The sequence below is a fragment of the Canis aureus genome, chromosome 31, assembly GCF_053574225.1.
Source record: "Canis aureus isolate CA01 chromosome 31, VMU_Caureus_v.1.0, whole genome shotgun sequence".
NCBI lineage: Eukaryota > Metazoa > Chordata > Mammalia > Carnivora > Canidae > Canis > Canis aureus.
In genome coordinates, this window is record NC_135641.1 from 15,339,025 (window position 1) to 15,411,113 (window position 72,089).

Consider the following 72,089-nt stretch of genomic DNA (forward strand, 5'->3'; position numbering starts at 1 on the left):
GTCCCCTCTGCTCATCTGTCTGCTTCTGTCTGCCGGCCTTCCCTGACCCCAGGCTGGCCACCCCGGGACCCCCGCCTTCAGCCACAGCCAGACCTCATCCCCTGGCACAGTCCAGGGGAGGACCCAGCATCAGCCACAAGCAGGACATACCTATGGCTAAATTTCTCCCCAAAAGCCTCTGCCGGCCACCGTGGGTGGCATCCAGGCAGCTGAGCAATGAGAGGAGCTGAGAAGCTGGCTCTGATCCTGCTCTGCCCTGACCAGACAGGGACCTTCCTGCTACGTTTCTGGGCCTCCGTCACCTTTCCTCCAGGAGACACTCAGGCGATGTGAGCATGCCTTCCTCACACAGCGCGTTTCCCAGCCGGACTCCCACACATGTGCCTGAGCACAGCCACCGAGATGACACTCGCTCCAGCTCTGATTCACCTGCAGTGTGTTTGTGTGGATTCCTGATGAAACAGGGGACACTCCAGGAGGGGATCCAGGAGCGGAGGGTCTCTCTTCCTCGGGGACCCCCACCCCGAGCAGAAAGTCACTTATCACAAAGCTCCCTGGGTGCTTGCTGTTTCAGGCCCATTGTGCATGGTGACCCACGTGATCCTCGCAGCCACAGGGATGGGCTGAGCCTCAGGGCCCAATGTCTGCTGATGGCCAAGCCAGTGTCCTCAAGCACCAGAGTAGGCAGGGCAGCAAGAGGTGATGCACTGAGCTCTCAACACTTGCTGGATTTGGCTAGTATGGCCTCTGTGTTCTGGAAAGCTCCAGAACACACCTGTTTTGAGAAAACCAGCTGCCTCCCTGGTGAGTGACTGACATGTGGGAGACAAGGCAGCAGGTACACTCCATGTAATGGCAGGGCCAGCAGGGAAGCAGGTGTGGGCAGACCCATTCGGAAGCCAGCAGGTACTGCAGGGCTCACAGACCAGTGGTGACAACAGCTTATCTTGGGGTCTTCAGTGACGGGAGGATGCACAGCACTGGGGGCATGTGCCACTCTCTCTGGAAAAGCCAGTATGGTTGATAACCATCAAATTGTGGTCCAGGGACACCTGGGTGACTCCATTGGTGAAGCGTCTGCCTTCAGATCAGGTCAAGATCCCGAGTCCTGGGATAGAGTTCTGTGTTGGCCTCCCTGCTCAGTGGGGATCCTGCTCCTCCCTCTCCCTCTGGCCCTCCACCCTGCTCATTCTCTGTCTCTCTCCACCCCACTAATAAATAAATAAAATCTTTTTAAAAAGCCATGGTCCAGCAAAGAGAGCTGGAGTCTATCATTTCTCTAAGCACAAATCTCCAATTCTGAGCAATCAGTGCTTATCCAGCAGGTATTATTAGCTACATGGCAGGTTAGGAACTTCAAGAATTAGGAAATGAGCAAGAGGCTGGAGTAGATGCTTAGATGTAGGCACGAGTGAGGGCTGAGGGGATGCACGAGTAGGTCTGACACAGCGGAGACGGTGGGAAGTGTTTCCTGTTCTTACTAAGGGCTGGGGGGATGCGCTCAGAGCTGCAGCAGCTGATGACAGGTCCGGGTCCTGGGAGATAAATGGGGGGCAGTTGTGTCTGTTGACCCCAGGACAGCTCCCATCTCTGTGTGGCGCAGCAGATCCAGCTTCTGGGTCCTAACAAGATGACCTCAGGGCATTGAGACAGAGGCCATCAATCACGGGCAGGTAACAGCCAGGAGGGAGCCTCTGGGACTCCCCAAAGGTACGCATTGGTGGGGTTGGGAGCAGCTGGATGCTAAGTGGACAGTGTCGGCAAGGTGTGAGGGCTGTGCTGCAGACACCCCGTGTCCAGCACAGGCGGGCTTCTCGGGACCTCCAGGGAGCGATGTCAGCACCTCCACTGTAGGGGCTGGTTTTCCACCATCGTTGATGAGATGTGAGGATATAAACATCACCTCCCATGGAGCACGTTCAGGGGCTCTCCTTGGGGCTCATGAGTCCAGCAGCCACATCACTACATCCTGAGGGTGTCCCATGCGTCCTGTTCAGGGCCCTTATGGGAGGAGTGTCAACAAAGGCATGGCCAGTAGGTGGGATCCTCGGTCATGACATCACTTTTCCAAGACAGCTTCTTAAATGAAATTGTGGAAACAGATAAGTTAATGAGGTGAGATCTCAAGGAGGAAAAGAAAGCCTTTGTCGAAAGAAGCTTCCTGGGGACCTGCTCCGGTTCCTTGTCAAACACTTCCTGTTCCTCCCCAAGGACCGAGGGGGTTGGCCAGGAGCCTGTGATGACAAGGTTGGGGCGGGTGGGAGCCTGGTTGCTGGGGGCACGGCGTGCTGGGCAGAGGGCTGAGGGGGTGCCAGCTTTTCCAGCCTGTGCTAAGTCGTGTCTGTGCGTAATTTTTTTTAAAGATTTTATTTATTTATTCATGGGAGAGACAGAGACACAGAAAGAGGCAGAGACACAGGCAGAGGGAGAAGCAGGCTCCATGCAGGGAGCCCGACATGTGACTTGATCCCAGGACTCCAGGATCACGCCCCGGGCCGAACGCAGATGCTCAACCGCTGAGCCCCCAGGGAATCCCTGTGCGTAGTTGACACCTTTGTTGACAGGCTTACAAGCTCATCCCACAGTTGTAAGAAATAGTCACTGCCCCCATTTACCCCGCGGGAAATTCAAAGCAAATGGTCATTATTCAGGACCTCCCCAAGTTCTGTTAGGGGTGAGTTCTCGCATCTGAAAGCCCTGGTGGCACAGGGTGGCAGGCCCCAAGCCTGGTCCTCACGGGGACGGTGGCAAACCGACCAGTTAGACCGCTGGGAACCTGGCCCACCAACAGCACTAGCCAGCGGCAGACACGCGGGCACGGAGCAGGCAGGTGTGTGGGCGCCACCTGGTCAGCTGGAGTCAGTGCTCCAAGGCCCTGGGCACGGACAGCACCCACTCAGCACCCGGCGTCCTGAGCCACGTGCCTGCGCCCCTGGCCAGGCTCCTCTGGCCGGTGCGTCCCCACGTCCCATGTCAGGGGCAGAGGTGCACCCACTGCATCCACCAGCCATGAAAAGCCTGAACTCAGGTCCACTTGCCTTATGTTGACCCTTCACTCCAGAAAGACAGATCTTCGAGCGCTGGCTCCCGGGGTCTGGGTCCCTTCAACTCCTAATCAGGCGTCTCTCCTCTCAGGGCTTTGGAATCGAGGAAAGAACACTCGCCCACAGAACTGAGATCAAGCTGGTTGAAGGCTTTTGATCAGAGGAAAATATGAAGAAATGTATTACAGCTCTTCTTTGGTTTCTTCTAGTTCTGAAGTATCGAAAGGACTCCACAAAAGTAACCCAAGCGAGTGACAGAGACGGTCGCTGACCCACCCCGGTTCCTGCTGCAGCTGCGTCACCCCCACTCTTCTGCGCTAGGGAGCACCTGCCTGTCTGACTCCTGTTCTCATTACTGTTTCAAACAACAAAACTTCACTGAAGTTATTATTCACTGAGGTATAACTTGCATACAGCAAATGTTCCCAATTTTAGCAGGACAATGATGCCCTACCACTCCCCCCACAAAACTCCCCAAGCCCCCCCAGCCCAAGGAAACCATCCACTGATTCACATCCCACAACTACACCACATTCTCCCCAATTTTATGTGGACTCTTTGAAAGGTGTGGTTGGCTTTGTTCACTCAATGTAAAGATTTTGAGATCGATCTGTTCTCCCGCCTGTATCAACAGCTCGTCTCCCTATTGCTCGGTAGTGTTCCAGTCTGTCTCTACCGTGGTCAGTTTACTCGTCTCCTAAAGAACATTTGAGTTGTGTCCAGGTTTTGATAATTAGAACTGAAAGTTTTAGGAAGATCCGTACATAAGCCTTTGTGAGGACCTGTGTTTGCATTGTTTTGGGGTAAGTATCTACAATAGAATTACTGCATCATCTGCTAAGCCTGTGCTGAGCTGCGGACGGAGCCGCGAAACCACTCTGAACGCGAAGGCGCTGGCGGCCCTTCCTCACCAGCTTGTGCTGCAGTCACCTCGGTCTCTGACTCCTTACTGGATGTCTGACCTTATTGCTGGAATTGACATTTCTAAACAATTGACCATTTTATCTTCTGAGCACATGAGGCATTAAGACATTTTTGTAAAATACCTTTGCGAATATTTGCCCATTCTAATGGGATTTGTTTTTGTCATCTTATTGAGTTTTAAGAATCTCTAATTGACGTCCCCTGAGTCCAAGCATGTATTCCATAAGGTCTAACCCTCCAGCAATCGGTGAGGCCTATTTGTGGCCCGTGGTCACCATCCGGCAGGAACATGAGCTCCTGTGCTGTAAGGAGTGTCCTTATGAGTGAATCGAGTCTTCTCAAAGGGCTGCTCTGCAACCACTCCCGTCCACCTATTCCACTAATCACTGAGAGAAGAATGTTGAAATTTCCAAAAATAAATGTGACGTGTCTGCTTCTTCAGCTCCGACAGTTTGGGGCTCGTGCCTTGTGAAGCTCGTTGTGAACTGTGTGGACATTTAGGGTTGTGTTGTCCTCTTGGTTAGCCAAGTCCTCTGCATCTTTACCTCGTTCCGTAGTTTGTGTTGTGTCATCATCACCACACCACCTGCTGTAAAATTAGTACTTTTGTATTTCATGTATCTTTCTATTGGTGTCTTTTCAACTCTTCAGTATCTTTCTGTTTTGAAAAAAATGTGTTTACTGCAGATACCATAGAGTTGAATCTCACTTCTTATCTGGCTCAATGATTTTTCCTGGCAGGGAGCATGGGGAGGGGTCCCTACTGGGGGATTGAGCTCCCAGGAACCCTCAGAGGGAGGCCAGGGCAAGGGGAAGCCCCCTTCCCCAGGTGCTCCGCTCCACCATCGATGGCCCCACACCAAGGGAGATGTTCAATTGTCACTGATGACAGCGTCCAGAAGCCTCTTTTTCTGCTTTTTTTTTTCTGCTTTTCTTTTTTCTTTAATTTGAATTTTTCTGTTGTCCTTTTATGGGCAGAGAAAAAAAAATAAGTAAAAGGAAGAAGACAGGAGGCCTCCCCAGATACCCTTTAAAACTTGTCTGAAAAGAGCAAACCCATGTTCATCTCCAAAGTCTATCGAATTTGGATGTGCAGGATGTAAATGTGCTGCCAGATTGAAATCGGAAAACAAACTTGCTCCCAACAGAAAACCCAGCAGATGCCGTTGGAGAGAATCCTGGATTGGCATACCAGGGTGCTGGCATGCAGACACCCCTGCCCCTGGCAAGCAGGGTGGGCATGTGGGCGCAGGACACCAGCTAGTCCCAGACTTGGCTGACACACGTCACTCAGAGCAGAGCCGGCCAGCAAGGCTCCCCGGAGCAGGGCCCTGTAATCTTTGGCGAAGTTATCAGTCTGGGAAATCTCCAGGCTTAGCTCGGATCTGGTGGGAAACCTGACAATCCTTCTCAAGCTGCCTCGCAGGGGCCCCAGGCCCTGCGGGGCCCAAGTCAGGACCCTGTCTTCCGCCAGCTGCTTGGCATAAGCAGAAAAATCTATCAAACTGCAAATTCCACATAACAGATTTTTCTTTTGAAAAAGAAAAACATGAAAATTAAAAATAATACGCCCAAGTGGAAAAGATTTCCACTCGGATAAACAAAAGAAAACTAATCCTTGTTAAGTGGCTATTACTTTTAAATCTGGCTTCCTCCACCTGTGCACACCCTGTGTTGCCGATACTGCTGTTTCACCCGTATCCAGCAGGTGAGCATATGCTTTGCGGTGCAGAGTTCTAGGCCCTGCCACACGCACTGGGAGAGGACACAGCAAAGGCCTTGTTGCAGGTGCAGAACCCATCAAGGGCGATGCTGCGAGGTCAGCAGGTGGGACCTCACACCCCCTTGGGTCACTCAAGGCGTTGCTGGCTCGGCTTCCTGACTGCAGGCAGGTGTGGCGTCAGATCCACGCACAACCAGAGTGAGATGGTTGGACTCCCACAAACCCTGAGGGCCCCTCACTTCACTCCTCCTCCTCACTTCCACAAAACCTCCCTCTAGACAGCTCAGGGTATTAGGAGGAGTACTGACAGGAAGGCAGCCAAGTATGTGTCAGGCATTAAAATTAGTAATAGTCAAAAAACAGTAATTGCTTTCCTCTGCAAGCCCCCAGGATGCATGTTGGGAGAGAGGAGTCCACACTCTTAGGAAGGACGACACACTTCTTAAATGGGCTTTTTGTTTTGTTTTTAATTCATGACCTGTCCTAACAAGAATCTTTAATGTCAGACACCTGGGTTCCTAAGTGGTTGAGCATCTACCTTCAGCCTGGGGTGTGATCCTGGAGACCCGAGATCGAGTCCCATGTCGGGCTCCCTGCATGGAGCCTGCTTCTCCTTCTGCCTGTGTCTCTGTCTCTCTCTCCCTGTGCCTCTCGTGAATAAATAAATAAAAATCTTTTAAAAATGCCATTTAAAAAAAAAGAGTTTTTAATGTCAAAATGTTACGGTTCACCAAGCATCAAAGCAGAGGAGCTGAGGGAGGAGAGAGGCGAGTGGCCTGTAGACATGGGTTTCGGTGCGTCTCTCCAGTGGATCTGTGTTCGGATCAGAGGCGCTGGCTGAAATCAGACTCGACTCCAGGAGAGACACATTACACAGCACCCAAAAGGTGGGCAGCATCCAGGGAGTCGGGTCCTACAGCTGCTGCCTGACTTGGCCCCCGGAGGCGGGGGGAAGTGCTCACTGACACCACCTATACTTGAATCATGAGAAATTCATGAGGCTTTTAAAAAAAAATTTTATTGAGGGATGATTGAAATACAAAAAGCTGCCCACATTTCATGTACAGCACTTGGTCAGTCTGGAGATAGCCTACATGCATGAAACCAGCGCCATAATCTATTCCGTGAATGCACCCGTCACCTGCGCCCGTTTCTTCCTGCCGAGCTGTTGCCATTATTGTTACTACTATGTGTATAACTAAGCCTCTTAAGGAAAGTCTCCCCTCTGCAAATGTTTAAGCTCAGGGACAATGCTGAGAACCACAGGATGAGTCCTTCCCGCACAACTGCACCTGTGTGCCCTCGACCAGCACCTCCGGCCCCAGCCCTGGCCCCATTCTGCTCATTATGTGCTTCCAAGTCCGACTGCTTTCCAACTCAGAGAAGTTGGTTCATGCAGCATTTGTCCTTCTGTGTCTGGCATATTTCACTTAACACATTGACCCTCAGGTTCATCCATGTTGTCACAATATTATCGACCTGACTACCGTCTTCAGCTATTCGCCATCGCTTGGTTACCCCTGATGCCACTTATGATACTTCCTTCTCTCCTCCCTGCCCCATGGAAGAGAAACCTTCAAAGACCCAACATTTCTCTCAGCCGCAAGTCTCCATGATACCAGTTGTGGCCAAGCTATGACAGAAGAATGCTGTGGGGCTTCCCAGTTGCCCCACTTCCTCTGAGAAGAGGGATAGGTACAAGCTCATGGGCACGTCCCTTCCCCTGCCTTCCCTTCAAGCATGGATGTGAGTCCTGCAGCTTTGGCCACTGTCTACCGGCCATCAGTCCACCAGTATGAGGATGAAATCCAAAGCTGTTTGTAGAACTTGGAAACAAACCATCTCCAACCCGGGCAACAACTCCTTGCTGTCTTATCAAAGACCTCAAGTGAGAACCTTCCCATCCAGCCAGTCACCACAGAACATGGGACGTGATAACCAGCTGTCTCTGTAGGCAACTAAGATTCAAGGTGATTCATTATGGAGCAATGCATGATTGGAGGAGCCCTTCTATATTGGAGGCCATTTTGGACTTTCTGGAAGACAAGGTGCTCTGGCCCTTCCTGGCCTCAGGCTGGATCAGTCTGTTCTACAAGTCTTTGTTTCTTTTCAGGGGAGAAAGGTGATGGAAAATTGAGATCTGGTGGCAGGAGTGTTCATTGATATGAATGGATGTGTCACCACTGTCACACTCTGCAGACAACACCAGGAAAGAAGTAGACAGATCATGGAAACAGGTGCAAGAATACCTATCTGCTGTTCTCCAACTGTAAAAATACAATCATGGGTTTGCTGATAATGCCTGTAATTCCAGTCTCAAAACATAGGAAACATCCTAGTCTTTTCCTTCTCAATTTTTATAGCTTCTTTCCCCAACAGAGAGAAGCCTGGGTTTCCAAGACTCTCAAGATAGCTGTTCCTTTGCTGAGGCCTAGAACAGACACGAAAAAGAGTCTCAGATATGTTACCCATAAAAGTGATAAAAGCAAGCCTGTGCCCAAAGTTCAATATTTGCAGGCTTTCTTTGTTTTTGCTTACAATTTACATACAGTGAAATGCACAAATCCTAAGTGTATAATTTGATGGAATTGGACAGCTGCACGCACCCGTGAACCCATAAAAATATTGAGCAACCTGGCACCTCCGAAAATTCCCTTATATGCTTCACTGTCAACCCTCCTCCTGCACAAGGCAAACTTCTCTGATTTTTGTCATCATGGATTAGTCTTACATTTTGGGGGACTCGAATAATGGGTTTGGGGTGTGTGCCCATCAGTGTCAGTCTCACCCACGTTTCTGCCTCAGGAGCAGGTTGCTGCCTTGCTGTCACTTTGTCACTCCAGTGTATGAATACATGCGGTCGGTCTGCCTGCCACTCTCTTTATGCACATTTGGGTTGTTTCTGTTAGAGGCTATTGTGAATCAACTGTAGTGAACTTTGTGTGAGCCCTTTTGTGAAAATAGACATTTCCTTCTCGTGGATAAATATGTAGCAGTGTTGCTGCTGAGTGTATAGTGAGTTTTATTGGAACTGCCAAAATGTTTGCACAAGGGTGCACAACCTCACACTCCCGAGAGCGGAGCAGGAGATCTGTGGTTGCTCCTGCATGCAGGGTTGTCTTTTTTTCTGCAAGTTTTGCTAAAGTCGAGATTATAATTTGCATGTCCCTGATTTAAAAAAAAAAAGTGATGTTGAATATCATTCCATGAAATCATTTGCCAAGTGATGATTGCAAAGTGTCATTTCAAATAGTGTAATTTTTTTTATTAAGTATTTGTCTTTTTATTGTTATGTTGTGGAAATTCCTTCCAGGTTATGGAAACTGGCCTCTTATCTGATGTATGTCATGCACGTATTTTTCCTGGTCTCTGCCCTACTTATTGATTCTGTTTATGGTACATTTTGATGAGACAGCTTTTTTTTTTTTAATTTTGGTGTATTATAACTTTACGTAATTTTTTGTTTCTTATTTTGGTGTCTTTTCCAGGAAATTTTTTAAAAAGATTTTATTTATTTATTCATGACAGACACAAAGAGAGAGAGAGAGAGAAGGAGAGGGAGAAGCAGAGGCAGAGGGAGAAGCAGGCTCCATGCAGGGAGCCCGATGTGCAACTCGATCCAGGGTCTCCAGGATCACACCCCAGGCTGAAGGCGGCGCTAAACCGCTGAGCCACCTGGGCGGCCCCTTTCTCCAGGAAATTTTTACACACATTCAGGTCATGAAGATAATTCTCTTAAGATATCCTCTAGAAATTATATAGCTTCTCAGTTTAGATCTATGATCAATCTCAATTCATATTCATGATGTGAAGCACAATCAAGTCTCATTTTTATCCAGGCAAAGAGGCCCTTAGTTCGACGTCACTGGATTACATTAGTATCGTTGTCAAATAATAAGTTGGCTCCATGAGTATGTGTCTGTTTCTGGCCTCGCTGTTCTGTTGCACTGTCTCACTTCTCCATCTTTAAGCTGATCCTACGCTTGCGGATCGCTGTGTGCTGTCTCTGCACACCTCGTAACCAGCAGTGTAAGCAGTGCTGAGGGCAGACACTGTCGCCCCATTCCCAGCTTTGGAGTGGCAACCATTCCCGTTTCACCTCTAATCATGATGCATGTTTATTTTAGAGATGCCCTTCATCAGATTGACGAAGTTCCTTTCCAGTCTTAGCTAGCTGGCTGCGTATAACAGAAATAGCAGCTGGATTCTGTGGAAGGCCTTTTCTACATCTATTGAGAATATCATATTCTTCATGATCTTTTTTTCTGTGAAGATAGTGACTTATATTAACTGGTTTTCAAGTAAAAACCAACCTTACATTATTGGGTTAAACCCCACTCATCATGTTGCTTCATGTTTTTCATAAATTGCTCAAGAGAACAGTCTTTGAAAAATGGAACTGGCTTTGTAGAATGTTTGGAAGTTTTCCTCCCATTTCTATTTTCTGAAACACTTTGAGAAGAATGGGTATTAACTGTTCCTTAAACGTCTAGTAGAATTCTCCTGGGAAGCCATCTGGAGCTGGACTTTCGTTCGTTGGGAGATTTTTTTATTACTGATTCAATTTCTTTGCTGGTTATGGGTTTGTTCAGGTTTTTCTATTTCTTCCTGTTTCAGTTTTGGTAGTTTGTAGATTTATAAGAATTTATCCATTTCTTCCAGAGTGTCCAATTTGATGGCATACAATCGCTCATAATATTCTCTTATGATGGTTTGTATTTCTGTGGTGTTGGCTGTGATCTCTCCTCTTTCATCTGCGATTTTATCTATTTGGATCCTTTCTCTCTTTTTTCTTTTTTTTTTTTTTTTTTTCATGAGTCAGGCTAGGGGTTTGTCAATTTTATTAATTCTTTTGGAGACCCAGCTCCTAGCTACATTAATCTGTTCTATTGTTTTGTTTGTTTGTTTCTATATTATTTATTTCTGCTCTGGTTTTTATTATTTCTCTTCTTTTGCTGCCTTTAAGCTTTATTTGTTGTTCCTTTTCTAGCTCCGTTAGGTATGAAGTATTTGAAAAGTGTGTTTGAGACTGTTCTGTTTCTGAGGAAGGCCTGTCTCACTATGTACCTCCCTCTCAAGACCAACTTTGCTCCACGCAATAGGTTCTGAACAGTCATGTTTTCATTTTAATTGGTTTCCATGTATTTTTTAAATTCTTCTTTAATTTCCTAGTTGGCCCATTCATTCTTTAGTAGGATGCTCTTTAACCTCCATGTATTTGTGGTCTTATCAGATTTTTTTTCTTGCAGTTGACTTCCAGTTTCATAGCATTGTGGTCAGAAAATATGCACAGTCTGATCTCAATCTTTTCATACCAGTTGAGACCTGAACTGTGACCCAGTATGTGATCTATTCTGGAGAATGTCTTGTGCATTCTCAAAAAGAATGTGTATTCAACTACTCTAGGATGATATACTCTAAATATATCTGTGAAGTCCATCTGGTCCAATGTGTCATTCAAAGCCCTTGTTTCCTTGTTGATCTTCTGCTTAGATAATCTATCTATTGTTGTGAATGGGGTATTGAAGTCCCCTACTATTATTGTATTATTATCCATGAATTTCTTTATGTTTATTATTAATTGACATATATTTGGGTGGCATTGTGGGCATAATATTGAGGCATAAATATTTACAATCCCCATTAGGGCATTCTTTTGTTGTGCAGAAGCTTTTTATCTTGATGAGGTCCCAGTTGTTCATTTTTGCTTTGAGGGCATAAATACTTACAATCATTAGATCTTTCTTTTTTTAATAAATTTATTTTTTTGGTGTTCAATTTGTCAACATACAGAATAATACCCAGTGCTCATCCTGTCAAGTGTCCACTTCAGTGCCTGCCACCCAGTCACCCCCACCCTCCCCACCTCCCCTTCCACCACCCCTAGTTCGTTTCCCAGAGTTAGGAGTCTTTCATGTTCTGTCTACCTTTCTGATATTTCCCACTTATTTTTTCTCCTTTCCCCTTTATTCCCTTTCACTATTTTTTATATTCCCCAAATGAATGAGACCATATAATTTTTGTCCTTCTCCAAATGACTTATTTCACTCAGCATAATACCCTCCAGTTCCATTGATAGACCCCTTAATTATGATGTAGTGTCCTTCATCTCTTGTTATAATCTGTGTTTTAAAATATAGCTATCTGACACAATTATGGCTACTCTGGATTTCTTTTGACATCCATTTTCATGATAGATGGTTCTCTATCTCCTCACTTCCATCTGCAGGTGTCTACAGGTTCCAGATTTCAAGCTCTATTACAAAGCTGTGATCATCCAGACAGTATGGTACTGGCACAAAAACAGACCCATAGATCAATGGAACAGAATAGAGAACCCAGAAATTAACCCACTACGATATGATCAATTTATCTTTGACAAAAAGAAAGACTATCCAATGGCAAAAAAGAGTCTGTTCAACAAATGGTATTGGAAAACTGGACAGCAAAAGGCAGAGGAATGAACTGGACCACTTTCTTACACCGTAAATAAAAATAGATTCAAAACGGATGAAAGACCTAAATGTGAGGCAGGATACCATCAATATATTAGAGGGGAACACAGGCATCAAGCTCTTTGATCTCACCCACAGAAACTTCTTACTAGACACAGCCCTGGAGGAAAGGGAAATAAAAGCAAAAATGAACTACTGGGACCTCATCAAGATAAAAAGCTTCTGCACAACAAAAGAAATAATAAAACTAAAAGACAGCCTTCAGAATGGGAGAAGGTATTTGCAAATGACATATCGGATAAAGAGTTAGTTTTCTAGGTATATGAAGAACAAATCAAATTCAACACCCCCAAAAAAACAAATAATGTAGGTAAGAAATGGGCAGAAGACATGAACAGACACTTTTCCAAAGAAGACATCAGATGGCCAACACACACATGAAGAGATGTTCAACATCACTCATCAGTACAAATCAGGGAAATACAAATCAAAATCACAATGAGATACCACTTCACACCTGTCAGAATAGCTAAAATTAACAAGACAGGAAACAATAGATGCTGGCGAGGAGGTGGAGAAAGGGGAACCCTCATGCACTGTGGTGGGAATACAAGCTGGTGTAGCCACTCTGGAAAGAGGGTCCTCAAAAAGTTAGAAATATAGCTACACTATGACCCAGCAATTGCACTACTGGTATTTACCCAAAGGATACAAAAATACTGATTTGAAGGCACACCTGCACCCCAGTGTTTATAGCAGCATTATATACAATAGCCAAATTAGGGAGAGAGCCCAGATGTCCAGTAACAGATGAATGGATAAAGAAGATGTGGCATATATACACAATGAAATATTACTCAGTGATCAGAAAGGACTGAATGCTTGCCATTTGCAACCACATGGATGGAATGAGAGGGTATTATGTTAAGTGAAATAAATTAATTGGAGAAAGACAATTATCATATGATCTCACTCATATGTGGAATTTAAGAAATAAAACAGATGAACATAGGGAAAGGGAGAAAGGAAAGAGGGAAACAAGCCATAAGAGACTCATAACAATAGAGAATAAAATGGGGGTTGATGGAGGGAGATTGATGGGGGAAGGACTAGATGGGGTTGGGCATGATGGAGGCACCTGTCATGTGGAGCACTGGGTGTTGTAAGTAAGTGATGAATCCCTGAATCTACTCCAGAAACCAAAATGGCACTGTATGCTAACTGGGTACAATTTAAATAAATAATAAATATATACATATATTTAGAGACGAAAAATTGCACTGAATGAAAATAAAAATACAAATAATCAAAATTTGTGGAAAAAAGTTACAGCAGTGCTGAGAAAAAAATGTGTAGGGCTAATGCCCCCACCAGGAAAGAAGAGTCCCAAGTCAGTAACATAAGCTCTCACTTCAACAATTTGGAAAAGAAAAGCAAGACAAGCCCAATGCAAGCAAAAGGAAGGAAATCATAGAGAGTAAAAAGCAATGAAACTGAAAACAGAAGAAAATAGAGAAAAATCAAGAAGTAACTTGCTGAAGGTCACACAGCAGTTTCCTTGATGGAGACAGTAGGGAACAGAGAGCCAAATTAGTTTACAAAAGGGTACTGTTCCCTGTCTTCTGGTTCCCTTCTCTGGGCCTGACTGCATTTTCATTTATTCCATCATTTGCCTGAGGGTTGCGTAGTGTGGCAGGCAGAACAATGGTGCCCCAAAGATGTCCTTGTCCTGACGCCAACCCCAGGACGTGCGAATGTGTTATGCTATGTGGTATAAAAGAATGAAGTGCGCAGGTGGATGTAGAGTTGCTAACCAGCTCACCTTAAAATAGGGCATTGCCCTGGACTTTCTCAGTCAGCCTCACCTGACCTTGCTGCATGAGTCTCTAAGAGCAGAGGAGTCAGACATTGCACGGAAGAAGAAGGAGGGATTCAAAATAGAAGAGGATCTCCAGCCACCATTGCTTGCTTTGAAGATGGGGACGAGTGTCCTGAGTCATGGAATGCAGGCGGTCCCCGTTTGACAGCCAGCAAGAACACGGCAAGCCCCGTCCTGCCCGCCAGGGATGAGGAGCCGCGGGCCGCACACCCCACAGGACTGAGGGCAGAGGACCCTACACAACACAGCCCTTCCCACAGCCAGCATGGGTCAGAGACGGTTGTGCCCAAACAAGTGCACTGCACACCCTTGCATCTTGACTTAAACCAGGGATGCCCGTCCACATCTGAGTGGGCAGATGATGATCCAGGAGGACAGAAGGAAAAACAGAGGCAGGAGAAACCTTATCTATTTGATCCTCCCACACATAGTAAGACTTAGGAAGGAAGAAATGCAGCTTTTAAAAAGTGACTGATCTCTCCCAGGTTTATTAGAAGTAGAATTTAACTTGAAATATGCTTTGGAGGATAAACCTATTTCTCCTGGCCCCACCCACCTCCAGTGCCAACTGGACCATCTTCATTCCGTTCCAGGACAGAGGCACACGTGCTGGACAAACACACCTGCCAAGGTCACAGCTTCCGCCCAGTGTCTTTCCTCCACTAACTTTGTATTGGACCCTAAAACTCACCAGTGCCTTCGACAACCAGTTTGTAAGTTTTTCCAGTTCGACTACTCCAGAAGTTAGCACTCTGCATACCGGTGGTTAGAGTACCTGACAGGAGATATTTCCCTCTCGTGATCTTTTTTCGGGTCTTTAGCAGAAGCACGAAAGGACAAAATAGAATATTAGTTCCCTGTAACGGGAGTTAAATGTCCACCCTGCTTAGGAGGGAGAGCCAAGAATCTTTGCAAAAACTGGTCAGGATGCCATCTCAGCACCTGCTGATGGAAGCTTCCCAGAAACATGCGCTCGCAGGTCCTATCTCTTCCCAGGTCCTCCTTCATGTCTCTCAGGAAAACTGCTTATCTCAATATCTCGTGTCAAAATTACACACCACAGATGGATGTTTGCAACAAGGACAATATGTGGCGTGTTGGTTCACAAGGCTTTTGTTTGTATTTATTATCGTGTTTGTATTGTTTGTAATCATGTGATTACTTGAACAAAATACTGTATTTTCCTACATTATTTAATGCTAACCCCAAATTAAAGATTTATACAAAAACTTCCATACACACAGGCATGCAATCTCTGTGTCTTACATATGGAGGCTGAAGCCTAGCACTTGTCGGTATTTTTCCTTAATGATAGTTTTATTAAGAAAAAATAACGTTACTTTAAAAACAAAAATCTATTCCTCAAAATAACACTCATAGGATAATTATTCTTCCCTTTCCCTGCCCCTTACTTGACTATGACATATCTGTTTTAATATTTTGAATCTTTTATATTATTAGCTCTTAAAAATGGGTCCACGATTATAATTTTCATACCAGCGTCTGAATTTGGCTCGTGTTATTAAATCTTAAATTTGTTTTTTCACTGACCTTTGCTAAGAAACTGTGATTCGCTTTGTGGCCAGGGAAGTTGTTTTGCTCAATGGTCTATGTTGTCAAAGGGAATTACTAATAAGTGTTTTTTGGGGAAATACTTTAAAAAGCAGAAGCAAGGCTTGAAACACCAAAGCCACTGTGAGGAGCCAGGGGATCATTGGGGACGAGCCCCTGGGGACGAGCAAACTCATTATGAAGGTGGACGGGGGCAGAATGCATACCCTGGTTCCTGGCAAGGGGCTCCTGAAATCCTTGCAAGTCCCCACATGATGAGAGCCCTCGGGGCATCTCATGTTTGAATGCGGGGACTCTGGGGGCTCCTGCATGGCTCCTGGACAGGGTGGTGGCCAGAAAGACTGTTAGGCACCACCTCCATCCTCCAGACAGAAGCCGGGGCTGGACGTGGAGTCGGTAATGATCACGCCTCTGTGAGGAAGTCTCCATGATCACAATAGTACAGGGTCCAGGGACAGAAGCTCCTGCGCTCGGGACCTCCCGGAGCTTGCCCTACGTGTCTCTTCACCTGGCTGCTCTTCTGTCCTCCATCACATCCTTTCCTAAACTGGTAAATGTGAGTCACTTGCCCCTCTGTGTCCTGTGAGCCCCTCCAGCAAGTTAATCCAACCTAAGGAGGCATCTTGGGGCCTCTGATGTGTAACCAAGTCGGATACAAGTCTGGAGTAAGCAGGGGACCCACTACATGTGATTGGCATCTGACACGGGGATGTCTCCTGGGACAGAGCCCGGAATCTGGGGGATCCCACACCAGCTCCAGGTAGACGGTGTTGGAAGTGAGTTCATCTAAGACCCCCAGCTGGTGTCCCGGAAGCGCTGGGTATGGGAAAACCCACGCGTGCAGCATCGGTGCCTGGAGTGTGGTAAAGGAGCCGCACGGAGGGCAGGCTGAGGCCTACCCAGTGGACTCGCTTCTTTGGGCTCTGGACTCACCTCCAGCTGAAAAAAGAAGGAGAAAAACAAGCATGAGATGACGTGGGCAGGCCCCGGTCGGAGACTCAGCCAGACCTGCCGCAGCTCAGTGAGACGATTTAGCTAAGTGTCAGGGACAGGTAACCCACTTAAAATTATTTTCAAGTGAACTTACGCTAAAAGTCTGTCTTTCATTCATATATTGTGGCAGGCTATTGCTCTTGCCTTTATAAGCACCAGCTGGATAAGGCCATAAGAGTAGCCTCAAAATACTTACCAAATGGATAAAGACGGTGTGGTCTATGTATACAATGGAATATTCCTCAGCTATCAGAAAGGACGGATACCCACCATTTGCTTCGACATGGATGGAACTGGAGGGTGTTTTGCTGAGTCAAGTAAGTCCATCAGAGAAGGACGCTCATCATATGGTTTCACTCCTACGGGGAATATAAGAAATAGTGGAAGGGATTATAAGGGAAAGGAGGGGAAGTGAGTGGGAAAAATTAGAGAGGGAGAGACAAACTATGAGAGACCCCTAACCCTGGGAAATGAACAAAGGGCTGCAGAAGGAGAGGTGGGCGGGAGGATGGAGTGGGTGACGGGCACTGAGGGGGGCCCTTGATGGGATGAGCACTGGGTGTTATACTATATGTTGGCAAATCGAACTCCAATAAAAAAATAAATATAATTAATTAATTAGTTAATTGTACACCAGCCAAAGTCTTCCTTTCCTGTTGGTGGTTTTACAACGCTCTCCTTCATCATCCAGCTGCTGAGTCTCATGGGATGCGTCAGGGTTTCAGACTGCCAGCCCCACGAGGGTCAGGAAAAAATAAAAAATAAAATAAAATGAAGGGAAAGTCAGAGTGTCCACTGCTGTTCCCTTACCCACCTCGACACAAGGGACCACTGCCAGCATTTGTCAGTGAGCACACGTGTAAGTGTCAGACTCCACAGAAATAGCGGGGAGAGGACTCTGCCACCCCTTCCCATGGCCACCCCCACAATGGTGTGAGGGAGCACCACTGACCACGTGTGTCCTGTCCTGGCGTGTCCACTGCCGCAGCCCAGACACACGTCCTGTCTTCTTCTGAGTGGAGGCAGGTGGATATGTTGCCTTCAGAGGGTGGCTTCTGTGCACAGAATGTGCAGTTTACAGTTATTTGGTTTAAAGGAGTATTTAATACATGAAAGCTATGGATGTGAAATCTTGAATGTCACTGTGGATTCAAGTCTGATTTGCAGCCACCATTATAACGTGTACAAGTCTTGAAGAATTAGGCATCCTTCTGTTGTTCTTTTATTAGTTGATGTAATTCAAGTTAAACCAACTGATTGTCTTCAACACTAGTTTAATTTATAAAGTGGTCAATGAGTTAAACACACACACATGCACACACACACACACAGACACACACCCCTGAAACAGCACAGCTATCAATTCAATGTGTCTGGGGCTCTTTCACATAAGCTCTGAATCTGGGGGAACTTACTCTCCTAGCAAGAAAACTTACCTAAATATTTGGGCATTCTGTTGCAAAGGTCTTTCAAATAATATGAACATATCATGCCTAAGACTTTTGCTGAGATGATGTTATTAGACACCCTTGAAATTTCAGCAGTTGGAACAATAAGCACGTACATCTTGTATAGGGTCTGTGGGTCAGCTGGTTCTGCTTCAGACTATGGGTTGAGCCTGGTCAGCTCCGTGCAATTGGAACTCCATGTAAGCTTCAGCATCCAGAGCTCATCATGGGCTGAGCCCATCAGAGCCCCATCCTTGGGCCTGAAAGTGTCTTCACTGACCCTGTGGGAGCCACAGGATGGGATGCTGCCACAAGTTTAAAAAGGAAAAAAGTCCAGGACTGTGAGGTTGTGGAGAACTGGGGGCTGTGGTCTGATCTCCATACATCCAGTGCTAAAAAAGGGCCTTTTAAACTGACAAGATCAGTGGTGTGCAGTGAAGAAACCGCTGTCATAAACTTTAGTTAGCTAGATATAGTAAGGAAATTGTTAGAAATACAAGGAGAGATTTAAATGTGCATCAAGAGTTATCAGAGGTGAACACATCTCTCAGCCTTGGACAGATAAAGTGAAGAAATACAACAGGGTCTGTGAAATGTAATAAATAAATTGTAAATTAATAGCTGTATAGCAAACTGTCGCTCAGAATAATAATCAAACATTTGTAGAAAATAATCGTATGCTGATTTTCAAAGAAATCGTTAGTGACTTTATTGGATGATGCATTTGTACCATGGTTTAAGGACAATAAAAGAAAATTAAAAACAAATAACAGGAGTTTAAAATAAAATCCAATTATGCAACTTGAAGAATAAAATCCTAATCACTATTCAAAGAGAAATTAAAGATTGATTTAAAAAACGAAATGAGCCCGACATATGAAAACCAACAGGATGTGGCAATAGCTGAATTCAGAGAAAATATAAATATTTAAGTGCTTTTATTATTTGAAAAAAAAGGAAGAAATTGTCGTGGGTTTTTCCCTATTGTATTATTTCAAGCATTTAAGGAGCACAGAAGTTCCATGGTTGGCAGAATCAGGACAGAGGGAAATCTTCAGTTATTTCACGATGCCTCCATTAATACCCTTGGTGTTAAAATCTTACCAATAACTCAGAAAGATGCTAGTGTTCAATATTTCTTAAGAACATGTTGGTTTCTTCTTTGGAGAAACATTTGTTCACATCCTCTTCCCATTTCTTGACTAGATTTTTTTTTGTCTTTTTGGGTGTTGAGTTTGATAAATTCTTTATAGATTTTGGATACCAGATCTCAAAAAGTTAAAAATAGAGCTACCCTATTACCCAAGAATCGCACTAGTAGGTATTTACCCAAATGATACAAAAATACTGATTTGAAGGGGCACCTGCACCCCAATGTTTATAGCAGCAGTGTCCACAATAGCCAAACTATGAAGAGAGCCCAGATGTCCATAAACAGATGAACAGATAAAGAAGAGGTGGTCTGTATATACAATGGAATCCTATCAGCCATTAGAAAGGAGGAAATCTTGCCATTTGCAAGGACACGGATGGAACTAGAAGATATTATGCTCAGTGAAATAAGTCAGTCAGAATAAGACAATTGTCGTATGATATCACGCCTTTGTGGAATTTAAGAAACAAAACAGATGAACATAAGGGAAGGGAAGGAAAAACAAAATAAGATGAAATCAGAGATGGAGGCAAACCACAAGAGACTCTTAACTTTGGGAAACAAACAGGGTCACTGGAGGGGAGGGGGGAGGAGGGATGGGGTAACTGGGTGATGGGCATGAAGGAGGGCATGCGATGGGATGAGCACTGGGTGTTATTTGCAACTGATGAATCATTGAACTCTACTTCTGAAACGGAATGATATGTTAAATGCTAACTACATTGAATTTAAATAAAAAATTTTTTAAAAAGGACATGTTGGTTTCAGTAACTTTGTGTTTTCTCAATTTTCTATAATAGACGTGTATTCCTTGAATAATAAAGGCAAATAATTATTTTAAACAATAAAATAATAAAGGGAAAGCCTTTTTTCAGAACATGCTGGGAGTCCCAGATTTTTCTTTTCAGCCCCAGACAGTGCCAGGAGGGAGTTCTTTAATCTCCTGGCCTATTTGCATGTGGTTTGCTGGATTGGGAGGTGACTTATAGGTAGATGCTCTGACTCATCTTCTAATCATCCTTCTGGGAGGACTGTGGTTGTGAGGTTGTGTTCAGCAAGGCCAGCACCTCATGGGGAACAGTAGGTGGCAGCTGACACTGCCTGCCTTGTACTCGCCCACGTCCTCATGGGAGTGAAATAGGGACTAACCCCAGCCTCAATCTTCCCAGAATGAGCTCCAGGATGCCCTGGCCAGTCCCAGGTGTGACACCTCATGTGTGCATTTCCCACTCCGCAGTCTAGATTCTAGATGCTGGGGGTGGTCTTCAGCAGGGCACCTAACAAGACCTTAGCATCCATAGCTTCGTGTCTGTCCAAAGCTGTCCATCATTACACTCAGCTTCCCCTGGGGCAGTGCAGTCTGGGCAATGCTTTCACTCTACTTAAACATGAACCAAAGTCTCCAACATCCAACCAGCACTTCTGAGATCCAGTGAAGTGCCAGGACCATAGGGGTGTCTTCCAGCACCTTCTAATGCTGCCCTCACAGCAAGGCTGCGAGGTAAGGCTCATGTATGAAACTCACAAGCCAAATGCAAGTCGGCGGTGGGTCTCTCTGGCTTCCAGCTCTGTGGGAGTCACAACACAGTTGTGCTGCATCTCCAAAATACACATTCTCTGACTTTATGAAAGTATCCAGTTTGCTGTTCACTACTGGTGCACAAAACACCATGTTGCAGAGGAGGGGAAACCCTTTGCTCCTAGCATTTATAGCCGTTGTAGTTACTTGACTTCTTGGAAGAGCACAGCTGAAAGCATAAACCATTTTCAAACATCTTGTCTGACTTTCTAACAACACAATTTTTAAACAAGTAGTAAAATTCCAAGCAGCTGCAGTGACATAATGCAAGCAAATTTATCTGCAGTCATGGGGATGGGTTGAAAGCTCAACTAACTTAACTCTGCAGGTCCTGATATCACATTCAGAAACTGGGCTGGGGGGCTGAGGACCTCAAAGTTATTTTCCTGATCTGATTCTGTGATGTTCCAAGCACTATCCTATCTTTGATGAAAAATGGCTACCTTCACCTAATTAATTATCTTGGAGATTGCACAAACTCAAATTACAAAGTTACCTAGGTGCTAGTATATGTTACTCAGGTTCATACTACAAAATTAAAAGTACGTGCTTTTCTCAATTATCTTTTCTAGTCTCTACTTCTGGATTAATCTGTGCCTGTGCTTTTTATTTGTCTATTTCTGCAATTTGGGAAAAGTGCCTCATTTGTTAAAAGCCAAATATAGAACAGGACCCCCTTGTTACAACAGGATCCTCGAAACCAAGCAGCTTGGAAGTTATCAGGAGATGGTTCATAATGAGGGTAATTCTGGTCAGGTTTAATCATGTAAAGTTGTGCTGTGGAGGGGCATGGTCCACACAGCAGGCAGACTCCAGCATGGGGGACTTTCAGTGACAACAGACGGGGCAGGACATGTCACCAACCACTCTATGAGCCACTTACTCCCCTTTTAGATACCTCCTTGTCACTGAAAAGCAGGTGTCGGGGGGAAATGTCATTGTGAAAGTATTCTGTATTGGGAATTAGCCAACCCGTCATGATGCTGTGCCATTCACTTGTACAACAGTTATTTTAAGCTCTCTGTCCCTTTACAGAGTCAGTTCTCAATTATCCATCACAAGAGAAGGTCAGTGGCAGGAGTGAACCCGACTGACAGGCAATTAAAAACAATGTACATTTAGCTTTAAAATGAACTGCACAGTGAAAACAGGAAAAAGATATCTTGTAGGTTATTCAATTACTAAAATTTTAAATTGTGTTTGTAAACTATTATAAAAACAACACTCAAATATGTTGATTTTTAAATTAAATAGTCAAAAAGCAACAAAGCTCTCACTCCACAACCCAACCACACATTCCCTGAAAAATGTCACTTCTAATGATTTCTGTTATTAGTTCTTCTGGCTATTTTTACCTCCATATCTCTTAATAATATGTTTATAGCACATTTATTGAAATATCCATTTTTTGGTATTGTCTATTGACTTCCCATTGTGGAAGATAGGATTTTAGCTCCCTCACCCGGTCTCTCCCTTTCTACATCTATTTTCAGCTCCCATGTTAATTACTTTTTGTCACTTTAGACTGTATAATTGGAATTCTACTTCTTGTTCCATTAAATACAGAGAAAATGTTTCCTTACCTCATAACACAAGATTGTAACACCTCCTATATTTCCATTTACCCATCATGCCTCCCTTCCAGCTCCTAAATTCTCTTTATATTTTCTTTTATATTGTCAAGTTTCATGCATTGACATTCTATTCCATAATCATAATGACGTATCTTTGGATTTCTGTCTGATTGATTCCAAACCTTAGAGATCATTGAACCACATTACATTATGAACTTTGTGCATTACTAATCGCAAATTGGAATCATATGTTGTAATTGTATTCCCTTCCTTTTATAGCTCTTTGGTTTCTCTGGAGTTTCTCATTGCCTTGTTTTTCTTGCATCAATTGCTTTTCCCTTGTCCTTAAAATCTAATATTTTAAGGGAAGTATCAAATCAATGAACTCTCCCACCATCATGATTTTTTTCTCCCCAAGGACTTCCCTCCCGGAGACCTCTGTTCTCTGGGGCTTATTACTATCTAGGTCTATCTTCCTGGGACTTACATTTCTCAGTGTTCTGAGTGGTATTCATTGTTCTCCCCAATCCATGTCTTCTTGACTGTCCTCTTGATTTCCACATTATTGTGTTGGAGTACCTCCTCCAGTAATATCCTAACAAAGGATTAGTGCATGGGACATAGGCAATGAAGGCTTACACATTTACACTTCACTTATACTATTTTCATAGTTAGTTTGACTTATATCTAAGACTTGTGAGCCTGATACAGGCATTAACTGCGAGCAGTTTGTTTGGGAGGTACTCCCAGGAAGCTCTGGTATGGAGGTAGGAAAGTAAAGAAGAGAAGAAAAAACAAACTTGCACCATGTGCCTTAATACGTATGTTACCACTTGAGCAAGTGAGCACCTCTGGGAGACTGTTTGATGGGTACATCCTTCAAGTTATCTCAATCAGAGTAATAAGCCAAAAGAACCCTATCAGGCATAATGAGAGGGCTTCTCCCGAGAGTGTTAAATGCCTGGAACTTCCAACCTGCAGACTGGCTCCTTCAACCAGAGAAAGCCCTTTGGCAAAGATTTGCAACTGTCACACTAGGAAGCATCAATCTACTCAGGAAAGTTCATTGCAGAAGAATATAGGAGGGCACGCAGGGGTCTGCCTCCACAGGTACACAATTCTAGATGGAAAATATTCTCGTGGAAATTTGAGGTTCATGGTCACTGCATTCAAGCATAAGTTCCCCGCTTCTTTTTTTTTTTTTTATGATAGTCACAGAGAGAGAGAGAGAGAGAGAGAGAGAAGCAGAGACACAGGCAGAGGGAGAAGCAGGCTCCATGCACCGGGAGCCCGATGTGGGATTCGATCCTGGGTCTCCAGGATCGCGCCCTAGGCCAAAGGCAGGCGCCAAACCGCTGCGCCACCTAGGGATCCCCCCCGCTTCTTAATTAGTTAAAAGATGCAATATCTTCTTTCATTTTTCTGAGAATATTAGAGCTATTATCAATGTTTTCTTGTGTTCTCTACATTGTTTCTCTTTTCCATAGCCAAGCTGCTCTATTTCCTAGATTACGTTACACACAAGCAGGGCTCACCAACCAGCAGACTTCACATTAGACTGAGTTGGTTATGAACCAGTCATTACACTAGGAAACTACAAAGTGCCAGAGTGAAGACATATTTTTCTGTGAAGCACCAACTTCTACACATTTGAGTTCTGACTCTAATTATCCCCCTATTTCCCTTAATTCTTTGTGGAAGAGTGGATGTGGGGAGAAATCTACTCAGAGTTGGCCATGTTCAGTGAGACGCTTATCAGAACTCCAAGCAAGGGGAAGAAAGTAAAAAAACAAAACAAAACAAAACAAAACAAAAAACAAGCAAGGGTGTCAAACAGGCAGTTGGTTATATGGGTCTTATTTTGGAGCAAGGTCTGAACTGGAAGCATGGCTGCCTGAGTTATTGGTCCCTAGATGTTATTTAAACCATGAGACCAAATGAAATCTTTGAGAGAGGAAGGGTATAGACAAAGAGAAGAGATCCAAGAACCCAGTCTTGAGGACTAAAGAGGAACCAGTGAGATTGGGCAGCTGAAAGTGACAGAAATTTATCCCCTCCTAGTCTTGGAGCAGAAATCTTAGATGGAGGCATCTGCATAGCTGGTTTCTCCTGGGTCTGTGAGGATGTCTGTTCTAGGTTTCTCTCATAGCTTCTGGCTGTCTGCTGACAATATATGGTTGCAGATGCACCCAGGCCCCCAACCCTCCACCTTCACTCACAAGGCATTCTCCCTGTGTCTCTTCACATTGTCCCTTCTCTGTGTCTCTGTCTCTGTGTTTAAATGCCCCTTCTTCTAAGGACATCATCCATATTGGATTAGGGCTCACCCAAGTAACTTCATCTTACTACCTCTATGAAGACCCTGTTTTCAGATAAGGTCACATTCTGAGGTCCTGGAGGTTAGGACTTCAACATCTATTTTGAGGGGAACACAATCCAACCATTATACCTTCTTGGCTCATTTTCTCACACCAGATCTCAGATATAGCCGTTCATACTCTGCAACCCCACCTAGGACTGTGTCTCAGCTGAAAGGCTGCTTTGTCATGCACATGTCCATCTGCTACCACCACTTGCCTTGTACACATTCCAAAAGGCATATTTTTTCCAAAATTTGCTTATGCCACTCATATTTCTATCATAAATACATAAATTAATTAAATGTCATGCAATCTGATGAATATGAAAACCAAGTTAAATGCTAGGGAAATATTTGTTAGCAAGAAAAGTGACTTATGTAATAATTCCTATGAAATTAATATTGGATAATATAGCCATGAAAGATCAGAAGAATCTCTTAGGAATCTAGAAGGATTCTTCCCTCAAGTTGTTGTACAAAATATTTTCATGTTCTCAACCCAGTTGGAGAAAACCCAACCTCTAAACTGAAGTCAATATACTACACATATGTATAAAAGACGGGAGAAAAATATGGTCAACTTTGGTCGGTAAAGTTATTCTCAGAGAAAAATCCTGGGCTCCACACTGAATGATTAGCAGGTTGGTGCCAAAAATTTGTTTAAAATGGAAATGAAATGTTTAACATGTTTGTTATTATAATTCTGCTCCTTAGCTATATTCAATTGACTCCAGAAACCAGCCCAGATGTCAGAGAAAGTTGGGTACAACGTTAACACCGTGTTTCCCGGTTGAGGTTCAGAGCCATTAAATATTGTATGTGCTCTAGATGGCTGAGGCAGGCTTGAGCCCGGCCAGTGCAATTTCATAGCATGACTACTAATCCCTCCAGTGGGAAGCAGCCTGACTCACGGAGGGACGCATAACTGGCCCAGGGAAGTCTCAGGAGTCTCTATTTATTAAACAAAAAGCATGGTTAAACGGTAACACACACAGATTTCAATCTTTCTTCAATTTTGCCTCAATTCTTTTTCCAAGCCCCATGCATGGTTTTCTTTTCCTGGCTTGTATTTCAGTTTCCCACAGAACTTTAGGGGAAAAGCCAGTACTTGTTACCCAGGAAGACACAGACTCACTCACTCATTTACTTCATACGTGGAGCCTGCAGTGGATAGAATGGGGCATCTGCCTATGCTTGGGATGGCCCCCCGCACTTGTAGACTCAACGAACCCCACAGCAAGTCAGGTGGACAGGGGCCCTCCTGCCCCAGGGCTGTCAGCAAACATTTACAGAGTCACTACTGAGTGGGTCAGGAATTACATTACTACGTGAGAGTGCTAGCCAAACGGGATGTGAACACTGCCCTCATGGAACCTATGGGTCACTGGAATGCAAGCCGGTGACAGTGGACTAGGGCACAAGGGCAGCCACAGGGTGTGCATGGGGCCTGGAGGGGGCCCAGGCGCTGGGCTTCGTCCTCCTGAACATTCTCTCATTCGGTTCCCACAGGCAGCCCGGGGCACAGACATCCCCACCCTGCAGGTGGAGGCAGGTGGGTGTCAGCAAAGACCCAGCCGAGGCCCGGCCATGCCCGCACCTTCCCTTCCTTCTCCGTGGCGTGAGTCCCTGGATGGACATGAACCGCATCAGTGATTCCTCCTCCGGGGGCGGGAGGAGGACCGCGTTTCTCTGGCTGCTTGCTCTCGGTTTCAGGACACAGACGTCTCAGTGCAGTGTCTACATTTGCACACCCGTGCAGAGCACCCCAGCAGGCAAACACATAACCCCCGACGTACGTTAAAATAAGCCTGCTCTGGTAGGTCAGCTAAATACATTTGCTTGTCTTCCTCCCTCCAAAGATGACCTCTCGGTCAACCTTTCAGTTCAGATGGCCATGCCCGGCCAGCCACCAGACACCGTGCTGTTCCCCTTCTAGAAGTCGGAACTCTCCGAAATGTTACAAGGGCCCGCGGCTCTGTGATTGATCCGGCCAATTTCCAGGTGCTCCTGTACTGACAGAGGCACGCTCTGAACCGTGTCAGCTGGCGGGGACCTGCCCGTCACGGCCCCCCGAGTGCGTCCGGGGAAAGGCAGCCATCTGGGCGAGGAGCCCTTCAGGGGCTGGGTGGTGCCAAGTGAGCTGCTGCTTGGGGGATGGGGGGGGGGGGGGCGGCACGTTGGCCGCTTCGTCTATAGCGATCTTTAAAGCACACCAGTTCCCAATGACACTGTCAGGGCAGGTGCAACAGGGGGCAGGTTGCTTTTTGGTCAAACACTGTCAGTGTGTTTCGTGATTATGAAAGCAAAGTGTATCTTCAGAAAGTCTGGGACACATAAAATAATAAATCTTCCTAGGCAGCCTGGGTGGCTCAGTGGTTTAACACCGCCTTCCACCCAGGGCGTGATCCTGGAGACCTGGGATCGAGTCCCACATCGGCCTCCCTGCATGGAGCCTGCTTCTCCCTCTGCCTCTGCCTCTGCCTCTGCCTCTCTCTCTCTCTCTCTGTCATGAATAAATAAATAAAATCTTTAAATAATAATAATAAATCTTCCAAAATCGACCATTACAGTAAGCCTCCTCACAAAGGCACCCCCGCCTCCATGTCTAGTACATTGTCTTATTCTCCTTCTCAGCCTCTGAAAATATGTATATATTAAGCATATGTGTCTACATTTTTCTTATATATGAATAGAACACATAAATTTATAAAACCCATGTGCAACTGTGTATATGTAGATAAATACATGTGTATGCATATGTGGTTTTTGTAAGTTTTTTTAGCGGCCTGTTTATACAATTTACTGTCTTGTTTTTCTCATTTAACATCCCAGCATTGGATGGTCTCTGGTCTCTGAACAGCCGCGAAAACACTGTCGCGATGCCCTGGGACCACCCCGTCATCTGGTGCACCTGCCCTGTCTAGTTTAGCAACACCTCCTCTTACAGGACTGAGTCTTTTCTAGTATCTCCCCTGAGGCAGATTATACTGTCGGAGTTCCGTAAATGTTTGTGGGGCTTTCTGGTTCCCTTGGGACTTTTTTTCCTAGAAGGAGCATCACAAGGTCAAAGCAACTCAACCGAGTGCTCCGGCTGAGCGCAGCCACAGTGCTCTCTGTGGAGCTGAAATGACCTCTGCATCCACCACCCACTCACCCACGAAAGGGCCATTCTCATGGCACTGCTGCCAACACTCGCTGCCATCACAACGCTCGGTGCCTATCAAGGAAATGGGTGAAAATCGGCCTTTTCCCCCCATCCAGTTGTATTAATTTGTATGTCTTTTGCTCACCATGACACAGGACATTTTTCAAAAGCATATTGGGTGTTCTGAATTTCTTTTCTTGATTAGATTGTTCCTACATCTTCCACTTGGATCTCATGTTTTTCTCACCAATTTCTATGAAAATAATTGGAATTAATGTTCTAGTTCTTGCATACCATTTTTGAAATGGTCTCAGTTAATGAGGGAAAAGATTTGACTCTGTGCTTTCCCCAGGCCTCATACGCTGCATTTTCCAGAGACGTTTAAAAGGTCAGAGCTACTTCAAAGTCAGACTTCAGGCTGAATGGACCGCCACCAGAAGGCAATGCAGTTTTAGATATGTTCCACCGGTTTTGAAATGAGCTAAAATTTTGACTTCTTAAAATGTCAAGCTCATAAATTCACCCCTTCAGACAAAACCAGGTGCCGATCACCACTCAACAGATACTCACTTAGCCGTGATGACGTGGGGTCCTTGAGCTACCGCTCCACAAAGAACCACATTCAGTCCTTGTCAGTGTTTACAGGCAATGATGAAACTTCAAATTCTCTTTGCCCTCTTTAAATTCTCCTCATCCACTTTTTTTTTTCCAAATCCAGTAATTCAGAGTTAAAATATAAAAAGCACTTACAATTTTGGTGCAGACAGAAATCAAGAATGATTTTTTTAGTCTCTGAAGGTTTATTTAATAGATGCCCAGAGTAGATCTTTCTTCCTAAAATAACTGCCTCCATCTGTGCCTCAGAATCAGGGGCTGTGAACCGTGCACTTTCTTCAAAGATCCTCCACTCCCGGCGGAGGTTCTGGAAGCCCACAGGATGGGAACCAAGGGGAATCCCACAGTGGCCCTGGGGACTCATCTCCATTGGAGAAGGTAGGTGTTCATTCCTGGCTACAGGATGGAATTTAAGTATCCTGGGTCCTGTGCACCCGGCGTGAGGTTAGTGAGACTGACCCCTCCCTTCTTCTTCCGGGGGGACATCCAGCCTCTTGCCTGCCTGGCATCTGCTGTGAACACCCCCATACCGGCAGCTCCACGCAGCTCCAGGTAAACCAGCACCTCCAAGACTCCATTTCCTCCTCCATAGAGCAAGGCCAACAAGAGAAGCATTGGATCAGCTGTGAAGACCTGGGTTATTATGCAGGTGACCTGGGAGCTTAGGGCCAGAGGGGGCGGTGTCCCTCTCTTCCCTCAGGACCTCTCAGTGCTCGCTGCCCACCAGCAGATGGATGACACTGCAGTCTACTCAGGGACAAATGTGTTTCTGACAATAAGAGCCAGAAAATGAACCGGTCTAAATTTAGGTCCTGCTCCGTCACACCACCACAGGACCAGGCATAACCTGCTGGGCGTGAGCCAGGGGACAGGCGCATACCTGGGGCATTCGAAAGGCTGCAGGACACCCCTCAGGATGGCAGGCTCTCGGGGCCAGGCAGAGGAGGGGACATCGTGAACCGCGAAGTGCCCTCCAAACGGGAGGCATTGCTAACAGTGACAAAGACAGGGGTAGCCCAGGCGGCTGCGGGCTGCCTGGTGTGCTGGAAACAAACCTGTCACTCCAGCGGCACAGCTGCCTGGAGGACCCCAGGGAGGCTGTAACCCCTTCCCACCTTATTGCCGGGAAGTGACTTTGTGATTTGACACATTAAAAACAGGTTCAAGCGAGGCTCCTCTCCAGTGAGTTGGAACCTCTGAAGTGACAGGCCTGCCTTCCCTCCCGCACATGCTGGCTCAGACAGGAGCCTTCCAGAGAGAGGAGACGGGGAGGGGCCGGTGGGGGCTCTCCTGGAATGCTGTGTTCTCGGAGCTCCCTGTACTACCAGGAGAGACTGGGCAGCTGTTTAACTGAATCCGCAAATAATTACAAGAATAACCAGGAGCTTCTGATTCTGGATCCTTGGTCAGTGGTGGGGCTCCTACAGGAATTCCTGGGGTACAGCCCCCGCCCAGAGCTACAGAGCCAAGGTCCAGCCCACGATCAATCCTTCCCAACCCAAGCCTGGCCCTGCCCAGCCCTGGTGCCTTCCCAGCCCCGCACCTGCTGAGCCCTCACCCCACCACCCCACCGGGCCGCACATCTGCCTGCCCGCCCCGCCCCGCCCCCGCCCGGCGCTCTCAGCCCCCAGCCCCGCCGGCGAGGGGAGCGGCGCCCGCCCAGGCCGCGGAGTCCGCAGGTGGCCAGCAGAGGGCGCGCCTCCCGGAGCCGCCCGGACTCTGCAGCCCGCTCCGCCCCCGGACCCCGACCCCACCCCAACTCGGAACTCGGACCGGGACCCGGACCCCGCGGAGTGACGGGGAGCGTGGCCGCCGGGCGGGAGTCCGGGTGCGGGGTGGGGGTGGGGTGGGGTGCGGGGTGCGGGGTGCGGGGTGCGGGCGGCTGCCGAGCGGCGAGCTGCGCGAGCCAAATGCGTTTGTGCCACCTGTTGGCGCGGCGCCCGCACTGCACGAGCGGGGAGAGGCGGGGAGAGGCGGGGAGGGGAGAGGCGGGGAGAGGCGGGCGGGGCGGGGCGGGGCGGGGCGGGGCGGGGGTCTGGTTCGGACCGGACCGGAGGGCCAGGGGGTGCCGGGGGCGGGGCCTGGCTCCAGCCCACCCCGAGGAGCGGGATGCACATGCACGAGGCGGAGTCCAGGCCTGAGCCTGCCCTGGGAGCGGGACCGCTGCCTGCCGCCTATTTGAATGCTGCAGAATTTCTAAACTTAATTTCTTTATAATGTAATATTTTTATTAAATTAGCTGGTGTTTTCCTCAAGGTCCAGGTGTGACTAGCATGGATCATTTTCACGGGGAAGACATTAAATAAATAATAACACGTGTCTCGTTTTTTTCCTATGTACATTTATTTTTAATCTTTTTAATGAATGCATCTTTAAAATCCATGTAAGCTACAAGATATTTGTGTAAACTACTTGGGTTGGTCATAGGTATGAAGAACTACTTGGAATTCAGATTTATAAACAATACTTTTTATAACTAATTTTGCCAGATGTCATCCTTTCTTCTTTGTCTTAACTCTGCCTCCTAAATACCGAGGAGGGTGACCAGGAGGCACAGTTGTGCTCACAAGTTAGTGCACACATTCTAATTAAAAGGAGGGCTGGGACCCACACAAAATGGAGCAACACGGCTCCCACCTCAACTCCTAGGATGTGTGATGGATGTAACTTGAGGTTCTCTAGCATTCATTTCTTCAGGGGGGGAAAATAAATATGTTTATATTTATATATATTTATATATATGTGTTTTATCGTGAAATATGTGTACCACCAAAACATGAAAGAAGGCTCTAATTATAGCTGCTGACATCCTATTAATATAAACAGAAGATAGATGTTTTAAATGCACAAATACAAAATGCCACGGCACACTTTCATTTCAAGGACAGTGATGGCTTCCTGTCACGTCCCCTTGCCCTCAGTATGACACATGGCCTTCCCTTCCTGTCACTACATAAAGCAGGGTTTGCATTACAGGGGTCATATCTCTCACTATGGTCCGCAACTGTTTTCCAGTAGTTCATGTTTATTGGTATATCTTTGGTTTGTGCAACTTTGTACGCATGAGCTAAATACACCTAGCCGTTTAATGAGAAAACACACCTCATTTATAACTCACAAAAACATATCAGGGGACATCCTAGCTGTATAAATGTGAGGAGTGCATAAAAGCAAGAGAAATTCTACTGTTTTCTATATATATACATAATAATAGATAATAATAATAATGTAATACTAATTATTACATATGTAATACTAATTATTCACATATAATATTATTGTTTTTCATTATATGATTTTAAATATACTACCTATAAATATATAGGTAAAAAAACCAGGGATTATATATGTATTTCAGATTATATATAATAAGTAGGGCTATTAACAGAATATATATATTTCATATTATATATAAATAAAAACATAATATACATATATATCATAATATTATGAATCATAATATCATAATATTATGGAAGGATAGCCTAAGTTCAGGGCTGGAATGAGATAGGGTAAGGAAAAGGGAACACTATGCTTTATTAGGGGAACCTCCATATAAGGCTAAAATTCAATGACTTAACTGGATTTTGCAGATAACATCGGGTTTTAAGTGTCAACAACAATTAATGAATGCCATGGCATTCTTAATAGCATCTCCTGCACCCCTTAAACAAGTAAAGGGGACAAGCACTGTCCAGCCCTCCCAACACAGCAATGGGTCAGACAGAATCTGGTGAGGGAAGTCTATGAAACAGCCCAGCATCAGATGATATTGTTACTGTATGTTTCCTAGGACAGTGTGAGGGGAACAGACAAAAGTTTCCATCTATAGCCTAGCGTATCTAATATTAGGAACAAAGAGATATTCTACAGATAGATGGAAACCTTAGTAAACGTAGTGGATATGCAAAGATAACATTCAGATACCAAGAAAAAGAAGTCACTGCAACAAGAGAAGTAATCACAATAAAGTATTATTAAGAGATTAACCGAAAGGAAATAATGGGAGTTCACAACAAATTTGTTTAAAACCCCAGTGCTGCACCATGACACTGTACCTGTTAAGTAGAGATAGAAATGTGGACAGAGAAGAACAGTGGGTCCAGCCTGGAGTCTGTGGGCATGTGTGTGTGGGCTCGTGGCAGGTGGGTGGGAAGCAAGATGAACCTGCAAAGTACTCTGGGGGCACCACGACTTCACGTCTTTGTACCCACAAGTAAGATGAGTCAAGACTTTAACTTACCCAAAGGCAAATAGGGAAACCAGACACAAATAGTAGGGAGAAAGAGCACTGTTCTTTAGAGAATGCTCCACAAATTGAACAGTGTAAGGGAGTGAGTATTATGCAGCCACTTTTTAGGTATAGGTTCAGCCAGTGTCTATTGAAGGTTTCAGGCACGGTGCTAGGAACCAGGACAGTGATGGCTAAGATGTGGACCAGTGATCACTCAAAACAGGAAGTGGTGACAGAGACAGGAGTCAAGCACAGTGGAGTGGAAGGAACATTTTCAGAACTTCTCCTACATATTTCCAAGCACATCCATCCATTCTTCGGCAAATGCTTCTTACATATTGAACACTTGCTGAGCACCCTGCTGGGAGCTGAGACCCTGAATGTCAGGGGAAAGTAAAGGTGGTGGCCTTCAAGGAGGTAGTCTGATGGGGACGCTGATGGTGTCATCAATCACCCAAATGCATGTAAAATTACACCTGTGCTCTTTGGGGGCTTGGGAGCATGTGGGGCACCAGGCACATGATGGCGGATGCCACCTGCCCAGGCATGTCAGAGACAACTTCCCTAAGAAGGGACAGCTGAGCTGAGCTATGATGGATGGATTCAGGAGGGCCACAAACTCTTATCAAAAGCTGTGGTCTAAGTCTTCTCCTCTTATTGGAGGCTAGCCCCAGGCTCTCGCCACAACAAAAAGTACCTGCAGAGATAACACTATGACTCCCAAGTCCGGGTGAGGAAAGGGTGCAGCTGCTGCCTCTGTCTCTAGTCACTCACTCCCAGGTGCTTCTGCTCAGGAGGCTCCCTTTTGGACTCAGCCACTACACTGAGAGCAGCCCAAGTACATCACTGAGGGCACTCCAGGCACCAGATGAACCTGGCTCTCCCACAGCAGCCAGCATCACCTTCCAGCCTTGGGCCACCATAGAGACCCAGTCCAACTGAGCTTTCAGATGCCTGCACTCCAGCCTGCACCTGCCCACAGCACATGAGCAGCCCAGAATGAGAAGCATCAAGCCAAGCCCTTCCAGAACTCCTGATCCACAGAGTCTGTGGCCGTAATAACTTTTTGTTGCTCTAAATGCACCAAATGTTGGGCATTTTGCTACACAGTAATAGAGAACTAGGACAGAATATGGACCTGGGGTGGGGGGCAGATGCTGCCAGAACAAAACCTGTCACATGGCATTGGGTTTTGAGACTAGATACCAACGGAAGTTTGAATGGCCTTGATGAGGCTGTTGGACCCACCTTGAGGGAGGTGAGGAAGGTGGGACTGGAACCAAGAAAAGGAACCCCTGTTATGCGATGGCACAGACTTGGCAACATCATTGCCTGTGGTAACACAGGATGTAGGAAATGTACATAATTATCATTATGCTCTTTCTAAGGAAATCTCTAGGGAGAATATTTAAAGTACCCCTCACCTCCCGGCTGCCTGTAAAAAGATGGGGTGGGGGAGAGATGGAATGAAGACAACGTGCTTAGTTTTTTAGAAGAGTGAGCATAAAATGTAAAGCATCCAGGATAGTCTTTGCAGCCAGCAAAGGGTTCACAATAAAGGCAAAGATCAATTTGAGGGCACTGCCAGGAAAATATGGCCTCATTGAATGGGGACACAGCTGTGAGACCCTTCAAAAGGATATCAGAATAATTCAAGGTAAAATATCATGCACCCTCTCCATTAAACAAAAAGGCCTCCACTAAACAAAAATAACCCTATGGACAACAGTGCTTCAAAGACCCTGCAGGACATTGCTCTCTGCAGCCTCGCATGTGGCCAAGGCAGAGAAGGATTTATCTGGACTAGATCGGTGAAAGTGCTTTGGTCTAATGGAACGGATTGTAAATTGAGACATAAAACTCCACTGACTTTTTAAATGAATTAACACAGTTTACTGACAAGATCTGTGGAGGCTCCTTCCCGGGGGCAGGAGTGGGAACTCTGTGGAAGTGATGACATGTGCCTGGCAGGATCCAGAAACACTGTCTCCTGTAGCTCCCAGCACCTCCTTCTCCCTTTTCAGAGCAGGGGGGTTTATCATGGCATTCCTCCCTCAGTGTCACTGCGATGTGCTGGGGGTGGGGCAGCAGATCTGTTTAGATTAGGGGCCTTTTGACCAAGAGAAAGTGCACTTGAAACATAGCCTTTGAACTGGGGGTCTTGTGGAGAAAAAGGAAGCCAATCACAAGACAAATTTTCCTGGAAGGATAGAACAAGAGGGACAGTCTTGAAAATGAACTTATAAACATACTAAGAAGAAAAGCCATTAAACAAAGTCAGCAAATGGGAGAATTCACTCCTGAGGAAATAGATATAATAAAATAATCTAAGAGAACTTTAAAATCAGTATGCTTTAAAAAGAAGACCAAACAGGAAGATTATGGAGCTAAAGGGCCAACATAAAAGACATCTGGATGTTAAGAGCTAATTTAAAATGCTGAAAATTAAAAGACATGTAGTTCATTGGAGAAGTAAATGTGAAATAAGAAAATGGAAAGAGGTTAGCACGTGCATATGTTTTAGAAATGTTCTGTGAAAGAGAGGGAAATGGGATAGGAAAGAGGTGTGGGTCTGAGGAGCACCCCTCAACACCACCGCTGTGGGACAGGTCTTAGCATAATCAGACAGATACCGTGGAGAGTGACAGGCTGCATAGTCAAGAGCTAAAGAGGATGATCCACAGGACAAGGCACCCAAATAAGAGAGAGTGGGATCTGCAACCAGATGGAGGGGATACCTCTGTGGGGAAAGCCATAGCTTCTCTACAGGATCAGGAACAAAGCAGAGAGCAGCATAGTTGTTTGGTGTTAAAGGATGATGATCTCTGTCATCTCCAACACTGGGAAATGAGGCCAATGCTGGGTGCTGTGGGGAGTAGGCTCTGAAAGCGGGAGGGTTGGAAATAGCAGAATTGAGGGTGAGGGGCAAGCAGTCATGAGAACAGAGAGGAACACTGGGCAGCGTGGAAGCCTAGAGGGTCCTGAACAAGGACGGGAGCCCAGCCATCCTGCTGTGGGACTCCTCATGAGCAGCCGACTTCTGCAGTGCAGACCTGGGTCCTTCTTCTGGAGGGCCTGAGGGCCTATTGCAACCTAGCTTGAAGGAGCAAGCCGTGGCTGAACATCTACTGAGTATCTCCAATGCCAATTAATAAAATTACATCCTGGAAAGACAGCCACATGAGCCTTCAACACCAGAAGAACCTGCAGATACAGGGTTTTTCATTTTGAATGCTTTTAAAAATGTACTCCTTTCTAAGGCTGTTCTAATCATCTTAGTCTTAATTCATTCTACTGACAATAGAATTCAGCATATTTCCCATATCCCATATCACCTCCTGAATCCATTATTTTCTCAGAATACCTTAAAATCAGATTTTTCCCAGTATGCACTGTAACTTTTGGAACCTTCTGGAAGTGCTGATTTTAGTAGGTTGTAGGAGAAGGATGGTGCTAAGTAGTCTGTGACAAGAAAATTCCAATTCCAAATTAAAAAAAAAAAAAGTATTAGGGTCTGGCCAGTCCTGGGGTTTGTCAGTGCTGTGGTGGAAATAAAGAGCACCTGGGAACATGACATGTGAACAGGAGAGTTGCTGAGCCCAGAACATGGGCTCTAGACTGCAGAATGGGCGGGTCCACTAAGATCAAGAGTTGTCTTCAACTCATGAGACAAAACTCTCAGAGATACAGTTTGGGGAGGCTAGGACATGTGGATGTTGACCTGGGCCAGGATAGAGGACAGTGCAGTGGATGGTAACCCTGAGCCAAATGCAAATGATGGTCACCGGAGAGAAAGACATGGCACAGTGAGTGTGGGAGCCCTGAGGAATGGTTTGCTCTTGGGGCATATGAGTGAAGACCCAGATGTCTAAAAGGAACATGAGCAGGCCATCATGTAGCCAAGGGGAAGCAGAGCATGATGCATCACACTTAGTGGCTTGACTACCTCCAGTTGGGCTCATACTAGAGGTGGACCAGGGCAGAAGCTTTGCAAAGCCTCCACTCCCGCTCTGCAAAGTGAGGGTGATGATCTGGGACTGCAGGTAGGATTTAACAATACGCTGACTCACATGATAGGCTTACATGTCTGGTACAGTGATGCTCACAATAATGTGTGCCATTGTGGTTCAGTCTTAAAAGAACAACAGGGCCCTACTATGTACCATCCACTGTGTTGGATCCTGGGAACAAGAAGCTGATTGATTCACGAGTGTATGAGGAGGTAGAAGGCAGGTTAATGATAGGCATGACCCTGTGTAGAAAACTGGAAGGCCCCAGGCATGGCTGGAGGAAAGGGCAAACCAGGAGACTGCATGTTCAGAAGCCAAAGGGCACATGCAGCCCAGCCATTGTGGGGGAGAGGAACAGTCGAAACACAGCTAAAAGTCATTTCCAATGACTTGGTACAAGCCAGGTGCAGGAGAGAATAAGGAGAAGCTGCATCACACTTCTATGTGAGGGTGAGAATTCTTCCCAGCACTTCCCTAGGGGTGAAAATCTCCCCTAACTTCCACAAAAATCATTGCTCCATTTCCCTTCTCTTCCCAGAGGTAAGAGAGTGTGCCAGGAATGGTCTGTCGAGACTTTAACAGATGAGAATTCTCGGTAGTTGGCAGATAGGAGAAGAGACAGGCTGTGTCTTAGCAATAGGACAAACATTTCCTGGCTATTTTTTAATCAACATATTAATCTCTGATTCAAGAATCCTTTAGGAATTAGCTTATGTCATTACATAACTTCTAAACAGTACTTTTGGAAAATCCTCATGACAGATGAAATCCAAGATGTTGGCTAAGAGGACAGTATAATACTTTTTTCCCTTTTTGAGCAAACAGTAAGAATCCTGTTAGATCTTCAGTGGTTACTTAATATTGGTGCCTGGTAACCTTTTAATACAAATCATAGCACAATCATTTGCTATTACCTGGATGAACATCATGGATAAAGTACAACCCAAAATGAGTTGGCAAAGAGTCATTTCTAGAAATCAATAATTTCATTTGTTTTGTTTTCACATGTGAAAGAGCATCGAGCCAGAAGCCTTGTTGGGCAGGTCGCTGCTGGGTGGTCCCAGGGGAGCCACCTCACCTCTCTGAGGTTCACCCTCCCTTCTCCAGAAGAAGCAGGTATCAGGGAATCACCATGTTTGCCAAGGCCTAGGTTCTGGGATGCCTGGGTGGCTCAGTGGTTGAGCATCTGCCTTTGGCTCAGGGCATGATCCCAGGTCCAGGGATCCAGTCCAGCATTGGGCTCCCTGTGAGAAATCTTCTTATCCCTCTGTCTCTGCCTCCCTCTGTGTGTCTCTCATGAATAAATAAATAAAATCTTAAAAAAAGAAAGACCTAGGTTCTGTCTTCATACTCACATGGACCCAGACTCTTGGGCATGGCTCATGTTCACTGAAGATTTTACAACTTTCCAAATGAGACAGAACTATGAGCAAACACGGTGACAACATGCAGGCGCATCCTCTGCTACTTCCATGTGGCCAGCCATCACTGTGGGAGTCTTCTCTCCTACCTGCCTTTATAAATTATAATTTCATTTGTTTTGTTTTCACATGCAAAAGAGCATTGAGTCTTCCCCAAACTGAGAGATAAGAGCTAGGTATCACTGTCACCTCAAGGTCTTGGGTGGGGTGATTCCAAGGGACCTGTGTCACAGGTGTAGAGGCCAGGAAAATGGTCCCACAGCACACAGGGCAGATACCAGAAACCAGACTGAGTGTGTGTGCTCAGTCTCAGTGTAGATCTACTCCAGACATCTTATTTAACAACAATTTTCTAGACATGTATCTATGACCTTTCCTAAAACTTCCCATAAGCTTTCCTCTTGTTGATGAAACTATTTCATCCTTCATGACAGGAGCTAAGATATGTTCACAAAATGTGCTCTGGAATGTTGGCTGGGCTTCTAGAACAGCAAAAAGGAAGTTATACAAAAACTAAGGAAATCTGAATACAATACGGGTTTTAGTTAATAAAAATGTGTCAGTATCAGTTCACTAAGTGTAACAGAAGTAACATTCTATTTTTTTAATAATAAATTTATTTTTTATTGGTGTTCAATTTGCCAACATACAGAATAACACCCAGTGCTCATCCCGTCAAGTGCCCCCCCTCAGGGCCTGTCACCCATTCACCCCCACCCCCACCCCTCCCTTTCCATCACCCCTAGTTCGTTTCCCAGAGTTAGGAGTCTTTATGTTCTGTCTCCCTTTCTGATATTTCCCACACATTTCTTCTCCCTTCCCTTATATTCCCTTTCACTATTATTTACATTCCCCAAATGAATGAGAACATACAATGTTTGTCCTTCTCCGATTGACTTATTTCACTCAGCATAATACCTTCCAGTTCCATCCACGTTGAAGCAAATGGTGGGTATTTGTCGTTTCTAATGGCTGAGGAATATTCCATTGTATACATAAACCACATCTTCTTTATCCATTCATCTTTCGATGGACACTGAGGCTCCTTCCACAAATGTTGGAGAGGATGCGGAGAAAAGGGAACCCTCTCACACTGTTGGTGTGAACTGGTGCAGCCACTCTGGAAAACTGTGTGGAGGTTCCTCAAAAAATAGACCTGCCCTACGACCCAGCAATTGCACTGCTGGGGATTTACCCCAAAGATTCAGATGCAATGAAACGCCGGGACACCTGCACCCCGATGTTTCTAGCAGCAATGTCCACAGAGGTAACATTCTAATGGAAATGTTAATAATAGGGGAAATAGTGCAAGATATATGGGGGCTATGGGGCGCCTGGATGGCTCAGCAGTTGAGCCAGGTCGTGGCTCAGGCTGTGATCCTGGAATCCCGGGATCGAGTCCCACATCGGACTCCCTGCATGGAGCCTTCTTCTGCCTCTGCCTGTCTCTACCTCTCTATCTCTGTTTCTCTCATGAATAAATAAATAAAATCTTTTTTAAAAATTATAAAAGTCCTGAAAACTATCATGGACAAAAGCATTAATCCAACAGAAAAATAGTAGCTAAACAAAAAAAGGCAAACTGTAGGAGATTGTGATAGATTCTTAGGAGAAAATACAACATTGTAAGTCAAATTCTGGACAAATCTGAGTTACGGATTAAAATGTTGTTGCCACCTCATTATAATGCCTTATGAAAATGCCTTAATGAATTAGCAGGAATTACCTCTGGGGCTGACATTAGCATTGATGTTAAGTTTCATCTTTGCTCATTTATAATTTCAGAATTTATTTACATTGATAAAATATTTCTGAAATAAGAAAAACATAAAAAGATAGTAAAAGGATTAATAACTTATTAAACTCAACAGCAAAGAAGCAAACAATCCAATCATGAAATGGGCAAAAGACATGAACAGAAATCTCACAGAGGAAGACATAGACATGGCCAACATGCACATGAGAAAATGCTCCGCATCACTTGCCATCAGGGAAATACAAATCAAAACCACAATGAGATACCACCTCATACCAGTGAGAATGGGGCAAATTAACAAGGCAGGAAACCACAAATGTTGGAGGGGATGCGGAGAAAAGGGAACCCTCTTACACTGTTGGTGGGAATGTGAAATGGTGCAGCCACTCTGGAAAACTGTGTAGAGGTTCCTCAAAGAGTTAAAAATAGACCTGCCCTACGACCCAGCAATTGCACTGCTGGGGATTTACCTCAAAGATTCAGATGCAATGAAACTCCGGGGCACCTGCACCCCGATGTTTACAGCAGCAATGTCCACAATAGCCAAACTGTGGAAGGAGCCTCGGTGTCCATCGAAACATGAATGGATAAAGAAGATGTGGTTTATGTATACAATGGAATATTACTCAGTCATTAGAAATGACAAATACCCACCATTTGCTTCGACGTGGATGGAACTGGAGGGTATTATGCTGAGTGAAATAAGTGAATCGGAGAAGGACAAACATTATATGGTCTCATTCATTTGGGGAATATAAATAATAGTTAAGTTGAAAAGAAAACATTAACACCTGTTTTTCTATTTCTAAATATTCAAAAATAATATAAGAATACTCAAGAATATACAAAGAGTTCATTTTCTGCATTTTGAATTCAGATGTAAAATAAACAAGGGGAAATCATACTTCTACAAAGCTTCTGTCTTAAAATAGTTTTTTCCTACAACTCTGTGTATCAGTGAAGAGAGGGCAAGGGCCTCATTGCTGTGTAATCTGACCTAGAGGACCCCCCTGAGCAATCCAAGGACATGAGATTGTACCTTGATGAAATAAACAATTGATTCAGCTCTTCCCACTATGCACTTGTAGGTTGGATGAATGCATTTGTACATAACTTTGAGTGTGACAATGAGTTCTGCATCAGGCATGTGGGTGATTAAATGACAGAAGTCTATTACCAGTAGGCAAATGCAGCCGTCACAGGACACATGGCAGCAGCTCTTCTAGCTGGGAATTGTCTCGGCAATGTTGAGGTCATCCTGTTTTGAAATAATGCTGTGGGATTCTTAGCATATGTCTTGAGAATGTTTGGAGATGGTTGATAAGAACTTCTGCTTGATGTCTTGTTTCCAGGGCAACACTTCTAACTTCTAACAATGCCACATTCTCCAAGAAATAATAGTGATACCTGAGGAATTCTGAGCTGTGCATGTTCTATATCTTGGTGCTTTAAGACATGACATCACACTTCCAGAACTGGTCTTGGATAAAACTGGACTTCCAGGAGGAATAACATCAAGAAGTCATAAGACGGTTCAGAATAAACAATAATGCATCAGTATTTCTCCCCCAATTCTCTGGTGTGGTGGCAATATCAACTAAGAAATACTAACACATATTTTTAATCTTGAATTTTATCCTAGATGTGTGGGACATCTGAGAGGATGGAGTGATATACTAGACAAATCTCCTGCAAAAGCAATGACAAAACTGGACAGTAAACTAAAAAAAATGCTTCAAGACTCTAGAAATTAAATAAAAGCATATCAAAAGTAGAAAAATGTATTTAAGAAACACTGCTATACCTCAAGTGAGAACATTGGGGTGTATGGTGTCTTTATAGGGCTTCCTCAACCCCATACCATGAGCTCTCACAGCGTGGTGGTTCCTCATTCTCCCTATGTTGGGTGGGCAGTAGAGACCAGCATCATGGCTATTGGAGGCACTGACTTCACTTGGAATGGTGTGTGGCATTGAATAGAATAGCTGTCTCTGCAACAAAACCAACAACCAACCAACAACACCAATAACAAAAACAAAAAGGTAAATATTGCAACAAGTCCTATAAACTTCCAAATGTTTAAATGCACAACCCAACCCACACAGAATCACTGGCTAAGTATGGAAACTTTATTAGCTCAAGGTACTTCGAGACAACCTCTCACCAATCCTTGTCTGACTAGTAAGCTATAGTAGCCAGAAGTGACCCCTGTGAAAACAGTCTTAAATATAAAAACAAGAGTTTTTAAAAACTGAACACACACATATAAGAAGTAACAAACTTCAGGTGTGACATAATTTGCAGAATCAGTCTAAGTCGCTGAACAAACAAAACCAGCAACAACAATAAAAACCAGGGAGAGGGGAAATCATAACCCTGAGTTGCTATAATAGAGCACCTAAAATATCAAGTTTTTAACACCCATTACTGCACCCATTACAAGACAGGTAAGAAAATGGTAACATATGATTCATACATGGGGTGGGGGGAGTATCTCTGAGAGGACCCAGATGTTGAAACTAGCAGACAATGACCTTGGAGCAGCTATTATAAATATGCTCAAAGAATTGAGAAAATCATATTGAAAAGATTAAAAACAAATATAATGATAATGAGTCATTAACAAAGAGATAGAGATTCTTAAAAAGACAAATTAGAAGAAATATTGTGGAGTTGAAGAGCACAATAACCAAAATGAAAAACTCACCCACCAAAGTATTTGTACTGATAAAATAGAGAATCAGCAAACGTAAAACTACATCAAAAGAAAATATGCAACTTGAAAAGCAAAAGTGAAAAAGAGTAAAAAATAAATAAACAAATATTCTTAGACCTATAGGACACCATCAAATATATCAATATACATTTAATAGGACTCACAGAAGAGGTAGAAAGTAGCAGAGAATGTTGAAGAAATAGTAAAAAAAAAAAAAAAATTGGAGAAATCCTGAAATATTATTGAAAAAAATAATAGCTGAAAACTTCCTAAATTTGAAGAAAAATCTACTTGCCCAAGAATCTCAATAGATTATAAATAAGATAGAGATCCACATTTACACACATCATAGGCAAATTGTTAATAACCGAAACCAAAAAGAAAAATCTTGAAAGGAGCAAGAGAAAAACAATTCACTACATACAAGAGAACATTAATGAGATTAACAGTTGACTTCCCATAAGGAAGAATGCATGCAAGAAGCTATTGAGATAACATTAAAAGTACTAAAAGAAAAAAACTTGTCAAAAAGAAGGAAAGAAGAAAGAAAGAAAGAAGAAAGAAAGAAAGAAAGAAAGAAAGAAAGAGAAAGAAAGAAAGAAAGAAAGAAAGAAAGAAAGAAAGAAAGAAAGAAAGAACCTGTCAACCAAGAATTCTATAATAAGCAAAAATATGCTTTAAAGATTTAAAAAAAATCTTTCTTAGGTAAACAGATATTGAGAATATTTGCTACTAGTACATCTGTTTACAAGAAACAACTGAAGGAAGGCCTTCATGCTGAAAGGCAATGGTACCAGATGGTAACACGAATAAAGAATGCCATTAAAGTCATAAATTTACGTACATAAATATAAAGATGGAATAATATATTTTTCATCGTTTCTAAAGTTATTTAAAATACAATGACTCTAGGTAATAACTGAAAACTGTGTTGGTGGCTTTATAATATATATAAATATAGTATGTGGGACAATCACAGCACAAAGGTGAAAGGCAATGAAGCTATATTGGAGCAAAGTGTCCATATTTGCCAAAATTAAGTTAGTGTTAACATAAAGCAGATTGTGATAAGTAAATATGTATGCTACAGTCCCTCAAGTAGTGTGTCCCTAAGAAAATGGCATTAAAAAGGAATAAAAATAGTACATTAGAAAGCTACTATTTTGCACAAAATAAAGCACTAAAGGAAGAGCAGAGGAAGAAAAACATGAACATAAAAAACAACATTTAGCAAAGTGGCAGAAATAAATCCAACCATGTTAACAAATCCAATAAATATGAATGGATTAAATACTCCAATCAGAAAGCAGAGATTGGCCAGGTTAAAAGCAAAATGATAAGAAAAACAAGATCCAATGTTATGCTTTCTGTAATAGACACACTTTAGATTCAAAGACACACAAAAAAATTTAAAAGTAGGGATCCCTGGGTGGCTCAGCAGTTTAGCACCTGCCTTCAGCCCAGAGCATGATCCTGGAGTCCCAGGATTGAGTCCCACATTGGGCTCCCTGCATGGAGCCTGCTTCTCCCTCTGCCTGTCTCTCTCTCTCTCTCTCTCTCTCTCTGTTTCTCATGAATAAATAAATAAAACTTTAAAAAAATTTTAAAGTAGATGACTTAAAAATATACCATGCAAGTAGGAACCATACAAAAACTAGAGGAGCCATACTAATATCAGATTAAGTAAATTTTAAGACAAAGCATGTTACTAAAGAAAAAGGATTTTTATGAAGTAAAAAGTCAATTTACCAAAAGATATAACAATTATAGATGTATATACACCTAACGACAGAGGCCCAAAATACATAGCAAAACTAACGAGATTAGAAAAATAAATAGTTCCATAATAGTAGTTGGGCACATTAATATCCCACTCTGGATAATTGATAGAAAACCAGATAGAAAATCAACAAGGATACAGAAGACTTGAACAACATTATCAACCAACTTAACCCAACTAACATCTAGTAAACACTCTCCCCTCAGCAATAACTGAATATATAATCCTTTCAAGTACACATAGAATGGTCTTTAATATAGATCACATACTAAGCCAAAAAAGAAAAAAGAAAAACATCCACACACACACAATCAGTTTGAAAGGATTAAGAGTATGCTCTCTGACCACAATACAATTATGTTTCATTAGAAATCAACAAAAGAAATTTATGAAATCCAAAAATATTTGGAAATTAAACAATACATTTTTAATAACTCATGTGTCAAGGAAGGAATCACAAAAGAATTTAGAAAATATTCTTTAAATGAATAAAAATGAAAACACAATATATCAAAATTTACAGGATGCATCTAAACCAGTGCTTAGAGGGAAATTTCTAGCTTTCAGTCTGTATTAGAAAAGAAAAAAAAGTCCCAAACCAGTTAGCTTAAGCTTCCATTTACAAATGTTTTAAAAAAGAGAAAATTAAACCAAAGTAACCAGAAGAAATCAAATAATAAAGATAAGAGTGGAAATCAATCAAAATTTTTTTAAAAAGCAGGACAACACGATGGCCAAACTGTGGAAGGAGCCTCGGTGTCCATCGAAAGATGAATGGATAAAGAAGATGTGGTTTATGTATACGATGGAATATTACTCAACCATGAGAAACAACAAATACCCACATTGCTTCAACATGGATGGAACTGGAGGCTATTATGCTGAGTGAAATAAGTCAATCAGAGAAGGACAAACATTATATGGTCTCATTCATTTGGGGAATATAAAAAATAGTAAAAGTGAATAAAGGGGAAAGGAGAAAAAAAGAGTGGGAAATATCAGAAAGGGAGACAGAACATGAGAGACTCCTAACTCTGGGAAATGAACTAGGGGTGGTAAAAGGGGAGGGGGGCAGGGGGTGGGGGTGACTGGGTGACAGGCACTGAGGGGGGCACTTGATGGGATGAGCACTGGGTGTTATTCTATATGTTGGCAAATTGAACACCAATAAAAAATAAATTTATAAAAAATTTAAAAAATAAAAAAACAGGACAAAATAGAGTAATAATCAATAAAAGGAAACATTGATTCCTTATAATGATCAATAAATTAAACAAATCTTTAATTTACTGATGCAGAGGGGAAAAAAACACAAATTAGTAAAATGAAGCATAAAAGAGAGCACATCACCAGTAACTTCATAGCAATTTAAAGGATTATAAGTGGAATACTGTGAACAACTTTATGCTAACAAATTAGACAAATTACAAGAAATAGACAAATCCTAAGAAGGGTACAAACTACCAAAAGGCTCAACGAGAAAGAGAAAATATGAGTAAACATACTACAAATAGAGATACTGATTAGTAACTTAATTAGTAATTAAACATTTTCTCATAAGACTTAGAATAGCACAGTATTGATGGAGAAAAACAAAGCTAGAAGACCAATACTACCTTATGTCAAGACTCAGTATAAATCTACAGTAATCAGGACAACACAGTATTGAGGAAAGAACAGACAAATAGATCACTGGAACATAATAAAGAACCCCAAATAGACCCACATAAATACAGTCAACTGATCTTTGACAAAAAACAAAAGAAGCACAATGGAGCAAAGCTCAACTCTTCAACAAGTAGTGCTGGGGGATGATTGGGTGGCTCAGTGGGTTGAGTGTCCAGCTCTTGGTTACAGCTCAGGTCATGATCTCATGGGTCTCAAGATTGAGTCCCAGGCCAGTGTTGCACTCAGTGGGGAGTCTGCTTGAGATTCTCTCCCTCTGCCCTTCTCCCAATCATGCATACTCTCTCTCTCTTTCAAATACATCCATCCATCCATACATACATACATACATACATACATACATAAACAAATCTTTATTTTAAAAAAAAAGAGTGGTGCTGAAACAATGGATATCCACATGCAAAAAAGAAAATCTAGATAGAGACATTACGCCCTTCACAAAAGTAAACTAAAAATGAATCATAGACCTTGGATATGGAGACGACTTTTTAGATGCGGCACCAAAGATGTGATCTATGAAACAACTGAGAAGCTGCACCTTGCTAAAATTGAAAGCTTCTGCTCTTTGAAAGACAATGTCAGAGAATGAGAATACAGGTCAGACTGGAAGAAAATATTTGCAAAAGACACATCTGATAAAGGACTGTTACCCAAAATATACAAAAAACTCTTAAAACTCAACAATAAGAAAGCAAATAACTTGATTTAAAAATGGGCCAAAGACACAGACATCCAACCGAAGAAGATATAGGGGTGGTTAATTAGTGTGTAAAAAGTCACTCCACAGTTTATACCATCAGGGAAATGTGTTTTTTGTTTTTGTTTTAATTTCATTTAAATTCAGTTAATTGACATATAATGTATTCTTGGTTTCAGAGGTAGAGTTCAGTGATTTATCAGTCTTATGTACACCTGGTGCTCATCACATCACATGCCCTCCTGAATGCCCATCACCCAGTTACCCAGCTCCCTTCAGAGACCCTCAGTAGGGAAATATGTTTTAAAATAATATTGGGGGACGCCATTCAGGAGGACACGTGATTGTCATATGCACTGTTACATGCAACCAACAAACCACTAAATTCTGCCCCTGAAACCAAAAATACAGTGTTAGCTAATTTCAATTTAAATTGTTAAGATTTTAAAAATATAAATAAATAAATGCATAAATAAATAAATAAATAAATAAATAAATAAATAAATAATAAAACAATAAGATACCAGTATGCACCTATTAAAACGACTGAAATCTGGAACACTGACAACAGTACATGGTGGTGAGGATACGGAGCAACAGAAGCTCTTTATTCATTGCTGGTGGGAATGTAAAATGGTGCAGTCGCTTGGAGAGTTTGGCAGTTTCTCACAAAACTAAACATATTCTTACCATATGATCTAATGATCATAGCTCTTGATATTTACCCGATAGAGTGAAAACACATGTCCATACAGAAATCTGCACAAGGATGTTTATAGCAGCTTTATTCATAATTGTTTAAACCTGGAAACTACCAGAATGTCCTTCAGGTGGTGAACAAACTGGTGCACCCAGACAATGGAGTATTATTCAGCACTAAACAGAAACAAGCTACCAGGCCATAAAAAGACATGGAGGAAGCTTAAATGCATATTACTCTGTGGAAGAAGCCAATCTGGAAAGGTTACATACTGTATGATTCCAACTTGAAGAGGCAAAACTGTGGAGGCAGTAAAAAGATGAGTGGAGGTGGAGAGATGAATGAGTGGATCACGCAGGATGTTTGGGGCAGTGAGTACGTAGGATATACAGTGCGATACCGTGATGGTGAATACGTGGCACTATGCACTTGTCCAATCCCATAAAGTGTATGACATCAAACTTGAACCCAGAGGTAAACTATGGACTTTGGCAATAATGATGTGCTTTGTAGGTTCATCGACTGTCACAAATGTACCACTCCGAGGGGGATGTTGATGGGGGAAGCTCTGCATAAGTGGGATCATGGGGTATGAGTATACCCCTGTATCTTTTCTGTATATTTTTCTTAATTTTAAGAAAACTTAAACTGTAAATCTAAAACTGCTCTTTAAAAAGAAGTCTTAAGGGCAGCCCAGGTGGCTCAGTGGTTTAGCGCCACCTTCAGCCCAGGGCCTGATCCTGAAGACCAGGGGCCGAGTCTGGAGCCTGCATGGAGCCTGCTTCTCCCTCTGCCTGTGTCTCTGCCTCTCTCTCTCTCTCTCTCTCATGAATAAATAAATAAAATCTAAAAAAAAAATAGAAGTCTTAAAAAAATCTTCACATAAAGGAGGGCCCTTACATAGATGGCTTACTCACTAATTGTATCAGACCATTAAAGAGGAAATAATATCAGTCTTTCCAAATTCTTCCAGAAAGCAGAAGAACAGGGGGGAATTTCTCAACTCATTCTATGAAAGCAGTATTACCCTAAAACCAAAGCCAGATAAAGACACCACAAGGAAAGAAAGCTGCAGACCAGCATCTCTCATGAACATGGACTCAGAGATCCTCAAGAAAATATTAAGCACACGGAACTCATCAGTATAGAAAGTCTGAATACTTTTCTCCTCATGATGGAGAGCAATACAAGGATGTCCATTCTTGCCATTTCTATTCAATATTGTACTAGATGTTCTGGCTGGTGAAATCGGGCAAGAAAAGGAAATAAGGACATTCTTCAGAAAGGGAAAAAGAAAAGATATCTTTATTCATAGATGACATAATGCTGTATGTGGAAAATTCCAAGTTCACCAAAAAGTCTACTAGAACTAATAATAAATGAGATCAAAATGGTAGCAGGGTCCTGAATCAATGTAGAAAATCAATTGTGTTTCCATCCACTCGTCATGAACCCACCACAAATGAAGTTAAGAAAATTGTTCATGATTGCATTAAAAAGAATAAAATACTCAGGAGAAATTCAACAAAGGAGTGGAGGGCTCCTATACTGAAAATAATGAAATACTGCAGAGAGAATTTAAAGATCTTTAAAGTGGGGGGAGGCATCCCATGCCCATGGATTAGACAGCTCAGCACTGTTAGGAAGGCATTTCTCCCAAAACCATCCTGGAAGTCTACAGTTCCCATAAAATCCCAGCAGTCTGTCGATGCAGGAATAGACACTGATTCTGAATTTTATATGGAAATGCAAAGGATCCAGAATAACCAAGGCAAAGTGGGAAGACTTCCATGTCCCCATCTCAAAATTTACCGTAAATCAAAGGTAATCAACATTGTGTGGACTCGCATAGCAGTGAGGATGCAGACCATTTGGAATAGAATTAGAAGTCCAGAAATAAACCTTGATTTTCAGCAATGGGGCTAAGACAATTCAGGGAGTGACAACTCTCTTTATGGATGATTCAAGACCACTGGACATTCACATGCAACAAGTGGACTCAAACCCTTACCTTGAACGCCTACAATAAATGACTGCCAACAGATTATAGATCTACATGTAAGAGCTAAAACTAGGAAATTTTTAGAAGAAAACATGGACGTGATAGATCTGACACCAGAACCACGATGCATAAAAGAAAAATATTGGTAAGTTGGACTTATGGAAATTAAACCCATTAAAAGATGCTATCAAGGAAATGAAAAGTCATCCCACTGCCGAGGGGAACCATAGATACAATGTGGGATCTATATCCAGGGTATGTAAAGAGCCATTACAATGGAATAACCACAACAAAAACTCAATTGAAATGAGCAATATATTTAAATAGAAATTTCACTGAAGAAAAAAAAAAAAGAAATTTCACTGAAGAAAATGTACTTTCACCAAAGAAAATAGATGAGCTTGATAAGCTCACAGAGAGATCCTCGACATCAGTAGCCATCAGGGATTGCAAATCGTTTGTGGTGGTTCATGATGAGTGGACGGAAACACAACTGATTTTCTACATTGATTCAGGACCCTGCTACCATTTTGATCTCATTTATTATTAGTTCTAGTAGACTTTTTGATGAACTTGGAATTTCCCACATACAGTGTTATGTCATCTGTGTATAACGATATCTTTTCTTTTTCCCTTTCTGAATGTCTTTATTTCCTTTTCTCACCAGATTTCACTGGCCAGAACATCTAGTACAATATTGAATAGAGATGGCAAAAATGGACATCCTTGTGTTGCTCTCCATCGAGATACCACCACCCACCCACTAGAACAGCTACAAGCAGGAAGGTGGGCAGTGACACGCGTGTCCAATGAAGATGGAACACACGCATATGGCTAGTAGGAGCATGACCGGTGCAGCTGCTTGGGAACTGTCTGTCAGGTTCTTCAAAAGCGAAATATGAAATGCACCATGGGACCCAGTAACTCCACCTGAAGGGAAGTGAAAGGAGTGACCACACAGTGACACTTGCCCAAATGTCCAGCAGGCCAGTCCCAAAAACCAAACACTGAAACAACCCACACGTCCATCAACCAGGGAGCAGGGAGTGTAAGAGTTGTAGCCTGGAACGCCTGGGCAGCATCACTGTCACTTCTCTTCTGATCAAGTGGCAGCTCAGCATTTTCTTTGAAGACTTGTTTTGTTATAGCAGCAATGTCCACAATAGCCAAACTGTGGAAGGAGCTTCGGTGTCCATCGAAAGATGAATGGATAAAGAAGATGTGGTCTATGTATACGATGGAATATTACTCAGCCATTAGAAACAACAAATACCCACCATTGCTTCGACATGGGTGGAACTGGAGGCTATTATGCTGAGTGAAATAAGTCAATCGGAGAAGGACAAACATTATATGGTCTCATTCATTTGGGGAATATAAAAAATAGTAAAAGGGAATAAAGGGGAAAGGAGAAAAAATGAGTGGGAAATATCAGAAAGGGAGACTGAACATGAGAGACTCCTAACTCTGGGAAACGAACAAGGGGTGGTGGAAAGGGAGGTGGGGAGGGGTTGGGGTGACTGGGTGGTGGGCACCGGGGAGGCATTTGGTGGGATGAGCACTGGGTGTTATGCTATATGTTGGCAAATTGAATTCCAATTAAAAAAATAGACTTGTTTTGTTGTGTTTCAGATCTGCATCTGCTAAACACTTTGTATTCATAACCCCCACCGAGATCCAATTCCTGCAAAGGGGCAGTCCTCTGAATTTCAAGCTCTGTTCCCAGCATTCTCGCTTGGCTTTCCTCCGGGAAGGGAGAAGGAAGAGCTGGAGCAGGGGGACAGGGACAGAGCAGGCCTGGAAGTGGCCTGTGTGGCCATCTCCCAATTCCTACATGTGGAATCAGTCACATGGTCCCACCTAAACCCAACAATTCTGCAGCCCCCACTGGCAGCCTACATAGGATTTTACAGTCGGTTCTTCTTAATACAGTCCGAATCTTCTTAATAAATATCTAGTCATTTGATAACTAATTAGCCCAGAGAGAACCTGGGATGTTGGGGAACACCCGAGCATAAACTCATGTGTCCCAGGGTCCTCTGGAGTTCACATGTGGAACTCCAGCAGCCTCTCATATTCCTGGAGTCTGGTAGTAAGCCCCAGAGAGGACTTGCCAGAAGGCAACCGCCCAACAAATGTGATCACCCGCAATCTAGGCCTCCTGGTCCAACTGAGTAAGTATCTTTGCTGGGAAGCCAGCACCCAGAAGCGGGCACGGGGAGTTTCCTGGAAAAGGATGCAGAGTCCAAGGCCTGCATGTTGAGTATTGTGTCCAGGCTTCTGGACAGGAAGACAGGCGGGCAGGTGCTGCTGGCGAGGTGGGGTGGCCGCCAAGGAGGGAACATGCAGTGTGCAGGCCGAGCAGAGGGACACAGTCCAGCCTCAGGCTCCCCTACCCAGGCTCGAAGTCCATCTGCTCCATTTCCTCTTTCTGGAATATTCTCTTTATTTACAAGCTGAACTAGCCCTCTGGACAACCATCAGTTCCTTTCAGCATCTCCCCAACCTCTTCCTTCCACCCTGCAGCCTGCTGGGATCTCCCGGTGTGTCCCCACGTCTGTTCTTACTGCTGAGCCTGATACCCCGAGGGGCTTCTGGCCCCACTGTCCTGCTGAAGCCCAAGGATCCAGTCTCATTCCAGCTGTGTTCCTGCCTGGATGCCCTCTTACAGGGTTGGGGGAATGGGTCTGACTGATTCACATACCACGTTCTACTTCGGGCAAGGAGTTTCTTGCAGAGGTGGGAAGCACAGCTGAGGCTCCCCACAACCCCGTGCACCCTCACAGAGCAAAGTGGACCTGCCTGGGCCTGGCCCACCCTGGCCAAAGCTTGTCCTCCATCCTGGTGCAGGAGCAGGTGGCAGCCTGCGGGGACAGCCCCCTGCCTCCTGGGGAAAGCCCCCTCCCTGCCAGGTCGGCCACACCAGCGCTGGGTTGTAGTACACCTCTCGCTAAACTGGGGGCCAGGACCCCTCATTGCTCACAGGGAAAGTCGTGTCAAGCCTCGTGCCCACAGGGCTCCCACTGCCCTCCCCAAAGAGAGGCTGAGGCTCCAGAGTCAGCTAGAGTGCTGAGAAGAGAACACATCTCCCGTGTCACCGAGGATGCTGCGAAAACATGCTTCTTTAGATAAAGGAAAACTTCTGGACGTAGGCACCTGAATTATCTCATGCTTTCCAACAATGTCATTAAATATTGTTTTTCACACAATCCAATCATCTTTAAGGAACAAGCATACATTCTTTGTACTTGTCAGTCAGTGTAGCAGGTGTTTTCGCACTGGATTGTATTTGTAACAACTTCTGGTTATTCAGAAGCTAAAGTAAACTGATACTTAAAGAATAAAAAAGAAAAACAAGAACAACAACAACAAAAAACCCTAAGCTTACCAACTTAATTTTAATTCCATGTAGAATGAATACATTCAAAAGAGAAAAAAATGTTCTGAATGCCAGAAGAGCTCTGAGAGTAGGAATGCCATTTTAGCTTGAAATGCTCCCCGCAGACAAGTGAGTGTGGATGGCTTGGCCGCGTCCTGCAGCAATTATTAGTGTTCACACAGCATGCGCTGCACCAGACCTAAGACCGCGGGTCCCAGTTTGTGTTTATTGCTGGGCACGTCTCCTGTGGGTCAGTGTCTCTGCACAGGATGATCCCGAGGCCAGTCCTCCCAGAGTCAAGGTCCCCAGCCAACCTACAACCCCATCCTGACACATGCGTCCCTAGACAGAGCATGCTGGGCTGTTTTCCTAATATTGAAGTTTCCAAGAGAATAAAACAGACGAGTAGAAAAGGTACTGAAAATGGAAAGTGGAGGACCCCTCTGACAGCTCTCTTCAGTGTGTGCTCTGCGCCCCGGTCGGGTGAGGGGGGAGGCCCTGGCCCTCCTGCGCCCTGCTGCACCCTGCACCCTGAGCCCTGCACCCAGCTGTGCCCACCTGTGCCCCAGTGCACCCTCTGCACCCCGGCCGGCGCTCCAACCTCCCCTCCTCCTCCAGCACCGATTCATCAAGTTCAGACTCCAGCTTGATTAACGCTCCCACCTGTCCTAAACGTCGATAGCTATCACCGCATATCCAATTCCACGGTGGCGATTATACTATTGATTTCAGATGCTTGCAGCCCCGGCGTCAGTGGCCCAGCTCCAGGGCACCTCCCGACAGAGGTGTTATTAATGCAGGGTTTAACTTAGACTCGTTTTTCAAAACGCCTATTTTTTATGAAAGGTGCCTATAAAGAAGTGTTGGAGGGTTGAACTAACTCAGAAACGTGCTCTCTTACCCACATATATATCTCACCAGTGGGTGTGGACTCATTCTGTGCCTCTGAAAAGTTTCAGCCTCGGGAGCCTGGACTGCGCTGGGAAGGGTCCAGCATCAGAAACCTTTCTGAATAAAAATCACTGTAAGAACCAGAAGATGACACTCTGAAAGCGATTGTATTTGCTTCCTTTGAGGTAGATAATCATAACCAAAATTAGTATACTTTATCTTCATGTCGCAGTGTAATTACAAAGAAGAAAAAAGGAAACCAAGATTAAAAGCCCCAGAATGTGTAACTCTACAACTATTAATCCAACCCCACTTTTAATTTCCATATACTTGCAAGAGTTTTTTATGGAATTACCAGGATTCTCTATGAAGATCTATTTTTATGTGTATTTAAGCAGTTTCTCTACACAGTGGCCCTAAAATAATTAGTAACTTCCTATCTTATGTTATGACATCCACAAAGTAAACTTCCCTCGAAGTTCTCCAGCTTTATAAAAGAGGAACATTTTACAAAACACGACGCTTCCGCTGCCCTACATCACACGATTATCGTGATCTAGTGGGCTCTCGTAAAACAGCTTGAAAAGAGGAAAACACTAAATAAAAGTGAAATATTAATACTACTATCACCATTAGTAATGGCCAGTAATATGCTAGCATTTAATTGCCTTGTTAGAAATAAAATCCCAGGCTTTGTGCTAATGTACTCCAAGGAGGTGGACACCTCGTGTTTTCTGTGGACTTTGTAGTTCCTGGGTGTTTTGGTTTCTTCTGGTAAGTGGGTAGCTCTCTTAAATGACCGACCCTGCAGGGGTGCCAGGCCCGCACCTAAGAACAGGGGAGGCTGGCTGATGACTGCCCCAGGGAGCCCATCCGGTCTGTGCGTTGACGGGTCTGCAAGCTCTCCAAGGGAACACATTTAGTCTGTTTTAGAAATGCACACAAGTTGCTTTCCATTAGCCAGGAATGTTTTTGTTTTTGTTTTTGTTTCTTGAGCCAATGTCTCCATACCCCCCTTGAGTGGTCTGGGTGAGTGTGAGAACTTGCTGGCGGGGCAAAGAGGGTGCCAAAGGCAGGACAAGGGTGTGTGCTGGAAGTAAAGCATGTGGTTCTGCAGACTCTCTGTGTGAGGACCCAGGAGTGGAGGCCAGCATGTCTACAACTTGAGGACCAAACATCTCTGCTCTCTTTCCACAAAAGGAAGGGTTTCCTCAACATAGGTGAGCAGGACCTTCAGGATCTGCAGAGGTGAGGAGGTGGAGCTGGGTGGTGAGGCAGCTTGGCTCACGGACGGGTCTGGAAAGAAATGTATGGTCAGGAGCAGCGAGGAACCCACCATGCCCACCTTGCGCTGGAGCCAGTGCCTCTCGTCTTCATAAGTGCTGATGCTGAAGCAAAAGCAACGCAAGGCCGGGGTCCAGGCCATGCGGGCTGCCCGAGGCCAGCAGCCAAATGAGAGCCTGCACACACCTTCGAGCCCTAGGAGACGGAAACCCAACCAGAGCTCACACAGGAATGGCAGCAGGAGAGGGTAGGTGCAGAGCAGACCCCCGGCCACCTGCCCCAGCCGCCACCTGCTTCCCATGGTCTGCAACCCTCTTCTCCTCTGGCTCAGCCACCAGCCCTTCTCTGCGTCTTAGTTGCCTGCCCCAGCAGCAGTGGGCTCTCCCCATGCAACAGAGAACTGGCTGCTTTTGTTCAGATTTATGTCATCTCACTGAGTAACCCCAAAAGGCCAAATAAGTAGGCAAAATTAAAACATTAGGGACGTGCTTCATCATGGAAAAATCCAAGTAAAAGACAATCAGATCAGCCGGACTGGGCAGTCAATCCCTAGAGCCACCAACCAGATCCACAGGGACAAAACATGGTGGTTGGTGGGCATAATTGTCCTGTGTCCAAGGAGCCAGATGCTCAGAGGAAGGAGGCTGGCCTATGCCAGGAGTCAGGAAGGGATTCTGGACAAAGAAGATACTACAAATCTGTGGAGGGCAGCCCACCAGCGTGTCCCCACCCCAGGCGCTGGGCTCTGGCAGGGCTGGGGGTAAATTTTGGCTTTGCTTTTTGTTTCTCACCTTGTGTGTGTTACTTAAAATGCCTAAAATACTACCCAGCCATCTGTGCAAAGAGGTTATGTTTTTAAATAACTAGCTCAAGATTGTCTTGGATGACAATTTATTGTCATCACCAACCTTGGTGAATTTTGAATGGTATGAGACTCAATTAGGAGAAATAACGGTGTAAGTATCCCATGACTATTTGCTGTAAATAAACCAGTGCTTAGAATAATAACTTTTTTAAAAACCTGGTTTCTTTAAAGGAGATCTCTAAAGAGGTTCTTTAGAACCTGTTCTAAAGGTTCTAAAGAACCTGTTCTTTGAAGCTCCCGACAACTGCAGGAGGACAAGGGAGCACCGAGCTAGAAAGGACGAAGCTCACAGGCCTCAGCGTGCATGTGTGTTCGTGATTCTTGTGTGTCACAGACAACTCAGAGCTGTCGCCAGGAATCGAATTCAGTAACTTTTCAGCAAAACTCTTCCTGTGGGAGAGGGCTGACTAAACACAATAATGCCTTCACAATGCAGAAATTCTGGTAGATTCTTTTATAATTGCTTGAATTGGAGAGAGGCTGTTTGACATCTTCCACCAGGAGAATCAGGCCCCAGGCCCCTACCCAGCACCAAAGCCCGAGAAGGGACTGGTCCCACAGCCCTGCTTGTCCTTCTGTGTTCTTTAAGCCCTTCAGCCTTAGTGCTCAGGACCAGTGTGTTTGTGACACAAACCAAGAACTTTTACTTTGAGTAACAGCCTAGGGAGAGCCAAGCTATTCCGGATGGAAAATGCAGAAAATTCAGGATTGAGCAAACAGACAACATCTCCCAGACGTGCCTGGCCAAGCTGACGCCTGGTCTGGGGATGACCGCTGCTTCCAGTGCTGTCACCCCTGAAAAGCATGGGCCTCCCACCCTCTCCGTCTGTGTCTCCCTCCCCCACTCTCCTGAGGCCGCCTCAGCCAGGCTGACGACAACCCTGAGTAACGAGCTGCCCAGAGGCTCCCTGTGAGTGCCTGGTGTGAGCACCCAGGGAGCAGGGTCTGCCTGGGGCGGCCACCGGAGAGGGAGCCTCCTGCTGACCCGTGAAATCGCTGGGGCGGCGCCGAGCTGCGGGCCCCCCTAAGTACCTGGCCTCTGCCTGGCCTCCTGGACAGAGTGTGAAGTCAGTGCAGACGGGTGCCCCCGATTGTCCAGAATCACCCCGTGGATGGGCTGCGGGAGCAGGGGAGGGGCCAGCACAGGAGGGAGAGCAGGGCGGCCAGCTTTGGGAGAGACAAAGGAAGGAGGTTAACTGGGTTCACGTCAGAGACATGAAGCCCAGAGAGTGTGAGCCTGAGAACAGATGTGGAAGATCGCTGTATCCACTCCGTCCAAGGGGATTGGGGCAGGAGCAGGATCCTCATTTTCCCGATCCGGAGCTCCAGACGGGTCGGTCAGCACGACCCTAGAACCCCTCGGTGCTCCTCTGCTCACCTCCTAATGCAGTTCAGAGCCGGAGATGGACAGACAGAGGGACCGGGGTCCTGCAACTCAGCTGTGATGTGCAGCCGCCCGGCAACTTCAATAATTAATTGTCAGGCCAATTATATTGACAAGCTCATCATTTATCTCTTCCTATCTTTGTTCCAAGTTTGGTCATCCATTTTCAAGAGAGCCCTGACCTTCAGTCTCCACCACCCCTAGAAAACTTGCTGCACACTTGCTTTCCGGGGCTCCTGCCTCAACAAGCAGAATCCTATTTGTCTCCAGAAACAATGCAGATTCCTGTCTGCATTGACGGAGGGGCATCCCGGGCTGTCACCTGCCCCCTGCACCCTCCCGGAGGCCTCCCGATAGCCCATCAGCTGGCACAGAGCAGCGGCAGGAGCCGAGCCACCGTACACCTGCAACGGTGTGAACAAACCCTGATGTGCTTCAGACCTAGCTGCTCCCTGCCAGGGGCTGCCCAGGCCATAATCAGAAAGCAGAACTCTCACGGAGACAAGTATGTTCTGATGTTTCATAACCACTTCTGGAGATGCGTCAAGGTGCTCTTTCCACACGCCTGTGCTCATGGGCCCCTCTGCTTTGCCCCCAGTTTTGTGGACCAGGGACTATATGTTTCCAAGATGCCTCCAGAAAAGTTTCCTGCTGGTGCTTAGGAAAGCTCAAAAGAATCTTGGGTCTCTCAAGTGCCACTCCAGATGCCTTTGGAGCAGTCAGCCTTTGTGTAAGAGCCGATTATAAAAGGATTGGCATGAAGGTGCCTGCCACAGTCTGTTCCCGCGTGCTCCGTAGGCACAGAGTCCTGAACGCAGAGGTTATCCCTGCTCTCGCAGTGCCCACGATGGGGTGAGGACCTAGGCCGTTAACACCCCTGGTACACAGACAGGGAAACAGAGGCACAAAATCAATACCAGTACATCAACAACCAGCAGAATTGAATTTATTTTTATTTAAATTTTAGCTAACATGCACCACGATGTTGGTCTCAGGAGTAGAGGTCAGTGACTCATCAGTTTCGTACAACACCCAGTGCTCATCCCATCACGCGCCCTCCTGAGTGCCTGGCACCCAGTGACCCCAACCCTCCCACCACCCCTCCAGCGACCCTCAATGTGTTCCCAGAGTTAAGAGTCTCTTGTGGTTTGTTTCCCTCTGTCCTTTTTTCCCCGACCCCCAATGTTCATCTGTTTTATTTCTTTAATTCCACATGTGAGTGAAATCATACGGTATCTGTCTTTCTCTGACTTACGTCACTCAGCTTAATACCTTCTAGGTCTATCCACAGGGTTGCAAATGGCAAGATTTCATCCTTTCCGGCAGCTGAGTAATATTCCTCTGCAAGTACACCATGTCTTCTTGATGCATTCAGCTGTCTGGGGCTGCTTGGGCTGCTTCCACAGTTTGGCTATTGTGGGCATCGCTGCTATAAACATGGGGGTGCATTGACCCTCTGAATCTGTAGTTTAGATCAAACACTGCAGTACAGCAGCTTTCATGATCCCCAATGGTGGCTAGTGCTTGGTGCTGGCGTATCTCTCTTGAACTCCTTCACCATCACGCTCACCATCCTCATGAGAGCGTGGGCGGCTGGTCCCTGCAGGGAGAAGCAGGCACCAAACACACCCCCATGCGGCTCCAACACAGGCACGTGCAAGAAGCTTGCTGCCAAGTGAACCAGCCCCGAGGACTGCCACAACCTCGTGCCCAGCCACTGAGTTAGCACAGGTGCATGTGAGGAGATTTGAAAAAATAAATAAATAAATAAATAAATAAATAAATAAATAAATAAATAAATAAATAAATAAAAATAAAATAAAAACCACCACCAACAACAACAAAAAAAACCTACAAAGTTCAACTTAATAAGACTATTTTAAAATAAATTATTTTTATACAGCTTCACCTCTCTGGCCTGCCCTTCCCTCTGTACTCCTGGCTGCCCCCCTGGAGACCCTGCCCTCTGACCCAGCCCACTCACTGTAGCGTCTGCCCCTTACGGTGCGTCCTCTGCTGCCATGGCTCACATGGGCTGCTATTGCCCGTGCCTGAGCATTCTACGATTTTTTTTGTTTTTATTTCATATGTTTTTTTGTGTCTTTCATGCCATCTGACACATGTAGCATCAATGCAAACATGCTGTTGACCTTGCTGTTCCCACGAACCTTCCTTTACTTCATTTTTGCATGAACTTTAAGGCTTCCAGAGAAGGAGTCTCCTGCACGGTGAGATCTGCACGCTGGGTCATATCCTATTATTGCTCCTGCTCTGTCTTCCTCCTGAAAACGGTAGATGACTTGCCTCGGGGTCCCTGTCACCCCTGCTTTACAGAAGAGGAAGCACAGGTCCGAAGACATCAGGTGACTTTCCCAAATAATGAGAAGACCCTGCAGGTCTCACTTAGGATGTCCTCACTAATCCAGGGAGCCTATGCCAGGAACAGCCTAGTTCGACATCAATGAGGTGGGAAAAGCATAAATTCAGAAGTTTGGATTTTTTTTTCATTATGATAAAAGGAAAATACTGTAGGCTCTTTAAATTTTGGAAAACTGAAGAGAAAACAATGATCCTGCACCTTGTAGTGCTAAATTTTGTGTGTTAACCTGCCGCGGTCACGAGGTGCCCAGACATCCTGCTGAATATCCCTCTGGGTGTGTCTGTGGGCGTGTTTTTCAAGGACATTTGAACGTGAATCCAGGGAGTTGGAGTGAGGGGGTCTTCCCATCCTTGGGGCCTCAGGAGCAAATGTGGAGGGAGGAATTCACCATCTCTTGTGCCTGTGTGCTGGGATGGTGTTTCCTGCCCTTCGACTCAGACCAGAACTGCACCAGCCACTCTCTGGGTCTCCAGCCACAGAAGGCAGAGCATAGGACCGTCCATCTCCTTCCTTGTGTAGCTAATTCCTCATCACAAATCTCTTTATAGGGGCCCCTGGGGGCTCAGTGGTGGAGCATCTGCCTTCGGCCCAGGTTGTGATCCCAGGGTCCTGGGATCGAGTCCCACATCAGGCTCCCCGCAGGAAGTCTGCTTCTCCTTCTGCCTGTGTCTCTGCCTCTCTCTCTGTGTCTCCTGACGATAAGTGATATGGAGCATCTTCTCACGCGTCTATTGGCCATCTGGACATCTTCTTTGGAGACTTGTCTGTTCCTGTCTTCTGCCCATTGTTCAGTTGGATTTTCTTGCTATTTAGTTGTATCAGTTCTTCACATATTTCAGATGTTAGCCTCCTCTCAGATATGATTTATGGTTATCTTCTCCCATTCAGTAGGTCATCTTTTCATTTCGTTGATGGTTTCCTTCCCCATGTAGAAGCTTTGTCATCCCAATAGTTTCTTTTTGCTTATATTACTTTGGTTTTTATGTCACATTTTTAAAAACCAGCATCTAGACCTACATCCAGGAGCTTCATGCCTGTGTTTTCTTCTAGGACTTACATGGATTCAGGTCTTACACTCAAGTCTTTAATCCATTTTGAATTAATTTTGTGCCTAGTGTAAGATAGTTGCCCAGTTTCAGTCTTCTGCATGTTGCTGTCTGGTTTCTCCAGGAGGATTCATGAAAGAGACAGTCCTTCCCTCACTGTATATTCTTGGTTCCTCGGTGGTAAATGAAATGACCATATGTATGCCGATTTGTTTCTGGGCTCTCTATTTTGTCCCCAGAATGATGTTTGACCCAAAGCTGAGCACCATGGCCCAACCAAGTGACACATAAAGTCAACGACCACAGATGGATAATGTAGTTGTCACCAGAATCTTGTCCCAGAACCCATCATTCCCAACCCCTCCTCCCTCAGAGGTGCTAAAGCAGACCCCAATCAGTGGCCCGAGTGGCAACAGCAGTGAGGTCTGAGGAACCTGCAGATTGAATAATCAGAGCACAGAATGACCACTGATGAAAAGACCACCTACTGAATGGGAGAAGATAATCACAAATCATATCCAAGAGTGCAGAATGACCACACGGCAGCCGGTGGGTATGAGCACCCAGCCTCACTGAGATGTGCACATGCTCAGTGCAGCTTCTTCCCAAAGACCCTGCTGCCATCTTCCTTCAGGTAGACTTTTCTAGAAGCATGAGGATCTCTGCATCCCAGCACCTGGCCAAGAAGCCACTCAGAGCAGGTACTTGCCAGCAGTCCATCAAACTGGATGAGGCTGCCTGTCCAAACCACCACCTCCCCTGCACCAGATCCACCACCCAAGTCACTGGATCCAATGTTGGGAATTTATCTTAGGGACTGGAGATAATGTCGAATTCCCTGGAGCTGAATGTCATTAAATAATACCAGGATGGCCTCAAGGAGTGAAAATATCATTTTCTGTTGCCATTTTAACTTAGAAATATAAATCATTCCTAATTTTCTTGAAATGTCCTATCCACAGAAAAAGAGCCATAAATGAATCATTCAACAAAAGAGGGGAACCATCCAGGTATTAATATATTCATACAGACCTATGCCTGTAAAGCTGGAAGAGGTTTACAAAGGTGATTTAAGATTTCAGAACATTCACACAATGGAAGGTCTATTGGCTTTCATTTTTTCCTATAACAACGGCCTGAGTCACAGACCAAACCAAAGATGACTCTTCTATCCTTCCAAAGATGGCTGGAGCAAGCAGGTGCACCAGTGGCCAAGCCATTCGGCTAGGTTGAGGTCACTATTACATAAATTAGCTTCTGTGGGAATAAGGAGGACAGTTACTCCACCACAGACAAGGCGCCTGGCAAGTGCGTCCTTCTTGGGAGCCATGCTTGAGGGAGCCCCTTGCACATCCAATGTGGGGTGAGTCCTTTCCTTTCCTCTGCCCTAAGGCTGCCAAAAACACCCTCAGCGAGGGGTACACAGCACTTACCTTCCCACCCACCCAGGCCACCCAGCGGCAGCCTTGCATCCTTCTGCCATCATTCTTTGCCGCTCAGTAACACAGATTTAAAACCATGTCTGGGCAGCCCGGGTGGCTCAGGGGTTAAGTACCTGCCTTTGGCCCAGGGCGTGACCCTGGAGACCCAGGATCGAGTCCCACATCGGGCTCCCTGCATGGAGCCTGCTTCTCCCTCTGCCTGTGTCTCTGCCTCTCTCTCTCTCTCTCTCTCTCTCTAATGAATAAATAAATAAAATCTTTAAAAAAAAAAACCTTTAAAAAAAAAAAACATGTCTTTTCCCAAATAATAAAGTGTTCTGCACCAAGAAGCTCTCTTGAAGTGCTCGTAAGGCCCATTAGCCTTGGGTTTTCATTGTTTTCCTGATGCTTGGAGGGCAGCTGGCACCTCCCCTGACCCAGGCATGGTGCGGAGGTCTCCGGGGATGCTGAAGGCTGCCTCCACCAGGCACAAGGCAGAGCAGAGGGCAGGATCTGCCGTGGAAGCAGGTCCACAGAGCAGATAGCATGTAGAGGAGACAGGCCCTTAGGACTGAGAGTGACCAGGGTGCCCAAGTGCCCAAGACCCAGGTCTTCAGCCCCTGGGTGCCCCATTACCAACCTCCTCCGCCTGCCAAAAAAGAGAAAACCAGGAAGACACAGTGGTGGCCTATTTGGCAAATTCACTGCTTGCTGTGGAGGAAGATAATTTGCTACATAAATAATGAATTAGATGTGTGTTAACGTGGAATTAGTTCTTGGAGCGGTTTGTAGGGCAGTCGTGTGATTCCAGGTCACCGCAGGCTGTCAACTCCCGAGGACGCAGGGACGCATGAGTTTAAGGCCCCCTGACGGCCTGCCCTTGGAGGATTTCTTCCTGGGGTCCCCTAATTCTGTCTGGTGCTAGCTGACAGTCAGGAGGCATCGAGACGTGAAAATACCCTTTTAAATGGTAAAGGAATGTAGAGGGTTTAGTCTGTACTTTGCCTCTCTGTGGGTCTACAATGCGTATTTAGTGTGACATTCCCCAAGGGATCTTTTCATCCAGGCAGAGAAGATCCCCCTTTTTCCTCTTTCTCCTCCCTGGAAGGCATCTGCGTTCATGTGCCCAGGCCAGCTGAACCGGCAGTGACAGGGCCCAAAGGAGAGCCAGGGGTCCGGTGGCATCTGTGAAATGTCTGCACTGATCACGCAGCCAGGAGACACCAGGGAGGCTCCCTCACCTGGAATGAGCACCCAGAAGCAGTCCCGCAGGGCCAGTCACGGGGACGCAGAGTCCCGAGGACAGTCCCATGCACACAGGAGTGAGTTCACACGACACGCTGGAGTCCTCACCCAACAGCCTGGCCAAGAGATCACTTGACCTTCCTCGCGACCCAGCAGTGACAGCTGTCCGGAAGCAAAGGGGCCAAGTGGGGCTGTGCCTCCCGGCCGTGTCCCAGCCCTGAGACTTCCCAGGGCACCGGCTCCAGGAGAGGAGCTGTCCTCGCTGGAAGCTGTCGCTGGATGGCTGGGCGCATCTGGAAAGAATTCCAAAATTACCGCCAGGCTCCAATTTTAGACATCCCATCGTGCTTCTCTCCGGTGTCTGGAAAAGCTGCCATCTGAGTGTCTCCCCTCCCCCCGCCGAATCCCCGCGGGCCTCCCTTGAAGCCTGGACTGCACGCGTCCCCCGCACGGCCCTCCTGGCCGCTCACCCCACGGCCCCGGGAACACTGAGGCGCTCCTACCTCTTGGTTCCTTGGAGAGTGATCCTCTGCCTTGGAAGGGTCTTCTGCACCCCGGATACCCCAGGCTTTAGCAGCAGAGTCTGCAATAGTCCCTAAAGTTCTGGGGAAACGAGTCCTGCCCAGGACAAAAGGCAGGTGCCAGGGCCAAATCCAGCCTGTCTGCTGCCCCTGTGTCCACTGCGGCGCCTCTGAGCAGCATCCCTCAGACCAGCTGCAAGCGCCTCCTGCCTTCAGGACACCAGGCTTTCAGGGTGGACACGCTCGGTCCTCCTGCCAGGAGGAGAGCTTGGGGTGGATTCAGCTGGTTGTGAACCTGCCCGCGATGGGCGTGTGCATGCGTTATGGAGTGAGAAACCTTACCAGAGATCTACATTCCTGACAAACTCTTCTACGTGCACGTGCAGTGACGCTAATCACAGGCACAGCATTGTGTGGCAGGTCTCTAGACGGGGCATGACCGGACCGTCATCCCCCATGGACAGCACTCCCATTACTCCCCACCCACCCTGGCAGCCACCATCCCAGTCACCGTTTCTGCGGGTTGGACTGGTTTAGAAACCCCGTGTCAGTGGCATCACGTAGTGTTTGTCCCTCTGTGACTACTTTGCATCAGGATCTCGAAGAGTCACCTGCACCCCTGAGTTCACCGCAATAGGATTCCCAGCAGCTAAGATGCGGAAGCAGACTAGTCCACTGTCAGATGCGTGGACCTGGAAAATGTGGCGTGTATATGGGGGAACCCTGTTCCACGTCGGAGAAGAAGGATGTCTTGCCGCAGGCAGCAGCGTGGGTGAACCTGGACCACGCCGTGGGCGTCTCAGGGAACTGGGTGCAATAAGTGACTTGATGCACGTGGGCAATTTCATTGAATCATTTAACCTTCAAGATAATTTCGTCTTTCTTTGTACTGATTTTTTTTTCTTTGCCTTTGTAAGTTACCCAAATCCTAGCTGATTTCCTTCTGGTTTGTCATTAACTTTGAAGAAAAATCCACCTCCTAGATGATTTTGAGCTCCTTGGAACGGCCTTCCTTTAGCTGGCGGGTTTAGGATTTGTGTGCAGCACCTCACGCAGCTGCAGAATCTGCCTCCTGAGTGGGGAAAAGCAGGGGGCTCCCAGGGGCCCGGGCCCTCGATGTGAACCTGCTGGGCTCAGGGTGGCAGGAACTGCGGCCTGGGGTAGAATCGGGCTTCCGGGGCTGGGTGGAGCCTGAGATCCTCCTGGGCAGGAGCCACAGCGCTGTGCTCCACTCTCGCCCTCTTCTGCTCTGCTCCAGCTCCCCACAGCCTCCGTGTGTTTGGTGATGCACTTCTAGAAAGAACAAGGAATCCAGCCTTGCTGGCAGGTCTGTGAGTGTCCGTGTCCGTGAGCTACGTGGACGACTCCACACTCAGCCCCCACCCTCATGGGACAGGATGCCTAGACGCCCAGGGATCATCTCCAGCTTTGGTCTCTGCCAAATAAGTGAGGAAATCAGCCTTCTATCTACACTGGGCTCTGCAAATCCATGAGAGTGTGTCATTTATTTTAAATAATGGTTCAAGACAAGTATGTTTGTTCTATTCACCAGAATTTTCTCTTTAACAGTGACATTTAACAGTGTCATTTAACAGTGACATTGAAATGCAACGTTGGGAAGCGGCTGGTTAAACAGAGGAGGAAGCAGAGCTGTGGAGCGCCGGGCTGTGTGCAGAACGGCTGTGGTGCCCAGGGTGTGCGGGAAGGAGAGGGAGGGGGTGCCGCCCAGTGTGGCACCCAGCTGCCCTCAGCACCCCAGTGACTGCACTTGGTTCCTGGGTGTGGACCGAGGGGAATGGGCTGGGACAGGCGCTGGGAGGAAGGATACTGGAGCGGCGTCCTCCAGGGAACATGGGCACGTGGGGGGGTGCGGCCAGGTGCCCCTCAAAGTCGTGCTTCGACCAAAAGCATGTTCAGGGGACAGGCTGACTGTGCATTGGCTTCTGGAGTGGCCGGCTTGCGCGGAGACGCCATGGGGACTTCAGGTCCTCCCTCTGAGGCCTCGATGGAGATAGTCTAACCAGCATGCCTGGGCTCCGCGGGTAAGAACAGAGGCCCCCAACCCTGGACCCAGGTCCCCCTGCCTGGCCCCTCAGGATCCAGAGGACACCTCCTCCACGCCTGACCCCACGGGGCACTGCCTTCTCCTGGTCATGACCCCCAGGGCCACCAGGGTGTCCCTGAGACCAGACCCCCACTCAGCTGCTGCTCAGGCTCCCAAAGGCTGCAAAGAGCCCGGGGTACAGACTGTCACCCCTCCCTCCCACCGCCCGCGGCTCCTACCCCTCTGTGGGGCTGCTTCCCAGCAGCTACACAGGTGTGAAGAGGCCCCGTGGGCCGACTCAGGTCGACCCAAAGGCGCAATCATTTCAAAGTCCACACACTGCCCCCGGCTGTGTCTCCCCCACTTCCTCCCAGCCGGCACCTGTTCCAGCGGAGGACCTCATGGCAGTGATGACATAACTCCTGGTCCACACTGGTCTCCACTGCGTGGGAGCCACGCCGTCCTGTGCTGTGTGCCCCACACTCAGCGCAGTCCACAAGGCACACTTGTCCTGTCATCTGCCCACATTTCTCCACTGCAGCCCCGGCCGCCCAGCCTGGGAGTCCTTCCTTCCTCCCGGAGCCTTGCCTCCCCTGCGTGCCCTAGTGGCCTGAGCGCACACACACACACACACACACACACACACACGTCCGTATGGAGGTATGCAGTCCACACGCTTGCACAGGTGTGCACACACACAGGTACACACACACATGCACACACTTGCAAGATGTACACTCACACACTTGCACAGGTGCACACACTCACGCACACTGACTCTGGCAGAGGCCAGGACCCTGGAGGTGGGGGGTGTCTGTCCTGCATCCTGGCCTCCATCCCTCCTCCCCAAGGCAGGTACCCCTGGGATGGATCTTGGTTCGCCTGTCTGTCCTCTGTGAGGAGGGGGGTCTGGGATTTGGGAAGCCGTCTTAGTTCATCATGGTAATCCCTGTTTTGGGGGATGTTTATCTTGCCATAAAATCCAACATGTTATTACTATTTTGGGAGTAAAAAGCTGAAAATTGACTTTTTTCTTGCAGTATTGCCTTAAATATTTTTACGACAATAACAAACACCTTGGACTAAGGTTGGATTAAAGAAACGTGAAGAAGGGTAAGTCAGTAACATCCCTCACAGAGATTCCGCATCCAGCCGCAGCGAGGAAGTGGGTGTGGAGGCCGGGCAGGTGCGGGGGGCTGGGGAGGGGGCCAGGCACCCAGAGGGACACGTGCTCCTGGCCCTGGACGTGCGGTGGCTCCACACCTGTGCGGGTTTGCTGCGTGCATCCAGTGACAGCCGCAGATGGCGGGGGGGCGGGGGGGTGTACCACACACGCATTCTCCCTCACGCACGCATCTGTTATGCTTCATCCCTGGTCGATCTGTAAGGCCTCAGAGGGGACAGTTTCCTGAGGCTCCTGCGCCTGTAGGACTGTGGGCGCCGCGTCCTTCCCTGGTCTGCCGCTGACTGGGGTTTGGTGTCCCCAGTGTCCCCGGTATCCCCGGTGTCCCCAGGGCAGAGATGCTGGGAGGCTCTGGAGCACCAGGGAGTGAGTGGTGGTCTGACCTGAAGCCGAGGCCCCCGCGCCCCACTCCCCACCAGCCACCCTCCGTGACGCAGCTTCATATCCAGCCTCTCACCCATTTAACAGTGTCTGGTCCTCCTTGGAAGGAAAGGCTGTGTTGCAGTGGAAGGTGTGTTCGAACAATTGCAAAATAGCCAGCGATGCTTCCCTCCTGCCCGTGTCCACATGCCCGGCCATGCTGCTTCCCAGCTCCTCCCACTGGAACGTGGGGCTCATCCCACTCTTTCATTCCAGGTGCCCTGTGACCAGCTTTGACCATGAGAATGAAGCCAAGCATGCTCCCCTGCCCTGTGAGCAAGCCCAGGAGGGCCCCCTGGAGGATGACACACACCTTGAGCCGACACGAGGCATCCCAGCCGCAGCACCTGGGGACCAGCCCATAGTCAGTGGGCAGCTGCCTGTGGCTCCTGAGTGAGTCCAGCCGAGCCCCATCTCACCCTCGACCCACAGAACTGTGCATCGAGTGATGATGTTGTTTGAAACCCCTGTGGGGATGGCTGGCACGTGCAGCTGTGCGGGGCCTCCCCTGGCCAGCACTTTCCCCCACACAGCCGCACCGGCCTGCTCTCTGCCCTCGCTGCACCCCGTGGACACACCACTCCTGCCATCCAAGCGCCTCCAGGCACCAGGTAGCTCCATTCATGATGCCAGAGACCACGCTGCTCGTCAGGGGAAAGAGAGCCTTGGGTCAATCACTCGGGGAAGCAAGGAACCCCGAGATGTGACCACAGAACCCGTGGCTTTCTTGGGCGTTCCCAGCAGCGGGAGGCTCAGCACAGCCCAGCGGGCGGAGGGGCTGTCTCCACCCTCGCCCCTCCCACCAAAAACCACCCAACACACCTGCCCGTCCAGCTGGTCGTTTGTGTTCGTCCTCCTTCCCAGGGCCACTTCACACCCCTCCTGCCCCAAGTCCCAACTGTCTTCTCCAAATCCTCTTTAAGATTTTATTTTTTCTAAATCTTGTGTTTTGTCCTCAAAAGTAATCCCATCAAGTTTTACTTCTCATCCTACTGTCCCTTCTCCATGAAGAAGCCGGCCAATCCCCCCCACACACACACTGGCTCCAGGACGAGGGTTCATGAGGCACAGGGGTCACAGATGCTCACACTGCCTGGCCACAGCTGTCATACCACGAGAGGGCCGTGACTTGCACCCCCACTGTCCCGGGCCTCTGAAGCAGCCCTGCAGGTGAGGTCTGAAGCAGACTCCCTCCACCCCGCAGGGAGCACATTGGAAATCAGGTAAGTGATGGGTCTGCTAGGAGCCCATCCTCCCTTCCCATGGGCGTGGTGGCTGCATGACTGGTGGCTGACCGCCATGCACAACGCCTCACAGCAGTGTGGCGGCAGCAGGATGTGGTGGCCCGGGGAGGCTGGTGCCTGGAGAGTGTCCCCACGTGCCCTGGGGCGGCCGGTGGACCTCACCCAGGATCTCCCCCCAGGCTCGCGGGTCCTCTGGGACCCCAGCCATCTGCCATTACTGAGTTAGCATCCTGCTTTCCCCTGAAAAATGCCCCCAGAGTCAGCTGGGACTAGTGGACTGCCCCCCACACCCCGTGTCACGGCAGATGGGGACTCAAGGGTGGGAGGCGCCCGCTGTGCCGCTGTCGGCACCGAAGCCCAGAAGCCACCCCGACACCATCTTCAATGAGCAAAAGAATTGCCTGAGTGAATCATATAATCTGAAAATGCTGTTTTGGAGAAATGCCTGCTGTGCTATTTATCTGCTCGATTTTATTTCTCTCTTCCACACGGACCTTTTTAGGCTCCCAATCTTACGGAACGTGTCTGCTTTCCAGCCCAGCGGGTTCCATCTGCAGACCCACGCCAGCCTGTTGTCAAAGTCCTACTGAAGCCGCGTGCTCTGCGCACGTGCTGTCGTTCTCTCCGCTGTCTCAGGTCAGCGGGAAGCACGCCAGCTGTGAAATTGGCCCGCACGCCGCGCGTGAGCGCGTGAGCACGGCCCAGGAGGCGGAGACGAGAGCCCACTGGGCAGCCGCCGTCCGGGCACTGGCCTCTGGTTCCGAAGCCCGTACTGAGGTGGAAGCTTCCCATACTTGCCTCAGCACCAAGGTGAGTTTGTTCGGAAAAGCTTCAGTAAAACCCACGCGTCCGTTGGTTGTGCGAGACCAGGAGCCAAGAAGCAGCAGTGGGAAGTGAGAAACATCAGGGTCACCCACAAAGTCCCTCCCTGGGGTTAAAAGGGAACAGGTCCAGGATTTACAGAGGAAAATACAGACCCCAGAGGATGTGCTCCTCACTGCTGCTCTGATTCTGTCCCTCGAGGAAACGCCCCACGCCCCTGAGAGACAGGGACGTGGTACTCAGGACGCACGGCTCCTGGCACGGTGGCCACGGCAACACTGCAGGGTCTCACGTGAGGACCCCAAGTGCGGGGTGTGTTTTCGGGCAGCAGGTCACTTAGGAGGACTGGAAACAGAGGCCAGGTTTGGTATTTAGGGCGAAAGCACAGGATGGAGGCTCACGCGTTAAGGATTTACACGCAGGGTCCCGACCGCTCTCCGGATCCCTGGAGCTCCTGCCGGTGCCCCTCTCGAGCAGAGGTGCCGTCCCCCTCCTCATCTCGCCCTCCATCCTCTCCTGATTTCCTGTAATCCTGCCTCCCACGCAGAAGGCAGCCACAGAAGGCACCCCCGGGTCTGTCCCCCCTGAGCTTCATCACAGAAACCGCAGAAGAAATACAACAAAATTTCAAATCTACATCTTTTCTGGATTTAACTCACCGACCCTCGAGCTGCCCTCTGCTCTTCCTTGCGGGCTCACTCGTTCATGCCTCTGCATTGTACGCAGTTCCCACCAGACCCCCTGGCTTCACCACGTCCTCCCTGGAAATGCAGGGAGATGTTTGCACACCACAGATCACCTGAGATCCGGCCACGGAGCACTTTGTTGGCTTTCTCTGAAGGCATCTTCACAACCTTCCTCCATGAACACCGTGACTTGACAGTGACCTCTGACCTTCACCTCCAGCCACTGCCCAGGACCTTCTCAGCAACCTCCAGCCACCAACATCCAGGACCGCTGACCAGGACTGCAGAACAGCCGTCTGTGGATCTCACAATGCAGGACACAGGACAAAGGAGGATCCAGGCTTCTCGTTCTTGGAGAGAAAATTGATACAAACACTTCACCTGGGCAACATGCACGGAGGAGTGACCCTGGCAGCTGCATAGCCTCATGCTCTCTTCTTGTGCCCTGGCAGCCCTCGGACACCCACTGAGAGCCGGTTCCAAGGCTGTGCCAGGTGCCAGCGAGGCGGCTCTGCCCAGGTGACACACACCCCTGGAGCATCCGTCCTGCAGAGGTAGGAGCCTGGGAACAATAACTCTTCCCGAGCACAGCATTTCAAAAGATTTGCTTCTGGTCACTGTGAAATCCAGAATCTGGCATTTCCAGTAAACAAATTAGGTTCATTTCACAATATATGAGTTTCCGAAGAAATGCTATTTATTAACCTGTGCACCACACCTAACAGAAAAGGTGAGGAGATATGGACCCAAATACATACCTGCCTTGTCCAGTGTAACAAGAACAGTGATTGCAAAGAATATCTGAACATGTTTTGTCCTTTTAAAAAGTAAGAACTCTGGGGCATCCCAGGTGGCTCACTGGTTTAGCGCCGCCTTTGGCCTGGGGCGTGATCCTGGAGACCTGGGATCAAGTCCCACATTGGGCTCCCTGCATGGAGCCCGCTTCTCCCTCTGCCTGTGTCTCTGACTCTCTCTCTCTCTCTGATCTCTCATGAATAAATAAATAAAACCTTAAAAAAGAAAAAAAAGTAGGGACTTTTTTTTTATCTACTCAACACCAGGACAAATTTTAGCAGTTGGGAAATGCTAATCTATGGTTAGAGTGCAACAGCCCGCTCCCCCAGGCGAGCTCCACACTCCTCATCCTTCGAAGCACCCAGCTCATTTCTTAAATCCCATTTGCCTGGTGCATCTGACTTTGAAGGCTTCAAACAGAGCACTTTCCCTCCCATTCACCCAGCAGGGCAGGTGGACAAGGGTGCGCGAGTTCGGCCTTTCACTTTTACTGACCCTGTTGGTTATCGGTTGTTATCTTGCCTGGAGTTTGATTACTTCCCGTGGAAGAGATTTAACTTCTTATTTAATTGCTGAGCCTCTGTTTTAAATTAAGCCCACCTGCTCTTTCCCACTTTTCTGAAAAGTAGCTGATGAAATACAAACGGTTAAATATTCAAAAGCATACCTGGTACTTGTGACCATGTGAATAAATATCTTTGTGTGTATAAATATACGCATGTGTATAGACACAGGTGTGTACAGTGTGTGTGTGTGATTTACACGTCTTGTTTTGTGTCCAGATGGCCCCTTGGTGTAAAACTTCACCTAAGTGGGAAAAAATAAGTCAAAATTGCTTGGATCCTGGAGGCTTCACATAAGAATCTATCCTTTTGCGAATCTCCCTCCATCATAATGCAGCATAGAGACACACAAATATTAAAGATACAAGCTTTAATATTTAACCAGCGGCCAGTCCACTGAGGTGTGCCTCTCGTCTCCACGGGGGCCCCGGACAAGCCGCGGCTCGTTTTA

General features: G+C 46.3%; 1 long non-coding RNA gene across 1 annotated transcript; it reads right to left on the reverse strand.

Annotated features, from left to right (window-relative positions):
• Window positions 1-15,074: 15,074 nt before the first annotated feature.
• LOC144302194 (uncharacterized) lies at window positions 15,075-41,177 on the reverse strand. Its single transcript, XR_013369040.1, has 3 exons — window positions 41,062-41,177; window positions 16,787-16,949; window positions 15,075-16,536 (listed from the first exon to the last, which is right to left on the reverse strand). It is a non-coding gene; the product is annotated as an uncharacterized LOC144302194 (long non-coding RNA).
• Between the last annotated feature and the right edge of the window lie 30,912 nt (window positions 41,178-72,089).